Source organism: Pleuronectes platessa, chromosome 15 (genome assembly GCF_947347685.1).
Source record: "Pleuronectes platessa chromosome 15, fPlePla1.1, whole genome shotgun sequence".
NCBI lineage: Eukaryota > Metazoa > Chordata > Actinopteri > Pleuronectiformes > Pleuronectidae > Pleuronectes > Pleuronectes platessa.
The window spans coordinates 8294798-8364959 of record NC_070640.1 but is presented as its reverse complement, the minus strand read 5'-3'; the positions used below and the strand labels follow the sequence as shown (position 1 = coordinate 8364959).

The 70162-nt window shown below is 42.1% G+C and overlaps 5 protein-coding genes across 7 annotated transcripts in view; 3 read left to right on the top strand and 2 right to left on the bottom strand.

Moving 5' to 3' along the window:
• The window catches only part of rad50 (RAD50 homolog, double strand break repair protein), a 16509-nt gene extending 8437 nt beyond the window's left edge, over positions 1–8072 (top strand). The window contains exons 20-28 of the mRNA XM_053441774.1: positions 59–151; positions 390–503; positions 620–747; positions 977–1078; positions 2426–2548; positions 5781–5866; positions 5955–6097; positions 6178–6311; positions 7419–8072. Of these exons, the coding sequence (XP_053297749.1) occupies positions 59–151; positions 390–503; positions 620–747; positions 977–1078; positions 2426–2548; positions 5781–5866; positions 5955–6097; positions 6178–6311; positions 7419–7605 (1110 nt within the window). The 3' untranslated portion in view covers positions 7606–8072. The remainder of the gene's footprint in view (positions 1–58; positions 152–389; positions 504–619; positions 748–976; positions 1079–2425; positions 2549–5780; positions 5867–5954; positions 6098–6177; positions 6312–7418) is intronic.
• Positions 8073–19132: 11060 nt separating this feature from the next.
• pou4f3 (POU class 4 homeobox 3) lies at positions 19133–20517 on the bottom strand. The gene is made up of 2 exons (XM_053441754.1): positions 20398–20517; positions 19133–20044 (listed from the first exon to the last, which is right to left on the bottom strand). The coding sequence occupies exons 1-2, from the start codon at positions 20515–20517 to the stop codon at positions 19133–19135; spliced, it is 1032 nt and encodes a 343-aa protein (XP_053297729.1).
• A 3637-nt stretch (positions 20518–24154) lies between these two features.
• rbm27 (RNA binding motif protein 27) lies at positions 24155–41424 on the bottom strand. 2 transcript variants are annotated; one of them, XM_053441752.1, is made up of 21 exons: positions 41241–41424; positions 39816–39934; positions 38549–38676; positions 38302–38378; positions 36909–37102; positions 36192–36500; positions 35315–35563; positions 33987–34175; positions 33358–33504; positions 33091–33244; positions 32179–32332; positions 31703–31936; positions 31472–31603; positions 31160–31273; positions 30898–30972; positions 30620–30781; positions 30324–30428; positions 28440–28667; positions 28254–28337; positions 27969–28088; positions 24155–26721 (listed from the first exon to the last, which is right to left on the bottom strand). In XM_053441752.1, the coding sequence occupies exons 1-21, from the start codon at positions 41297–41299 to the stop codon at positions 26626–26628; spliced, it is 3129 nt and encodes a 1042-aa protein (XP_053297727.1). In that variant the 5' UTR covers positions 41300–41424; the 3' UTR covers positions 24155–26625. The 2 variants fall into 2 exon arrangements, with proteins under 2 accessions (XP_053297727.1, XP_053297728.1); XM_053441753.1 differs by lacking the exon at positions 33987–34175.
• Positions 41425–41650: 226 nt separating this feature from the next.
• lars1b (leucyl-tRNA synthetase 1b) lies at positions 41651–62426 on the top strand. Its single transcript, XM_053441546.1, has 32 exons — positions 41651–41803; positions 42186–42307; positions 42731–42818; positions 42941–43021; positions 43351–43488; positions 43730–43891; positions 44207–44319; positions 44661–44724; positions 45017–45105; positions 45263–45488; positions 45599–45686; positions 46279–46355; positions 46722–46775; positions 46912–47052; positions 47674–47751; positions 47898–47983; positions 48222–48287; positions 48444–48526; positions 49995–50133; positions 50648–50860; positions 51415–51472; positions 51842–51905; positions 53104–53287; positions 53793–53883; positions 54154–54294; positions 55704–55844; positions 57362–57472; positions 57678–57788; positions 59252–59356; positions 60530–60625; positions 61173–61305; positions 61461–62426. Exons 1-32 carry the CDS (start codon positions 41798–41800, stop codon positions 61664–61666), a joined length of 3555 nt encoding a protein of 1184 aa, XP_053297521.1. The 5' UTR covers positions 41651–41797; the 3' UTR covers positions 61667–62426.
• A 1095-nt stretch (positions 62427–63521) lies between these two features.
• On the top strand, positions 63522–66831 carry plac8l1 (PLAC8 like 1). Of its 2 annotated transcripts, none has more exons than XM_053441466.1 (5): positions 63522–63697; positions 64424–64458; positions 64879–65111; positions 65401–65537; positions 65947–66831. In XM_053441466.1, the coding sequence occupies exons 2-5, from the start codon at positions 64433–64435 to the stop codon at positions 66076–66078; spliced, it is 528 nt and encodes a 175-aa protein (XP_053297441.1). In that variant the 5' UTR covers positions 63522–63697; positions 64424–64432; the 3' UTR covers positions 66079–66831. The 2 variants fall into 2 exon arrangements, with proteins under 2 accessions (XP_053297441.1, XP_053297440.1); XM_053441465.1 differs by having other exon boundaries at positions 63523–63697; positions 64176–64458.
• Positions 66832–70162: the final 3331 nt, after the last annotated feature.

Here is a 70162-nt window from a genome sequence, read left to right as displayed (position 1 = left end):
CAAACAGGTCACACTGTCTGTAATGAAGTAAGGTGTTCTAACTCTTTGCCACTGATAGATCAATGCCATTAAAGAGAAAGTGAAGGTGATCACCACCTTGGAAAGAGACATCACCAAATACGTTGATGAAAGCAAAAATGAATACAAAGAGGTAATATTCATTTGATATTCAGTGTCATTTTGTGAAGACATTAAGTAAATACAGTCACCGTCTTCCATTCATGCCATCTTCATTTACCTTGACACCCCAGTCTGCACTTTTCTTTTAATAACTTTGTCATTGTTTGTGATATTAGCTGTAAAGGCTCAGTTGTAATAGATTCGAATAAGCATTTAGTCGTTCAAGTCCAAGTATTGAAAAGCTTTAATGACACTTGTTTTTGTCTCAGCAAAAAGAGTCTGAGCTTCAAGAAACCAACACTCAGCTGCATGATGCTGAGAAGCAAAAGGAGAAGATCAGTAAGGAGATTGGAAACATCCGTCAGGACATAGACACTCAAAAGGTAGAGCCTCCGGAGTCACTTAAGTCCTCTGTCTTATCCTGTACTTTTTAAAGACAGTTGTAAATTCAGTCCATGATTGTAGCCCAGTCGGTTTTTAACATTTGAATATGTCTTAGGTCCAGGAGCGCTGGCTGCAGGACAACCTCACTTTGAGGAAGCGTGTGGAGGAGTTGAAGGATGTTGTGGCCAAACGTGAGGCTCTTATGAAAGACATGGGAAGCATGCAGGTCCAGCAGCTCCGCCAGTAAGCGAACGACACCATTATCAATCATCTGTTAGTTCAAGGAACTTGATGGAGTGATTAAGGGAACCACGCTACACAGAATACCTATTCAAATCAACCTCAAATCTCTTTTACATCTGCACGCTTTGGGTTTTTTATCTTGGGCAACAATCCAGCAAAATCATTGTCAGTCCTGTGGTATAATTTATTCAGAATATTTTCACCTAATCTCCCCTTTGTGCCTCTCCAGAGAAAGACGTGACGCAGAACGCAAACTGGAAGACTTGAAGAAGACCCGCAGTATTGCACTGGGTCGACAGAAAGGCTTTGAGGAGGAGATACTGCATTACAAGTGAGAAATATAGATCTTTGTTCTCCAGGAAGTATTCAGAGCCCTTCACTTTTTCTCTTATTTTGTTCGTATTGTTACTATCGTATATTCTATGTAGCCGAGAGGTCAATGATGTTGTAGAAGTTGTTAATGATGAAGAAAGGACTCCGAGGACCTAGTACTTTCAGTATAACAAAGTTTATTACACAGAAGTTTTGCAGGTCAGGATGGGCACCATGGTATACCCGGAGACAATCACAAGCCAGATAGTGAAAGTCTGACGTGCGGGGGTCTTACACACAGTTATATAGGGACATTGGTTCTGCCCTTGACTTCAGGTAAATGACGTCCCCTTATGGGATGTTTGACTAAATAAGGGCACGTTTTTGTGTCCGAACATGAAGACACATTAGTCAAATACATTCCCTCTGTATCCATCCACCAGCTGGTCAGAAACAACTTCCTAGGTCAAAGGTCATCCCAAAAAGGTAGCGAGCAAACAAGATAAACATCTGGAGGGCTCTCCGAAAATGTCTGAGTGTCCAGAAGATAGGCATCACAAGTGTTAACCTGTCATTATGTGTTTTAAGCATATACCAACATGTTTTACACGACATTACAGAAAAAAATTCCCCTCATTAATATAAATAAAACCCTAAATGACAAATTATAAACAGAATTGGTTGCATTTTCATTAAAAAGGAAAAGCTGAAATATCACATTGACATAAGTGTTCTTGCTGTGACATTTGTAAATTCAGCTGAGTCGCCTCTCTTTCTTATTATGATCATCTCTGGGACGTTTAGACACCTTGATCGGAGTGCACCTGGGGTGACATGATATTTAAGGCTGCACATGGTCTAACACTATTCAATGCATATCAGATCATACACAAAGCTTTGAGTTTGAAAGAAGCGCCTGCAGAGCTCAGTGACAGGATTGTGTTGAGGCACAAATCTCTGATTGATCTGTCTGGCCTCAGCTGTAGGTGCCATGTAGCTTTGTGTGCCATGTTTGTAGGAAACTGGGCACTGGGGCAGGGTGGTATGGAAAGATTCTTACCCAGGACCTCGGACTGGGCCAAAGCACACAGCTGAGACAATGAAGTGGCTTTGGGACAACTCTGTACTGTTAAGAGTACTTAAATAGATTTGTACAACATTTGAAAAATACCGGTCCTGCTTTAACATTATAGGGTTTTCAGTTTAGATTGATGCATGTGCTGTTTGCTGAATTTAGTGTCACAGCCTGAGTGTTGAGAAATTAAATTATTTACCCAGCGAGTTGACAAGTTGATTAATTAGAGGAGAACAGCAAACTCTTTTATTTAAATGACTTTAACTTGCTCTTTGAATTGATCGCTTGCAGAAAAGAGCTGCGGGAGGACCAGTACGACAAAGCTGATGAGCGCTACAAAATCAAGATGATCATAATGAGGACCACAGAGCTGGTCATTAAAGACCTGGATATCTACTACAAGGCCCTCGATCAGTAAGTGTAACTCTAACTTGAACTTAAATGTGGTGACTTGGGGCCAAAATGTGTCGTCTGAAGTTACAAACATTAATCAGTTACTATGGAAGAAAGTTGAGTGGTTTGTAGAGGAAGACGTCGGAAACATTTACTTATCGTGGAGGAATGTATATCACACACATCTGAATGAATGATTCCAAACTGAAACACATTTAATGTACAGGGGGATTTTTTGCCAATCTTTTTTGAAAAGCGGTATATTTGATTTGAAGTTATTTAAATATGATAGTTTTTTGGGGGGGTTTCTCATCGATATCCCTGAAAGATTCCCTGCGAAATTGTTAAAAAAAGGGAATAAAATAATGTATTCTTATATAAAAGCAATAGTGACGGAGCAGACTTTAAAAAGGTAGGGTTGAAGTGTTTTCCATAAGTTTGCTTAGTGCTAACAACAGTGGTGTTGATAAGATTTACTGTAGTTTTGACTACAGCATGAGTCATTTTTGTCTTCCCCTTGAAGTAAGAGCGTCAAAACTACCACAGAACTTCTAGACTGTCAGCTTAAAAGTTCTGAGTTTGAGCAATGATGTCAATTCCCTTGTGACTCAGGGGCCTTGGGGCTGTTCACAGGCCTTTAACCTTGCAGAGACCTCCTGCACTGAGCAATCCTTTCTTGTGGTGATATAATCTCAAACTCATCCGCCCATTGGAGGCAAAGCATTGACTCGATATGTCGTCAAGGAATTGCATGTTTTCGTAAGTAGTTATGTTTCCTGTGTGTAGGTGATCAAAGTCTTCTCCGACAGACGTGTTACTAATCACGAATTTGAACTGTGACGTATCTCTGCTCATTATAAAATACCTTAGAGTTTTATATGTTATTGGTGTCCCATACGTGTAGCTGTAGTAATAATACTAATAATCTTAGTAACAAGATGCTGTTCAAGTTCCAAAGGAAACAGTTAAGAAGCAAACAAGAAATAATGTAAAGGCAAGATGACAAAAGTCACATGTCAAATGATCAGAAAGTCAACAAAATTCACAATTTTACTTGAAGCCAGTAATAATGAGTGGGACTGAACGTTTTCTCTAAATGTGATGTATTAAGTTTCTTTAGCAATGCTACATGTATCCATAATAACCCAAATATTGGATTATTTGCATCTGCACCAAATTGAACTCACTCATAAGTATGATAGATACATTTCCATCAAGACCCTTGCTTTATTCCTGGGGAAATGTCCCTTTGTTCCGCATTCATCCCAAGATTTAAAGATTTCTGTCTTTGCCCAAATTTCATCCTTTTTCCAAGTTTTATGGAAATCTGTTCCATTGTTTTGCGTAATCCTGCTAAACAAGCAAACTAACAGACAAGGACAACAACACAACCTCCGTGGCACAGGTGAAAATTTATGCTGGCAAACTGTTTTTATTGCTTTTTGGATAAGAGGATAAATGTGACAGCATGAAGTGAGGATGAAGAGCTTCAGTGGGAAAGTGTGAGTTCAGATACCATCTGAGAAGAAAACCGAACCATCATTTACCGATACTGTATGTGTGGGTTAGTGAAGGCATCACAGTCAGCAGCGTTATCAAGATTAAATGCAAACCCAAGCAGCTTTCCAGCAGACCAGATATCCAGGCCACAGTTTCTGTCTGAATACACCGAAGACGCTTTCATGGCAACACCATGTGATTTGATTAATATGCCTGGTATTAATTTGATAACAAGTTTCTGTGTGCATAAGCGATAAAAACCCTGAAGATGTTATTGTCACGTACTTTTTGAGCCTGTTTTACTTTTGCAAAAAAAAAGGCTGTAACTGATTGTGTGAGTTTGTTTTGTTATTCTTTTATAGCGGGCAGTGCACATTGATTTACAATGGTATTTTTTTTTAAATGTAATTTTTATTTGTCAAATAAATGATAGTGGTCAAAATGGGATTTTAACATGTAATACATTTATTTACTTTCAAAAAATGGTAACAAAAGGACTGTATCAGTCTGATGATCCGAGCTCGGAAGTATCAACAGAATTGACCCTATCACAGGTCGATCTCTTTTAGCAGATCATATTAGTTGAAGTAGTTTTTATGCAGCTTCACTTATACTTCATGATAATTCTTTCATTAATATATTTCTTTACATATCTCTTTATTGCTAAGGCACACTTAATGAAAATGGGTTCCACTTGATCCTCATCATCTCAGCAAAAGTTTTCTTTTACAAATGTGGTTCATTAATTAACGGCACAGGCACACAGCACAAAATACTGAAGGTTGAATTGGTTCATATTGGAGGTTTTCATTGGATCTCTGCCTCATCCTGTGTGTTAACTGTTTTGAAAGCGTGACATCAATATGGACAATTCTGTAACAACTCACACCCTAGAGATTATTTGTCTTTTTCTACAGTGAAATTATGACTTTCTAAGCAGCTGCAGAGTACAGAGATCATGCTGCGGTGAATTCTGTGCTGACACTGAACTGACAGAGCAATAAATAAAAATAACTAATACACAAAAAGTCATGAAATATAGTTTAAGGCCTCATCAGTAAAATATTGTAATTCAAATTTAAGTAAGTCATATTTCTTGATACCTTGGAGTCCAATACCCTTGTCATAGGAAGTCCTAAGCTATTATTTCCTTTCGATGTGTCAGCAGTCGTGCAGATTAGATCAGATGGATGGATAAGGACGGCTCTGCTCCTCCTTTCTTTTCTTCGTCTCTATATGATTCATTTGGTGTTTTCGAAACCACATGAGATTTTCTTGTTAATTTGCTTCTTGGTATGCAGGAAAAGAGCGTCCAGTTTACATTGATTTATAGATATCTTATCATCGTAGAGTTTCAGTATTCGCTGGATTTAGTTGCAAGAAGAAAAAGCTATCCCTTTTATTTTTTTTAACTAAGTGATCAGGTAAGATTTGTTTGCACATTGTTGTATATTATGCATATGTTTACTTTTAAACAGAACAAGAGTTCATACCAAATACTGAAAATGCAACATTTGCACTATTGTTTCACTGACCCAAATTCTATTTTGTATATATTTGTTCGATATGGTCATAAATTACTTTTGGATAAAGTTGGATCATTCTGTGCCAATTGTGATGACTTGTTTCATTTTCTTTTTCTATCATTCAAATGTTTTATTCTGTTTGATGTGCAATTTGTATATTTACATCACACATTCTACAAGTTCACTTTTGGATTTTGTATATTTCTTTTTCTTTTTCTTTTCCTTAGAACAATCATGAAATTCCACAGTATGAAGATGGATGAGATCAACAAGATTATCAGAGACCTGTGGCGCAGCACCTACAGGGGTCAAGGTGCATCTTACTTACAGAAAGAATTTGTATATAAATTGCCCACCCTCCCCCCCCTGTCAAAGTGTCACCACTCCGTCTTGCCCTCCAGATATCGAATACGTGGAGATCCGGTCTGATGTGGATGAGCACTCATCTGCTTCAGCGAAGCGGAGGGTTTACAACTACAGAGTAGTGATGGTGAAAGGAGACACAGCTTTGGATATGAGAGGACGCTGCAGCGCTGGTCAAAAGGTGCCACATTAATGTTTTGTAATAAAATGCAGTTTTTCCCAGTAAATATATATTGTAACCGCCACTCCGTGTGTGTGCAGGTGTTGGCGTCCTTGATCATCCGTTTAGCTCTAGCAGAGACCTTTTGTCTAAACTGTGGGATCCTGGCTCTGGATGAGCCCACCACCAACCTGGACCGGGAGAACATCGAGTCACTGGCACACGCCCTCGTAGAGTCAGTACACACACACACGCACGCACACACACACACACACACACAGTTTGTACCTCTTATTTCACATTATTATAAACTTTGACATATCAACATGCCATAACCCAAAGTCTTACCTAAAACCTAAAACCAACGACAATGGCACCAAAGCCCAATAGTCCCTTATTAAAAGGATAGTTCACCGAATAGTGAAAATTCACTATCTACTCAGCAATATGCCGATGGAGGGGCGGGTGAAATGTTTGAGTCCACAAAACACTTTTGGCGTCCCAGGGGTAAACAGACAAACATTCAACCTGAACCTGCATCATATACACAATATGTTAAGCCTAAAAGTCTTCTGCTCCTCAGAGGTGTTTACTCGCTGTCACTGGCACACCGGAAAAAAACGCACACGCTCTTGCCCGGGGGCTTGTGCGAATGCATCGCTACTTCTGGTGGTGGACTTAAAATGTTAAGGCATGTTGTGTTTTTCCTGATGTTTTATTACCACTGAAGAAGGGGTCAATTTGGCTGCAACGCTGTTTACCCCTGAAACTCCTGAAGTATTTTTTGGACTCAAACACTTCAGCCACCGCTCCATCGGCAGAGTGGTGAGTAGATAATAATAATAATGCGAGAATTTCCATTTTGCGCTCTACTATCCCTTTTTAAATTCAATCAAGATGCACCAAGTTTCATAGAATCATTTCATGACTGCGTATATACCAGATTTTTGTCATGAAGACCGATGGAATATTCCCTGGTAAATTGGTAAAAATGTCAAAAAACACGAACAATATTAAAGAAAATTAAAAGAAAACTAATTCTGGATCGGCCCCTTTGTCCAGATCCACGCCAAAATGTAATGGGTTAGGTCTTGGCCAATGTCGCATCCTTCTTCAAAGTTTTATGGCAATCCGTTCAGGAGTTTTTGCACAAGTCTCTTGAAAAACGGCAAACTAACCAACCAACAGATTAGAATGAGGTAAGAACCTCAATTAGACCTGAACAAGGAATGCTGATAGAGTGCTGTCTTCGCTCTGAACACGGCCTTGTTCCTCTGTGGATATTACACGAGCAGTGGATGTTACGGGAACAGCGTGAATTTCTTCTCTTCCTTCTCCCCAGAATCATCAAGAGTCGCTCTCGCCAGCGCAACTTCCAGCTGCTGATCATCACCCACGACGAGGACTTTGTGGAGCTGCTGGGGCGATCCAGCTACATCGAACACTTCTACCGCATCCGCAAGAACCAGGACCAGAACTCTGAAATCACAAAGTGCAGCATCACCTCCCTCTCAACGTATCTCAACTGAGCAGAAACCTTTCATCACAGGGTTCATGTTCCTTTCATGAAGTTCTTTTCAGCCAGGATTGTCGAAGTTTTGAGTCACCCCCTCCTTAATTAACTAGAAAGTGAATTGTTCCTCAAAATAGTTAAACCTCTTTTATTCCTTTCTCCTGCCTCTATCCAGCTTCAATAAGCATACAGTGTTTAAAATGGTCAAAAATCGAATAACTTCTTGCTGTGATCCGTCTCTTGTTCTGTTCTCCTTCAGATGCAAATCAAAAAAACGAACTGACACTAAAAGTTAAACTCCTCCTGATGGTAATGACACTAAAACCACCCCGAGTCATTCAGCTGTCTAAAAGCTGCAGTGTGTGTAAAGCTGTTCATAAATCCTGATGATGTTTAAAACTTCAGTTTCCATTTGCATTTCAATGTTTGTCACTTTGTGAGCTTCACTGTGTTCTGTCATTAAATCTCTTGTGAAGGACATTAGCTGGTTTATACGTTGCTGTCATTTTTTTTCACATCCACTCTTCAGAGAAAAGTAGATAAACCACAAAATCTTATCTCACAGCGTCTCTTTGTGAGGGAAAGCACAGGTTTTGACGAAGGCGGGGGCAAAAGCAAGTATAAATCTTAGGTTTGCAGTCAAGACCTCAGAATGAGCTGCAAGTCTGACAACAGATCCACCGCTTCAAGGGCTTCTTCAAACAGTTCTCTCCAAACAACCAACGAGCGAGTATCATGAAGATGTCAATGGTTCTGCTGGTGGCCACTGTGTCCCTGCTGGTCAGCGTGGATGCTGCTGCCTTAACCGTGGACAAGAGTCTCGTCCGCAATAGAATAATTGATATGATTGAAGCCTTCAATGCGTCTTCCTTTAAGGTAAGAGCCAAACTGTTTTATCGCATAATATTGCATTATTTAAGAATTCTATCAGAATGAAGTTGATAACCTGAAACTTTGTTCTGCTTCATGCAACAGGACGAGCTTGTGCCTGATGTGGAAGGACTGGCCTATAAATGTGGGGTGAGCACTGTTTTGTCGTCTGTAGTTCAAATGCTGGGACTAATGTAGCTGTTGAAATCATGTCAGAAACTAACGAAAGCACAAATTGCAGCGTCCATTCTGCATAATCGGACGTTTGCCGGTTTTGTTTACTAATGATCTTTTCTTCGGTACAGAGCAAGTTCTTCTGCAAAGTATCTGATATCCTGGACAACAACAAAACCATCAGCACCTGGCCTAAAAAGGAAGAGCTTGTGGAACACTTAAAGATGTTTCACCAGCAAGAAAATGTAAGAATTCTCTGTGGTGTCTGGATTTTCCGATTTAGATGTTCACGTCTGCTCTCCAGAGATTTAGAGTCCCAGACTCGACCTTTTCAGGCAAAGCCAATGCAGTGTCATTTGAGAAACATTGATGAAAGGTGGTGCACTACCTAAAACTTGTTGATTTCTTGTCTTTTCAGGTGAACTGTAAAGCGATACTGAAGAACGTGCATCCAAATGGGGTCCACACTGACATGAAGCTTCCGTTCGATCACCTCAGTCGCTGTTTGAAACGTATGAATTTCAACGGGACCAAAAAGGGCAATCCTTGAAGTCGTCCCAGACACCAACTGTCCGACAGGGAAGCACCTGGAAGAACAAATGGAAGCATTCAGGCATGGGTCTTCCTTTTCTTCTTCTTTCCCTCGAAGAGACGTAATTTATTTTCACATTTGAAAGGTCGACATTTACACTGACAGACCAAATTATTAGGGGATATGAGTAAAGGCTTTCGATAATTTATTTTGTTTTGGGGGGTTTTCCGCAAATTATCCAGGTACATGTATTATCTTCAAGATAATAGTAAAACCTGTATATTTATTTTTGATTGTATTTAGTATAACTTGAATTATTATAGTATTTGAATGAAATATATATATACATTTATTTATATCTATATTGCAATCCTGTCATTCTTGTTTCAAATAAATGTTTACAGAAAAAAAGATCTTGTTGCCTTGTTTGCTTACTGTTTTAACTTCTTTATTAACATACAAGTTAGTTTTTTTCAGTGTCTGTTTTTGCTTTGGTTGGTTACTTTAGCAGGATTATGCAAAAACAAAACCAATTTCAGTTTTTTGACAAATCCATACGGACTAAGTACTCTCCCGAGTGCCATTCTATTATAAGATCATATTCTATAAATGCATTTGATTTATTTTTTCAGTGAAATACCTGTTGATTTGATATGTTACTAGTGTTTGCAGCACATCTGACTATGTGAGAATTTCTTTACACCCTTGCACTCAGATGCCAAAACAGTGACAGTGTAGAAACTCAAGATGAACAGATGTATGCAGATGTTTCCGCCGCTCATCAGACATTAACTGACATGATACAGACCTTAAATCCAAGTTCTAGTTCAAGACCGCGATGACGCGCAGGCGTGGTGCATATTTCTATATAAATTCATAATAATAATGATACCTGATTGATCTAATGACTAATTCAACACAGGGGGTAAACCTGTATGAGAGAGTAGACTGCACAAACACAGAGAGTGAGAGAAGTGTGTGTGTGTGTGTGGGGGGTGGCCTCCTAGTGGGTTCATCCAGCCATTAGAGTTTACTCTGTGGAATCCCTTTGCTTTATTGTATTAAAATATAACAAGATCCTCTATATGTCACACAAATAAAACAATTTTATTCTTAGTTTTTTTTTTTTTACCTTTATCCCTTAACTGTCGTCTGCATTTTCAATTTCAAATTGCTGATGGTCTGTATTCCCAGATGATTTAAGTGAGTTTACAGTAAATCATCAAACCAGGCATTGCTAATTGTGGACTAACACTTTTAACAGGTATTCAACACACATTGGGAAAAACAAGGCCGTTGAAGGATCACTGTAACAAACAGTGAGTTTCACAGGATTTCACATCTTTTATCATGTTTCATTTGATGTCACATCCGTGTCAGCTGGATTTATGGGTCTCATAAATACTGCGCTGGCCTGTGTGGGTTGTTTATGTCCATTCACAGTGATACGATTGGATTCAGTTCCTTTAATATCTAGATTTTGTAAAGAAGGCATTATGAATTGAGACAAATTCACTTTTAATTACAGTTTATATCATGTTTGTTTATTGTTGATCAACAGTTAGTCATTAATTAACAAGTTGTAAGAACATGATTCCAAATTCTGCTTTTCAGAGGATAGGTATGTCAGATGTGTGTTGTACACCAGATGTCCTGAATAACCATCCAAACTTCATGTGAAGGCGCCATCGAAGAGAGGAGACCCTGGTAAATAGAGGCAGAGAAGTGTGAACTGGGAACATTGGGTTTGACAGAATGGATACCAAGTTTAAACACTGAGGGTGTTGTACCGTTTTTTTTTTGGTAGATGCAAATGAAACAGAAAAATGCGAAAAGTGGAAGAGCATTTCTGAAGGGCTGAGTGTAACACAAAACTTTTCTGTTTTTGGTTGTGTTGAATATTTGCAATCAATTTGACTACCGTTTGTCAAATTGATGTTTTTTATTTTGTGTTTTTGCAGAGGTGCTTAAATTCACAATGAGGTAAACAGAGAAAAAAGTAAACATCAAATTATGTGTACTCGCTCTTGACCAGGTGATCAGTCCATCGCTTACTTGTTCAATAGGCCCCTGGAGGGGGGGGGGGGGGGGTTGACATTCATGTGTTTGCAGAAGCACTGAGGGCTCTTTGAAATAGCGACGCAGAAACGTTTAGAAGTTCAAATGATCGCTCAAATATTGATGATTGTGTAAATCATTCAGCCCGAGAAAGAACGCCGGCTGCAGAACCCTGTTTTTCGCGGAGTGCACTCAGACAATTGGGGGGGGCGCCCTGGAAATACATTTGTGTCGCTGCTCTCCGCCTGGCTGTGGTGAGCTGGTTCCCCCGGCTGCCTGAGGAGCTCTCTGAGAGAAACATGTTTCACCACTCTTTTCCCCCATGCCTTGGACAATGTACCCGTCACTCGGTGACTTGATGCAATGTGAGAGCTTTGGGGAGGCTTGCTCCTGGTGGTGGTTGGGTCTCTGTGTGGCCTTCAGCTCGGTGCGTATGTGCACGCTGCTGAACCGTGGCTCCCTCATTACTAAATAAAGAGAATCACTCTCCTTTTCAACAGCGCTTTATATAGAACAGTCGGAATATTCCCAATACTTTGTCCCACCTTCCCTCCCGTGCTTCTCTTGAAGGACTTTAAAAGGACAAATAAAGTCTGGGATCAATTTAACATCGTCCATAAGAGATGCTCAACCTCAGGAAGCTCGGTGAGTGTGGCCTTTTTCTTGTAGATCACAGACTGACGAGTATTCAGAGTTGTTGATTTAGTAAAGGAATATTTTCCATAATTTTTTGGTGAAATATCTGTGCCACTGGTTTCAAGTGGCCTCAGTTCCTTTTGCTTCGCTCGTAGACTTTGTATACAGGTGGCCGAAGCGACAGCTCCCCCAAAAATGAGGCCAAAACATTCTGATAGCCCCCTGGTGGTTGGCTGCAGTACAGGCCATAAACCTCATCTCCACCATGTAGATGGATGGGTCACGGTCCACACTAAAAGGTATATTTTAATATTTTTCTCAAAGATGGTTTCAGTTTGTTTCAGTCATTTGTCATTTTCTTTCGTTCATTATTTGATGCAATAACAACTAAATGAACGTCATAATTGCCTCGCCATTCGTTCGATTGCTTGTATCGGTGTTAAAATAAAGATTAAGATTAAGATGCATTTATTAGTCCCAAACACATGCAAAGGCACACTCATGCAGGTAGGGAAATTTAACCTCTGCTTTTAACCCATCTGGTGCAGGACACACAGAGCAGTAAGCGACCATGTACGGGGCCCGGGGAGCAGATGTTGGGGGAGTAAGGTGCCTTGCTCAGGGGCACTAGACACGGTAGGGAGAATCCAGGTTCGTCTCTTTGTTGTTTCTCCGTGGAGTCGAACCAGAGAAGAACCAGAGACCTTTTCTGCCCATGGTCCAAGTTTCTGCCACTAATCCACCGCCTCTCCTAACTCGATAATGCAGCTCCACCCCCAAATCGCTACTGTGCACATCTTGCTTCCGCATGACCTCAAATGAACAAGATGTCGGACGTCTCACGACACACGTTCGAATCTTCCCTCATTGACCGGTATCGTGTAAACATGAATTTCTCTTTAGATGAGTGAAAAAAGGCCGTGCCGCTCCTGGAGCCTACTGGTGTTTAGAGCAGCTTGATAAATATCTTCTTCTGTTCCTCCCCCTTGATCTGTGCACACGCAGACACGCTCGCTCAGCACTGGCTGCCCCCGCTGCTCCTCTATTGTGTTCCTGGTCGATTAGCCTCGGGGCTGTCTTCGGGGCCTGGGGCCAGTGGGAGCAGGAGAGGGGTTGGGCGGGTGGCTGCGTCTGCTAGGGGACCTGCTTCTGGGGCCCCACTGTGGCCCGGCTTAGTTTTCATGTCTGTCTTCAAAGGCACAGCCCTGTGGAGGGAGGGAGGAAGGGGGGGGGGGCAGACAGTTCATCGACGGTGATGCTGTCGCTGTTGTTTCCCCGCGTGCCCTCAGTCAGTGCAGAGTATCTGGGGTGACGGAGCATGTCAACACCAGGCTGCTTTGTCACGGCCCTGCTAATACACTTTCCACACAGGACATACACAGCAGTCATTAGATAGTGATGCTATATAGATATATACAATATACTTCATTTGCAGCATGATTATTATTCGTAAAGTGTAAATTATTCATCTTTTGGTTTAATGTTAACAAAGGGAAAACATGGTTAGGAAGATTTTAAGGCAACGTGTATCCACAGGTAATTCTGCGGCCATATCAGTCAGCCAGATTATACATGATGTTATATTTCTGTGGTCAACAGATACTTCTGTAGAATCCAACCTTTTTGTAATTCCATTGGATGATCACATGCTAAAGCTTTTTTCCACCTAATACAATATTTATTTCTCTGCCCACATATTGTCTTTATATATATCTTGTATGTGAACCTATTGGAACATAGAGTGAGTGTTAGTTAAGATGTGTAAATGAACATGACTGTGGATTGGATGATGAAGGCGTCCCCCCCCCCCCCCCCCCCCCCCTTTCAGGACGGTGCAGCCTCCTCTTGTAGCTCCTCTGGACTCGGGCTCCTCCGGGTGCTCCTGCCGTCACAGGAGTTTAACGTCAGATTCCAGCGGGGCCGTCAGAGACCCACTCACCTTGACAAGATCAACTCGGTAAAGAATAGAACCAAATCCACACAGTCAGGACGGCAGACATGTCGTCCACCGGGGATTTGCTCTGGCTCTTTCCCTTCTCTTTAGTTCTTTTCATCCTTTCCTTTCACATTTTTCCACTGGATTCCCTCTCTTTTACCCATCTCCCACTAAACTTTCCTCTCTTCTATCCTTTCTTTCTTTCTCCTGCATCTTTCACCTGCTTTTTCTAGTCTCCACCTCTCTGTGACAATCCTCTCCTCCCTCTCTTCTTACACTACATCTACATTTTCCTGGAGAGGATTATGATGTTCAGCAGACTGCATGGTGATTATATGTTCTTATACTCTGATCTGAGTACGTGTGCAGGCCTGCACCTGACCAGCTAAGTGCTTTGTGGAAAGTAAATAAAAAAAAATCACGCCACAGTGAGTTATTTCTGGCTGGGCTAATCTTATTTCTCTGGGCACTTTGATAATGGAGAGGACTTGAATAATGAATGGGGTGTATAATACGTCTTCTTCCTCAGGCCCGGCTGAATGAATTAAGCAAGTGGTTATAAGTGAGGTTGTGTTAGTGTCTCTAACATTATTATGCACGTGGCCCCCTCCCTCCTGTCCGTCCACTTCCTCACTCTGGTTTGGGTCTTTTTTGGATTTAGAGCATAAATACACACTTGAGTAGAACTTAGGGAAGAAGAAAAAAAACAGGAGTAAAGTGCCTGAACGCAATTACTCCTCTTATCCCTCACCATGGCTAGAGGAGGGATCTCTCTCCCTCCCTGCTCACATCTCTTTGTGTGTGTGTGTGTGTGTGTGTGTGTGTGTGTGCACATCTCAATACTCTCTACATAATGCATGGTGTGTTAGTTAGCAGAAGGTTTGGCCTCACACACAGACTTTGAGACTCTAAATGTTTCTCTCTGCTCTCGCTGCAGTATCAGATTGATAATCTTGTGTGTGAATGGGGGCCGTTGATATTTCATTATGTATCAGTACGTTTTTTAATCCATTATTAATTTATTCTGAAGTGTTTGCTGACAACTACAATTTGCTTTGTATTGATTCGGTAACAGCAGTCAGCTTATTTGTGACACTGAGACTGCCATTCAAATATTTCGTTTTTTTTAATTGGTTTGTCAAATTAAATGGTCATTTAGCATTTGCAAACTAAAAGTATTGTTACAAAAATACACAATTGATGCTCTCGTGACCAACAACTACAATGTTTTTCCTGGTGTAACTGAGAGAAGCAGGAAACAATCACACTTGACGCACTTGTGAATGAAAACTTACTCAAATCAATCAAATGTCAGAATTATGAATTTAGAATATTATACATTTTCTGTAATGTTATTGATTTAAGAAGGATTTCCCCACGGTGCAGCACCACTTGAACCTGTCACTATATGTCCTATCTCTCGTTATATCTTGAAGTATTCAGGACCTTAAATATAAGTAGTCCCACTCTGTGAATCTGTGACGTATAATCAGCGTTAGAGTGTCTCCCTGAAGCAGAAACAAAATGACCTCAAGATTAATATACTTCAAAATAGAATAAAGGATAGAGTGAACCGTTACTTGCATCTACATCCACTAAAATGTCTTTTTTTTTCCTCCATCTGAGACAACAAACTCACAAACAATGTGGATACAAACACTGAAGTGTGGAGAGAGGCGGCAGCAGGAGACACAGGTGGACAGCATCTCCTGCTCCAAGACATCCATCAGCCTGGCCTCAAGTTTCCAGAGGGTAACACAATCCGTGTGCGTGTGTTTGTGTGTGTATACGTGTGTGTGTGTGTGTGTGTGTCCACAGGTATGTGTGCAGACTCCAGCATGTGGGTATAGGTCCTGAGCTTCTGATGATAATAGACGGTGACTCATAGAGAGCTGTCTTCCTTCGCTCTGGTCACATTCTCATTTGTTGCTACTGGCGTCTGATGAATTATTGAGTTTGGGGTGTCTTGTCTTTGAGGTGGACCGTGTCTCTGTGTGTGTGTGTGTGTGTGTGTGTGTGTGTGTGAGGGAGGGGGGGGTGCATTCTTCAGCAATTAAACAGCGCTTTCATCCTCATTCTGTCAAAAATGCTCTTCCCTGCATGAAGACCTCTCAAGCAAACACACACACACACACACACACACACACTCGTGTCTCTCCCCTTCTCTTTGCCCACATTTGGATTTTTCTCGCTTTTTTTTCTCACATCTTTTTTTGAATTCTTCTCTGTCCGACATCGGGTCTCAGCTCATTTATTTCATTAAGGGAATTCTCGAATCTTATCTCATGTACAACTGACTTCTCCTGCTGTAATTGTAACTGTTAGTTGACTTAAACATAGTATTTTATTGAATCGTCAAAAACGATTGTTTATTACCTTTTCCCTTGTCTTACTGTATTTAAGACTCTGTATGCATATTCATTTCATTCTTATTTTGTATGTATTAACTCTTCATTGTACCCTCTGCACCATTGTAAATGAGGGTCTTATTCCTCAATGGGTTTTTTCGAGGCTTAAATAAATAATCAATCAATCAATCTTAGTCCTCACCTTCCAGCCTTTATTTTGACCGTTCATCAGTGTGCTCGGGAGTTTTCATATTTACAGACGATGCATAAATGGCCTGTGGAGCCAACACGTTTCTATTATTGCATGAGAAACTGCAATACAGCCGGAGCTGCTGCTGAATAATTGAGGCGCCCTCAGTTCGCCACATGCTGCTCGAGCCTTCAGCTCAACTTACCACACAGCCAGTGCGTTATGATATCAATACAAAAGATCAATTATTCACACGCTCCTGTTTGTTTTAACGCCACGTTTTAAAACACCTCATTCCGCTAGAGGAAAATAAGGTCAAATTATTATTCTCAAAATTTGTTTTGTTTTTTTAAATCATCACCAGGAAGGGTTTTGTGTATTTTCTCGCCCCTCCCCTCGCAGAGTCATAATTAACGAGCATCACCTATAGGCTGGAATTGGATCAAAGGGAATATTAATTAGTGCCAAGAACGTTTCCTGCGCAACTCTCACTGGGAAACCCACACAGCCCGCGGTCATGTTGACTGTGGCAGGAACCCGGTGGAAGCTTTTCATTATTTTGTGTTCATCTATTTTAGTAATTAAATGTATATATATAAATATAAATGTATATATATATATATATATTCACACAGCTCTACAAGGAAAAAAGAAAAAAAAAACTCTAATGCAAGTTAATCCATTTCTATTATTTGACTATTTAAAGGTTAAAATAAGATGAAGATTCCGTTGTTTGTTTTTTAACTACTGACAAAATGTCTCCTAAATTACAGATTTCATAGATCCATGATTTAAATGGCTGCCATGACATAAATGTAAGATCTCTTTATGTTTCCTGGGCTAATTCTACTCAAAGATGATTTAAAAAAGCACTGTTATTAAAATTGTTTTACTGAAATACGCGAAAAAAGATCTATAATAATAATAGTAATAATATTATAGTAATAATAACAATGAAAACCCCTTGGAGGCCTATGTTATATTGAAATACATGATCATATCTCCCCTTTCCGCTGAAAGTATAAATATAACAAGAAATCAAACGACAACAAACATAACAAATACGAAAAAAGATACTTACTCAGTCAAACAAAAATAAATAAATAGTCCTATGATTAAAAATAAGAGAATAAAGTTCACGAGGCCACGTGCCGCTGTGACTTCTCCTCTCCGTCCTCAACCTGTTGTCGTGAATCCAGCGGCTCGTCCCCAGAGTCTCCACATAGCTCAGCCCTGCTCTGCTCCCAGCTCCGGCACATTACTGCGCTTTATACCCAATATGTACAATTAATATTGCATCGTCATGACTTAATCATCTCAGGGCCGCGTGCATGCGCGACATAACCCGGGTGACATGAGGCCATCCATAATGCAAGCGGCGCTAATTAGAGAGGAAGGGGCCATTAGCGGCGGCGCGGAGGACGCACACGCGGCGTCAACGCTGTGGTGAGGACGCAGGCGCTTTATTTTTCCACGGTGCTTATATCACATATACGACAATACATATTTAATCCCAGCTGAGGTTTGGGGATTCATAAATAAAACAGATTGCAAAACTTTGACTAAAAGCGTCTTTACAATTTTCTTTGGTGCGTCTCTTTCTTTCTTTCTTTCTTCAAATCTAAACTGCAAACACACATGTACAGGCCTCATCCCACAACATCCACCTTACAAAGCATAATTGCACAAAAATAACAAACTCGCTGCTTCAGAGGATATTTTTCTTTCCATTTTTTTTAGAAAATAACCAATCATTTATTAAGTTTAAACTTCACACGTCATTTTTTTTGTTCAAGTGAAATAAAGAGTGAGGAAAACAAATACTTATCAAAGCAGGTGATGTATAGGCCTATATATACTGTATATATATATATCAGGGCTATATAATAAATATATAGCTCACCTGTAATGCTCCAAAACATGTCCACGTCAATATATTAAAATATAGCAGCAGCCAAAAGCCACACGGATGTGCCTCGTACAGCCTATAACAGTGTCATTTTATTATTCTATTTAATAATTAAAGATAAATAGATTCAGTGTGTGAAAAACCTTGTGAAAGAGTTACAGTAAATTATCTTTTTTTGTGCGTAAAAGACGACAATAAAGTTCAGGAAAAAAGAGCAGATTCGTTTGCAAAAAATTGTGGTGTTGGTTTTATAAAAGTGTGAATATTTTTTTTAAACTCCTCTTCATCGTTGAATTCCACCAAAGTCTTGATTTGTGGAGTTCAAATAAAAAAATAAAGATAAATCAGGTGAAAATACAGTCGAGGATGTGATGGTGAACTTCTGCATAGTGAGCCAGTTAGTGACGTGAAGGATCAACCTCAGCCAACGACACAAAATCAATCATCTTTTCAACAAAAAAACACAATTTCCTCGTCTTTCCTCACAAAGCATCAATTTTACAAACAAACGGCGTCTCAACTCCACGTGTCTCTTTAAAAAAAAACAAAGATCCCTGAATGTGACGAGCTGTCAGGGGTGACTTTACTGAAAAGTGTGCGCGGAGATACACAAGACCCACAACACTGAAATCAACCCTGATCACAGATCTATAACACACGTCATCGATTAGTCCCGCATCCCCAAAAAAAAACAAAAAAAAAACATTTGAAAAAAGTGCAACGACGAAGAGTGAGTGACACGAAATGGAAAAAAAAATCAGATCAGAAGGTTTTTTTGGAGATAATCCCAGATGAGGAGCTGCTGATAAATCCTGTTAGTGAGGCTACTTAGGCTATTATTAATCACTCGATCAAAAATGTAGTAGGCTATTTTATTCATGATGTGAAAGTCAGTGCACCGCAGAGTATTTCATTCGTTTCTGTTTCTGCCGCTGGTTGCAAAACCACACGCGAACCACGTTCTTTTTCAGGTCCAGCTTCTCCGCGATGGCCGCAATTTTTTCCGAGGAGGGCCGAGGCTGGATGGCAAAGTACGCCTCCAGAGAGCGCTTCTCCGGCGCGGCGATGGAGGTGCGCTTCCTTTTCCTCTCGTTCCCGTTGAAAAGGTCCGGCTTGTTGCTCTTCTCCCGGTACGCAGCCTCGGCTTCCTCCAGCCAGGCCTGGAGAACCGGCTTGAGCGCGATCATGTTGTTGTGGGACAAAGTGAGGGACTCGAACCTGCAGATGGTGCTCTGGCTCAAGGACCCCACCCCGGGGATCTTGAGGTTGGCCAGCGCTGACCCGACGTCCGCCTGGGTCACCCCGAGTTTGATCCTCCTCTGCTTGAACCGCTCGGCGAAGGCTTCCAGCTCCCTGGGATCCGACTCCACGTCGTTGACGCACGCCATGCCGCCGTGCACTGACATGGAGTGGGGGTGGGCCATGTTGGCCATCGCCTGGTGCAGCTGCCCCATGGTCTGCAGGTGGTGGTGAGGGTGCTGGTGGTGGTGCGCCGCCGTCATCCCTGGAGGCTCCGGAGCACCCATCCCGGTCACGGCCAGGCTGGTGGAGAGGTGCTCCAGGAGGTCCCCGGCATCCAGGGTCTGTCCGAGGTGGTGGTGGTGGTGGTGGTGGGAGATGGGCACGGTGGTGGAGGAAGAAGAGGAGGCTGAGGTGCAGGGGACACTGCTCATGGTATGGTAAGTCACGTCTGGTTTGAACGGGTGACTCTTGCCGTGAGAGACAATGCTGTCAGCAGCCGCCAGAGCCTCTGCCCGTGCCAGCAGGCTCTCATCAAAGCCTCCGAATATATTGCCCTGCAGCTGCAAGCAAGAGTGCGCATACTGGAGTCAGTGGGGAATTCTGTCAGGCAACTCTCAGGATCTCAAAAACATTTTCCACAGGCAAGCAGCGCCGAGGAGAGGAGAGAACCCCCCTCCTCAAAGCGCAGGTCATAAAAATTAATATGAAAGCAAGAGCACTGCTGGAGCAGCAGACGTGGATGGGATGGGGGGGAGGTGGGGGAGGGGAGGGGAGACGGGGGGGGGGGGGGGCACAGACAGAAGAGAGAGGGAGAGAGATGGAGGATAGAACAAAGTCCTGTCAAATCAACTTTAACATTTCCCAGTGTGATAGTTTCTGCCCCCCCTCCTCTACTACCCCGACCTGAACGTACCTGCGGGGCGGGCAGACAGACTCTGCGCATGCCCTCCGAGCCTGCGTGCAGGCCGGGATACTTGGGCTCGTGCAGGGCCGGGTGCATCGAGAAATGCTGCTTGCCGTTCATGGTCATCATCCTCCTCCCTGCAAGCGCCGCGCCGGCAGCACTGTGGGCCCTGACATGAACTCCGGGGATCGGACACGACACAGAGCTCCCTCTCTGCTCTCACCGTCACCCGGACTGAGCTGTTAACACCGGCTGCGCCTCCCGGCATCCCACCACCTCCTCCTCCTCTTTCAGCCTCCCTCCTCCCACCTGCTCCACTGCTCAGCTTACAAGTTTCTAAGTGTTGGCCTGTGTGCGCAAGCGTCAAAGGAATCCAACCCAAGATGGATAGACAGACAGGTAGAGATGGATGGACAGGCGGAACTTTATTGATCCCAAACTGGAACCATACTGAAAAATACCTATAATCTATTAACATATTTTTAATTAATGAATTCGTTAAGAAAATCTTACTTTCCCAAAAGTTTCAAATTTTTGTGTGGCCTGCACTAACGTCATATGCAGGATCGCTCACTTCTGACAATAATCTGAATATTAGTCTTTATTATTCTCCCATTTATCAACATGAATCATGTTGGGATTTGGTGCCGTGCAAATACAAATCAATTGAAAATGTTATATCAGCATTTGTTTTCAACATCATCTCCTTTGTTAACGTGGGAAAAGGGGGATTTTAACTATGTTGTCTGTTCAGGATGATTCACATCTTCCCTGCAGTTCAGAGTGCGTTAAACAAATCTACCTCTTCTAGGTCTTTGTTCTGCCAGAAGCACATTTGTTCGAACAGTCACAGGAGTTTGGTCAAGACAGTGAAAAAAGACATGGATTCCTCCACTCGAGTTCCCAGTGTTTCAGCACCATGGACAGATCCATTGTCCTCTGTCCATGGTGCTGAAACTCAGTGGCTCACACAGAAGCCTGAAGTGGCCGAACAACAGTTTGGACTCTGTACGATTCTGGTTTGTATATGTGTCCTGTCAGGTTTCCCAGCAGCCGTCCTCGTCCCCGCCCATCCCTGCAGCTGCTTGACAGCCTTCTCATGTGGCCGCCTGCTTAAAGCCCGAGAAGCCGCGCTGGACGGGGCCGAAAGAGGAGCCAGTCGGCAGAGGTGGACTGATGACACCGCGGGTCCATCCGATCCCGCCGGCCTCTTCTCTGGTTCCCCAGACTCTGAATAATTTAGCAGCACGGTGGCAGGCATCCATTACCACACTGGCATTTTCTTATTCATTACACAGATTAAAACTGCTGAGGACTTTTTTCTCACCATGCAAACCTGTTGCAGGCCGGATACCTGCCTGGGGATAGTGGACAAGAAACACAGGTCTATGGACTTGATTGTCAAGTCAACACGTATCAATGGAGACCTTTCGAAAATATATGAAAAGGTTTTGTTGATATCTTGAACCACAGAGTGGGCATTTGGTTTACAATGATTTTCTAGCTGGCGAATGTAAATGTGAGATCAAAAAATAAAACCTTTGTGTTGAGAGAGAGATTTGAGTGTCCTATAGAAAACAGGACACGTGTGAGAAGCTCTCAGGAAGCTGTGCCTATGTATCCCACTGAAGATGTTAAAGTCTGAATAAAGCATGAAGTCCCTTTTCTCACCCTCCCCTTTTTCCCCTTCTTAATAGCTGTTATATAGCTGGCACTATTCATAATTGAATGGTCATTGTTTACAACTCTGTCATCTCAGTGCATTTCATATTCTGAAGATTGCATCCGACATGTTTTATGAAGAGTGCCCACATATCAGCTCTTCTTTTTACCCCTCGTCTGGGCTGCACATAAACATCTGCAGCTCCACTCCACCGGACGACCTCTCTACTGTCACAACACTCATCCCTTCATGGTTCAGTAAAAACTTCCTCCATGTAAAGTCTGACTGGAAGAAATGTGCTTTGCTCATGTTTCTATGTCTTATATTTCATTTCTGCCCACATGGTTTTATCGAAACAACGTTTAGTTTAAATTGATTAGTTCAGAAAATATGGAGAATAACTGGATATGATGTGGCCACAGTGAAGAAGTTTATTCATTCATTTATTGACAACTGTATGTATGTCTTCCACATATTTCCGATATAAAATGTGAAAATGCCCAAATTGAAAAGTTGTTTGACTGATGAGCCCCCCTCCCAAAAAAATAAAGTCACTTTTTAAAAGCAAGGAAAGCATAAAAAGTAAAACTTTATAACTGGGCGGCTGTGGCTTAGGGGTAGAGTGGTCGTCCTCCAACCTGAAGTTTAACCCATCTGCATGCCAAAGTGTCTTTGGGCAAGATGCTGAACCCCGAAGGGCCCCCCATAGAATAACAAAGTGCTGCGAATATATATAATAGATGCACTGTATGAATGTGTGTGTGAATGGGTGAATGTAAAACTGTACTGTAAAGCGCTTTGAGTGGTCATCAAGACTAGAAAAGGTCTATATAAATACAAAACCATTTACCATTTATAACTTGCATTCTACTTTTTATTGTGACTTGTCAGTTTTAAAACGTAATTTAGAGAATCAATTGAAAAATGACTTTATGGTTTTGGTCAAAGGATTCCTACATATAAATAAATTTACAAATATTGATGCCTATTTTATTTGAAATTATTACAATTGTATTCATTTGGCGGGACTTGGCTTCCATAGAGCCGCCCTTCTACCAGAGCTGGTTCTTCACCTCAGTTACCGTGCTCTGCCGGGATCTGCCAGGAGCAGAGCGCTGCTCAGGCCCCAGTTTGAAATCCCTTCCCTGGGGGAAGAGCCAAAAGCTCTTGCATTAAACCAAACTGACTCGGGAGTGTTTTCACTTGACTTCCTAAAGTAAGAAATGCTCATGTTTTATTCAGTGGTTTTTTAATATGTCATATTCACTGGGTGCTTTAATTAAAATGAGTCAGAGGTCACATTCTGATGTGGTGGGATCAGTTCGGGGCCACGCGTGTTGAAGTGCGTCCATGAGTAACAATTAGAGACAATGGGAGGTATTGATTAATAAGGACTATCCACTGAGATTTAGCCAGACATTACATCACATGTGATCAGGCTCCAAACTTATAATCTGATTCTACAACCTGATTAAAAACCTTAAAAGTCACTTTAATGTCAAAAACATTAAATACGACTGGATTTTGATATTAAATATAACATTTTATAACTTTAATTGCCTAATTGTTGGCTATTTTATTATGGACTTCTTTCTAATTGAAAACTAAGAGTTCATAAAAACACGACCTAAAAGTGACACTGTTCAGGTTACCTTGTCTTTCTAAACCCTACAGCCAAGGGTTAAGCTTTAACAACTAATCATAAATTTAGCACAGCTTCACTTTTGGCCATAAGAAGTTTTATTTTATTTAAAGTAATGAATTTATTCGATAACAAATAAGACGCAAGGCTTTTATGTTGCTAGTCTCTAACTCATTGGTCCTGTGCTTTACTACACATCAGGAACTTAATTTCCATTCAACATATAATAATGAAAGTGCACCAGTGGGATTTTTAACAATCTAATGTAGCTTTGTGTTTAGTTTTAAAGATCTCAGTCCTAATGTAACTCCGATGTGTATTTGTACCCATACATGTATATTTAAGCAGATACTGGTGACTGACAGGGGTACTCCTGCAGTATTCCTTCCTCCCCGTCTGACAGCTACTAACACATTACAACTAAATAATGCTTGATATGAAGAAACGACACCACACAAGAGTTTCAGTTCATATTTTCAGGAATGCTTTTGTTTGATTTTTTTTCTTTGCCAATATCGACTTCTTTTTTTGGTCGGTTTTCTTTCAACTCAAAATGTTATTTTTTTCCCTCCAAGATCCAATTGAAACTATTTTTTTTTTTTTCACTTTTCCTTCTTTTTTTTTTTCAATCTTCTAAGCACCCCATTCCTCCATCTTTATTGGCAAAAGCAAACATGCTTGTCAATTAGAAATCCATTTTTACAAACAAAATACATGAAGAAAATACATCCACACCCTGCAAATATAAACAGTTACAAATCCAAAACTATTATCCAATAAACATTTTACATTTGTTTTTACACTAGTGTGATAGTAGCATACAGGAGATAGTACAAAAAAGTGGGAGAGAGAGAGACCATCTCTGCGTCATCACTAACACAAGCGAGAACCCTGCCAGTATCAGTTTGTCCTCTAAAACTGCCACGAGCAAATCATAAGAAAGTACGGAGTGTGCGAAGGGAAAAGTTTCAGCTTTTCATCGCAAACCTAAAACACCTCATCCTGACAGTGATGGTGGACTCAAAACGTTCGACTGGGACAGTAACGTCGATGGCAAGAGGCCTCGGAGCAACAGTGAGATATGAAATCCAAAAAAAGAAAACGCTACCGTCACAGTAGATGCGAGGAAAAGGATTTACTGTGTTCACATGCAGGGAAAAATACTTCACACACAGATTCCAGCCTGCATGACTGTTGCCCTCTGACTGGTTCCGTCCCCGGGATATGATCAGTCTACTCGAGTTATGATAAAGCATACGTCTGACGACACTTCATGAGGCTGCGTGTAAACGTTGTTAGTTGTTTAAGGGAAGCAGCGAAAGAAAGAAAAAAAATAAGTGTTATCTTGCATTGAGCACATTTACACACAATTAATTGATTCTCATTCCTCCTCCCCTGAGGGTTCTAACGCAGTCTGTGTTAAAGGTTAAACTAGTTCTGTGGACATGAAAGGTGCACACTGTGGTTGTGGCTTTAGAGCATTGTGTGACCATAGTCAGCTGTAGACAAAGCTGCACTAATGGACACCTAACAGTGGGAGGTGCATGCAGGACACCACATCCGTCCTTTTCCTATGGTGGCTTTCTACAGAGTGATTCCCACAGATCAGAGCAGCTCTGAATGTTTCTTTAAACAATATTACAAACTTAAGAGAAATGACAGCGTGGCTTTGTGCTCACGAATGCAGACTTCCTGCCTCTCTGGTTCGACCTGCTCTACCTGAAAACAGCCTGGTCATTCATTTCAAATGACATGAGAGAAAAAACTAAACTCAAAACCAAACAAACACTGTAATTTCTCTCACAAGCATTTACAAAATTTACAAAAGTAAATCACAAATCTTGTAAAAATTCAGCCTTCTGCTGATTGTTTAAGGCAAAGAAACTAAATATATATATTTATATATATATATATTAAAATCAACTGTTCAGTATTACATTCAGTCACCTGTCTATGGATCTCACATTTTATGTAGAATTTTTAAATGGGTGATCTGATCCTTGTCCTGTCAGGGCCTTCGTTTGAGCCGGTGACAGAGTAGAACAAGTGGAAAATGTTGGACACTCTTAGAAAATGTAGAACACCAGTTGATGGTGTTTGTATTTACACAAGAGTGGCACCGGACATTGAGTGAAGGACAAAAAACACACAAGGGGGGAGAACCTGTCTGTGACGTGCATGGACGTGGTAATCTGTAAACATCGTTGTTGTTCTTTTCTATTGCACTGGAATCCGTCTGTACCTGCACTGCCTCGAATGTGGTCGTGGTGCAGCATCAGCCCCCTCGGGTGCTGGGAGGGGAGTGGCTCCGTTTGTTTAGGAATACAACATGCACCAACTAGACTGGGTTCATACCAGCACAAAGAGGCCACTGTCAAAGAAATGTGAGGAACCATACCAAACTGTGCCAATATAGGTACGGCACAGTGGGAAAATAAATAAGTTTCTCTCCGGCAGCGACCGAGAACGTTCTGTTGGTGATGGAATGGCTGTCCCTGAACCGAGGACAAGGTCTTTCAAAAAACTGGTGAGAAAAGAGCTTAAATACAGTATGTATAAAAATACCTATTCACAGTAGACACAAATGTTGTGCATTACTGATATTAATCATCTGGTAAGCACACTCCAACTCACATAGGTTTCTTTTTCTATCTATAAGAACAACTTAACATTTATCTTTCTCAGCAAAAGTGAGATGTTTTAAATAATTGTTTCGTCGAGGGATACAAAAAACATCGACCCCCCTAAACTTCTTGCGATGTTCAATAAAGTAAAGATGTTTTTTTTACTTTGATAAGAGTTTAAAATGACTTGGTTTGAAAATACTGGAAAGGAAATAAAAAATGTGAGTTCCGTTGAATCGATTTTATCTTCATGTCAGGGTAAGTACTGATTCCACTGAAGAGCAGGTGACGGGCGACTCAGGTAGCCTTCACCGCCTCCAAGATCGGCTTTCGTACTCGTCTTCTTCGTCGTCGTCTTCCTCTTCCTCCTCTTCCTCACCAGGCAAATAAGAGCCAGCTTCCTTCTGTTTGAATTAAAAACAAACAAAAACCACATCATGGTGGTTAGTTTGATACATTTCTCACATCGGAAAAACACTGACGAACACACAACGTCAATGTCATCACACAGGCACATCAACCTTGTATAGCTGTGCAATTGTGTCCCTGTGTGCCACTGTGCAACATGACAAACCCAGGCTAGTCCCATAGAAACCACAGTTGTGCGTTTGCTACTGTGTGACGTCTTGAAGTTGCATTATTTACGACGTTCTCGAGCTCTGTTGCATTTCAGACCAGAGAGCACACACCTCCGCCATGGCCGATTGGCCACTTCATCACGATGTTGAAAATACATGTATTGAGATCAGGTACGTATAACTAGTACAAAGAAACCTTCTGCAAACTGCTCACATTAAAACAGACACAACTTTCCGACATAGTTGAAAGGAATATTTGTTATCGTACAGTAACTGAATAAAGATCAACCTCTTAGAAATATTAGTGATTCACCAAATCTTGTTCATTATCGAGATCTGAGCGATATAAGCAGTCTACATATTTGCATGAGAAATCAGATCTTCCCTGTCCCACCTTTCCACCAAGTTTCAAGAAAATCTGTTCAGTAGATTTTTTATAATGCAATATAAAAACAAAGAAAGGGCATTAGAAGCTTTCCAAAGGAAGGATTTGTTGCATTAGATTGAAAAGGTATGTCTAATAAAGTGTGGAGCATGAAAAGGAAGCAATATGGGCAGCATCATACTGAGGGTTTCTGGAAGATATTTAATAAATGATGCACCTCACACTCCAGAACAAGTTGGAAGGAAATGAGATGGGCCTCGAGCGTCTCCGAGGGAATTTCTCCCGTTGCATTAAAACATATGTTCAGTGATTTATCATAGGAATTGGAAAAGTTAGGAAATGCCCAGTGAGGGGATCTGGAAACTTAACTTGCACACAAGGAAGACCCCCAACCTCATGAACGCAACTCAAAACATGAAAATACAGTATGAGGATTTCATCTGACAGTAATGCAGTTTTACTCAAAGGGCTGAGATGCTCTTAGAGGCTCGCCCGGATTTTCCATTGGGAGCAGCAGTGAAAAATTTAGAAGCACTAGAATAAAATGTAAAATCTGGGAATATAACTAAAACTTCCAAAAGTTTCCCCACTAACAATCTCAGCCTGGACTGTATATGGACTTCCTTCATGGGTTTCTCTCAGGCTGCACGTTACTAAATCATCACAAATCTAGAGTTTGGGTTTGTACCTTATTGTCCTCGTCTTTAGCCTCTTCCTCCTCTGGCTCCGTGTTTACAGAGGGGGTCTTGGGTTTGTACCAGGAAATCTGCAGCACTCGACCTTTGAACTTAGCTCCCTGGTTCGCTGCCTAGAAAACAAAACGGGGGGGGAAATGGCAAGTTTCACTCAACAGTAAAACCCCAAAAAATCGTTTTCTTTATTTTACCACAAAAGTAATCAGAGAGGACTTCAAGGAACAGTAAGAGAAAAAGGGTAGAAACATACTTATCCAATTTATGGTCATGTGACTTACATTCTCTGCTTCGCTTCGTGTTTTAAAGGTCATGACGACACTGTTAGCGTCTTGGTCACGGAAATCCTCAATCTCCCCGTATTTCTACGATTAAAAAAAAGAAAAAAGAATTTCAGCACTGCCAGTTTATCAGTTACTGCGACACTAACTGCTTGGACTCTTTAAATAACACAGATGGTGACTCACCACAAAGTGCGGCATCAGTTCCTCCTTCTCCTGCTGAGTGACCCCCAAAATAGCCAGGGCTCTGGGTCGGTGGTCGACCGACATACGGTTCACGGCCCCGCCGCGAGCCATCATCTCCCGGCTCCGGCCCCTCCCCCGGCCCATGTGCATCGGGCCAGGCTCATGGGCCATCTTCCCTCGACCCCGACCTCGACCTGTCGGAGGCCGGATCAGCCCCAGCCGCGTCGCCTATAGGAAGACAAACAGGAAGGTTTAATTGTAAACAGAAATCAATTATGAATATAAAGATGGACAATAAGTCTTCATTTTCTCCCATGAAACTGGAGATCCAAGCTTATTTATCGAGTGTTTAATAAAAAATAAACAAGATGGCAAAATCAAATCTTAATATAATCACAATTAAACCCCCACACAGCGCAGGCCAAATATTGCACATGTATCTTCAGTGATGAAATATTCCCAACACACTCTGGTCTCCTCCACTGTCACTCTCTTCCCTTTACCATTAGTTGTCACTCCTCCATTTTTAAAGTGACATCTCCTCACTTCAGAACCACTCCACAACCTCACCACCACTCTCTTACACGTGTCCCTCCCTCATTTCTCCCGACTAATTGTCATCCCGCGATTTTCCTACGAGCGCCAGCGGCTCAAACTTTAATGAGACGAGGCTCCATCAGTGTAGGACTCGTGTCTGATTTGGCTTCGTTAGCGCCTGCTCCTCTGGGCTTGCTTAAGTGGCTGCGGTTTAATGTGCAGAAGGAGGGTTGGCTTCGGATGGATTGGGGGATATGCATTTTTTAACAACAAGCTAATTTAGGACCCGCGGGGGATAGAGGGGGGGAAAAACATGCTATGCAGGGTGTTGCTAACAAAAGCTCTGCTCGTGTAAGGCTGAACTTGTGACACAGACAACCGATCTCGTCTGAGCTTGTATGTGCTGCTTGTTTAGAGGCTGGAGGAGATGAAGGCCAAGCCTGAAGTGACTAACACCCAAAGATGCCACTTAGGACTAGGAAAGCAAAATTACATTTGATTTCCTGATTAGCAAGCTCAGCAAACAGATGCCTAATTAGTTGCATACGTCATAGTAAATGTGAAAAAACTGCATCTGGGGATTTCCACCTCCCTTCATATAAATAGATGCTGAACTGGAATTCAAGCTGATAAAAGCTGTTTGACTGCATAATGCTCATAATTATTAATAAACTTGTAACATACATAAATACCGTTATCATTTAATGCAGCTTACACTCGGGAGAGAGCACATGCCTCCTCCAAGGCCCAACAATATCCTTAAATACAATATAGCTGCCCCAAATTTCACACAAATGTGTTCCTTGTGGATCGAGAGCCAAAATCAAGCAACAAAATGCAGTTACCCACACTGCATCCTCCACCAATATGCGTGGAAATCCGTTTAGTTGTTTTTGTGTAATATTGCTTACAAATAAACAAACCAAACAACAAATAGACAGGGGTGAGAACATAACCTCCAAAGTGAAAATAACTCAACATCCCTGAAAGTTTAACTTCAATCAACACTTTTATCTTGTCTTACAGTTTCGATGCCACCACATTGACTTTCAGTACCCTTGTATTTATGAAACTGGTTCAGCTCAATAGCATATGATTTCATTATTTTTTATTCTTGAACCATTCAGTGACCTCCTGTGCCCTGGAGCCTGGTCATGCAGTAGTTTCCCTTTTCATTTTTCAGGTTTTGTTTATCATCCGTTTGCATCGCACGACTTCCTCTGAGGCATTTCCTGGTATCACAGCGTCAGCACTCTAGGAAATAGCTGATGATGCAGTCTTACGGTAGTGACGGCTATCTTTTCAGATCTTCTCTGTGGTGGTGTAGCATATGTGCGTCTGTATTACCTCCACTTGTAACAGCCCCAGTTTTCTCTTGAGGTCTGTCGTGTCCTCTCCGGAGCTCATCTTCTTGTGAATGTCCAGCTCTGCATCCAGCAGTTCCTTCTGGGCCTGGTTGAGAAAAATTCAATACAAATATAGTGATCACGACTTTCAAAGTACACCCAGAGTAGCAGCAGCAAACCTACTTGGTGGGAAATGATCAGATCATCTAACGAGAGGAATCTATGAACAGCAACAGTTAACACTATCGGTGCTGCAAATGGAGGATTCACTCCATCGTGTTTCTGTGTTAAACTTACATCAGTCTTGGTCTTGGACTGGCTGTGGTTGGATTTGGAGTAAGGATTCAACTCATTCTGCAGCTGCGTGATCTTGTCCGTCATCTCCTTCAAGGTCTTCATGATGTTGGCTCTTTCCTCGGGTTTCATCCCTCGGTTCTTCTCCAGACGGTTTATCAGGGTCTGGAAGAGGAGGAACGAGCAGTGAGACGAAGGGAGGGGTAAAGGTCAGAGATGGGAAAAGAGGAGGAAAGCGGTAGGAAGTGCACAGATAAATGGGGGGCTGGGGCCTGTCCTACCTTCTGACACTCGATCCGTGTCTGTAACATCTCCTGCTTCTTCTTTCTCATGTCCTGCTGCAGTTTTAATGCCTCCTAAATGGAAGAAAAAAAAAACAGTAAGTACACATTCACAGAGGTGAAAATACACAGCTATTGTTATCATTTTCTCTCTCAGTGGCATCCCACTTCTCACTAGTTGCCCCAGAGAAAAACAAATGACTAATGCTCTGTTCTATTCTTGTAGCAGTCAAAATATGTAGTAAAACATTAAGTGACGTGCCTGTTTCTTCTTGAGGACTTCCTGTGCCTCTAGTGCTTTTCCCGTTCTCCCAAAGCTCTTTGAGGACGACTTGAGGGCTGTGGAAGTGTAGGGGTTCTTCTGGGGGTTCGCCATCTAAGTGGCAACACAGAGAGGGAGCGACACTTTTAGGTCATCAGAACAAAATTTGAGACGTTGGTATACATAGTAAAAAAACAAGAATAACCTGTTTAACACGAACAAACAGTTTACACAACATCTCACCAAGGTCTGGCATCACCTGACACAATCACACACACACAGACACGCTCGAGCATAAGGACTAAGACGTACATAGGCGGCTTCTGTGTTTGGGTTCAGGTGGTCTGGCCTGGTTCCACCTGTGGCCCCAGCGGCTGCTGGCAGGCGGTGCTTTGGTACAGTCTTGTTCAACACATAGGCGGCTGGACAGTGCTGTTTTATTCCCTGCAGATAAAAGATTAAATGAAAACATTTAAATTGGATGAATGGCTTAAGAAATAAAAAGACCATGGGCTTCAATGTGTTTGAGCTCTCTTTACTGACCTTATGCATGTTGCTGTGCTGCGGCCCCTGGCTGGGGGTCAAACCCGGCAGCTGGCTCCCTGAGCTCTGCTCCGGCTGCTGAAGCCCGGTGGGGTTGGTGCCGGGCTCACGGTGCCAGTACACACGGATGAAGCGGTTGTTGAGGACCGCCTCGATGCTGGATATGGCCCGCCGGGCCTCTTCATTCATTGTGTACTGAATCAACGCTGCCTCCGGGTCTCCACCAAACACAACCTGCAGCGAGAGGGTCACATCCAGGGTCGGTGCGTTTAACTGACAAAACTCATTTTGTGTCTGAGCTGAATTTTGTGTATTCAAGAGGCTTAAATTGCGACACTTTGTCCAGCTAATAGGGTGAATCTGTTTTCATATTTCTGTAATGCATCCTAAATATGCATAGATTCCAATACTTCTACATGAAAACAATAGCCGTTTACAGGTTTATTAATTACAGAGGAGACAATGATGCACTTTACCTGTATATTGACGATGGTTCCAAACTTGCTGAAGTGCTCATTGAGCTTGGTGATATTGTTGAGGTCTCGAGGGATCTTGCGAACCTCCAGCTTTGTGTTCACGTAGTGATTCCTCTTAGGAAAGCTGTTCTTATGTTGGTTGTTAAAGTTTGTCCTGAAACCGAGAGCAAAATGTTTTTTTTTCGGGGGGAAATTATCGAAAAAGAAGACATCACTAATAACTACTGATGATAGTCCTGGAGGTTCTATACTTTATAATGAGTTCCTACAAGCCCTATGACAGTTCAGCCTGAATAAAGGACTACGTGTCATTCCGCTTAACATTTAAAATGCATCCTAGACCCACGGGACGTTTGTGCACACCTGTTGCACAACTGAGACAAAAGATCTGCTGCTGACCTATGAGTCACTTTGCTCTCAGCAGTAATGGGAAATGGGGCAAGGCGTCAATTTGATTGATCAAATTTCAAGAGGCCATCTAGTTTCTTCAGATTACTTCACAAAACAAGAATGTGTTCAGTGAGGGTATCAAGTGTCAACGGTCACATTGAGGTATCCAGGTCATTAAGGTACTGCTGACATATTCTGAGGAATAAAGGGCAAATATAATTTAAAATATCAATGCGCTTTTTATCTATCTGAGATAACTACACAAATCGCTGAATAATTAACTAGGGGACTTCCTCCGCTCAATCTATTCCTCCCATGCCTGATTGTTCTGCTGTAGCACATGCTCTGCAGAGGGGGTGTTACGCCAGAGGTCACTGAAACATAACCAAAGATCAGGGCAAGCCGTAGAGATTATATGGAATCCTACATCTATACCTGCATGATCTTTTCCCCTTGTCAAATTTGTATTTCCTATTCAGCAGGGAACTCTTCAAGAGTGTGTGTGTGTCACAGAATCCTTACTTCTCCATCCAGGGTTTTTTAGCTGCTGGTCCTTCAGGTACACTATGTCCCATGGTTCTCTTCCTGATGTCCAGCTCGGCGTTGAAACGGGGCACGTTACTTCCAGGAGCACTGGCTGCAGGGACTGGCTCTGTCTGAATCACTATGTTTGCAGCTGGAAGATGTTCAGAAAGGAAATATAAATCTTCAACAAATGTGTATTTTAATAACACAAGCATTCGTCCAATATTAAAAAACTGTGTGTGCCGAGAAGAGAATGCTTGCTACCTCTGGATCCTTGTCCTTCGTTGGAGGTGAGGCCGATGAGGTTGGAGCGCTGGGTCTGCACCCGGGGAATGAACTGACGGTACTGGTTACGACCTGATGTAGTCAGGGCTGGGGATTCTGGGTTGTAGCCCTCCGGATCATAGTTATCTAAGATGGAAAAAAAGGAGCACAGGCATTGACAGTTATGATACAAATCATACAATTAAATAACTCAATAAAAACATGGAGGTTAAAGAGACAGTGATTATCAGTGACTAATTCTTGCATTCAACAAAGTCAAATAGTCTCTTAGGTAAATAAACAGTGCTACCCTCTGGTCAACAGGTGTTACTGCAGCAGAAAGCAACCCATGGAAATCACACAGCGCCGAGCACCACACACACACAGACCAACTTCAAATGATAGAAAACACGAGCACAGAAAGTCAAAGGCAGACCTCAGAGTCCGGAAAAAGTTAACTTAAATCTGCCATGCCATTATAACTCAATCTACTGTGATGATAAATATAACACAAGAAAATGAAGGTATATAAATGATCAATAAAAGGTGAACTCTAAATGAAAAGCCACAGAAATGTCCCCGTCCAAGCACACAGTCCCAATCTGAACAGGAAGAGCATTGCTGCTTACATTCAGACTGGACATATTGGGGATGAAGGGACACAGACGAGGACGAAGGAGGAGGAGGAGGTTGAGGAGGAGGAGGAGGAGGAAGAGTTGGTGGCCGTCCCACACCAGGCGGTCCACCAGGAGGAGAAGGAGCGATTGCCGATTGGTGGTTGGGAGGATCGATCCCACTGGTTGCTATCAGTGGGGGTCCTGAGGGAGACACAAGCCCAAGCTAATGTCTCAGGAGTATCGCAGGTATGTCAGTGAGTCTCTGCTTTGAACTATTGCACTGGTTGCTTTAATATTGAAGGGAAGGCGGAAGGTATTTAAAACTCATACGACGACACTTTACAACAGGCTATAGATTTTGCTCCTAATTTATAGCCAATCATGTCACAGACAAACAACACTTCAAGAACCAGTCTCATCAAATCAACAAGCAGAATAACACACAGACTGCAGTGTTTAAATCCCCATCAGCTTTGTTTTTAAGAAACAAATGTTGGACTGAAATATCTCTTTCGTCTTCATTTTCTTTTCAAACAGCAAGAGCAAAACAAGATAGAAAGGTAACTGCATAATTTAGGGAATTGTGGCTGAAGCAGTCTTTGGTTATTATTTAACAACACATCACAATCGATTTCAAAAAGTAAACAACGTTATCTTCCTTTTCTTGTGTGCATGTAATTATCTACAGTCACACAGAGCTCAAACTGTCCAGAATTATTATACATTTAGTACATTAGCTCAATGTTCAAGGAGAAGACTCCAGTATTAAGTTATAGTAATGGTTACAGTAGAATTCATTTCTCTGTGTTGCTGAGTGTATCCAAAAAACATTGACAAAGAGTTTCTAATGTAAGATGCTCACAAAGTGTAGAACTGAAAAGGCAGGATGACACATTGCGATTGGTGCAGAAGCAACGCTGTGTCATGGAAAACTACTTTCCTCCATCAAATGTTTTTGTTTGATCCCTTTAAATCAACTATTAAAACATTCATGAAGACAAGGACAAATATGGACTACATTTAAAATATTTCTTTGTCAGACATTTTACCACCACATATAATTACATTGTCTCACACAAACAAAGAGTAGTTGCCTAGAGATGACCAGAAGTGAAATGTGTTTTTTTCCAGATATGAAAAATATGATACAACAAGTTCTTAGGAGAAGAATAAGAAAAGAAAAAGTTTCCACCGGCTGCAGTTCTTTGTAGAAACCACAAGTTGCTTTCATAACCGTATTTTACTTTGAAATCCCTACTGCTCATCTCATATCAAAATGCAGAGCATACACACTTTCTACAAGTTACCATCAAATGCAACAAAGCGGCGGTAGCACTCACCATTTAACGGGAAGACGCCCGGTGGTGGTGGTTGGCCGTAAGGTGGCATCGGAGGTATCCTGAGGTTAGGGGGCGGCTCAGTGATCGGGGGCATGGGCAGGCCAGTGGGGGGCATAGGCAGGCCAGTGGGGGGCATAACAGGCGGCGGTGGAAATGGAATCATACTTGGTAGATTGACATCATCCACGATGAGAGGGTCGTTGCCGTGGTCGAATAGACAAAGGTCACCACGGACGCAAAATCCCTTTTCTGTGGAGAAAAACAAATGTCAACACGTTATCGGTAACTTAATTCTTCTGATGGATTTGGGCTCCTGTGGTCAAATTAAAGTACCAATTCACATAATATTTATCTCAAAATAAGAGGAAATAAACAGCAATAGGAGGAAATAAACAAGATGCATAATCGTCCAACTTCTGAGCAGCGGAGACATAAAGTGCATGTATTTACCACACAGTCTCATTAAGGCACAGTCTCTAATGAATGTATTTGAGCACAGTGACAGATAGCAGTAAGCTTCAGGGACAGTGGGTAAGTTTAAACCCTCTTGTGTCTCTGTGGAGAGTTAGGTGCAAGGCTGTGTACTTTCTGGCTTTTCACTGGGGATAGTCGAAGGAGTGCTAAACAGTGGTCATTAGTGTTGACACTAAACAAGGCAATCAATAACCCTCAAGGGAAGACGGAGACAGAGGTAGCCACAACACACCGTGCAATGTCCATGTCATGTACAAGAACAGGCGTAACACGTTTTCTCTCTGCTGTATGTTTCTCTGTGAAGCTTGTTTTCAATGCAGAGATAAAGTGATGACAGATGACGCAACATATAAAACAACAGAATTAACGATCAGACGTAAAAAATTATTCAATATATTCTTACCATCATAATCTCTGCAACGCTGTTTGAGTGAAACGACCTTGTTGCTGAATGGCTTCACGACACCATCCTGCCTCTGGGCTCCATAGTAGCCCGACCAGCTGTCTGTGGTGCTGTCAGGCAGGTGAGCCAGTGTTGCTACAGGAACGCCTCCAGGTCCTGAGACGCCAGCGGCCGATTGGGAAGAGGAGGAAAAGGGGTGAGGAGGTGTGGGCAGGAGAGGCGGAGGGTGCTGCTGCTGGGGGCCGGACGTGGTTGAAGAGTTGTAGCCGTCGGTATCTTTTCTTTCCACCTCAAACTTTGACTTAAAGTCTGTTAAAAGATGAGAAGGAACAGACAGGGAGTTAGACCAAAAACAAACAAATATTTCACAAAAGCAGCAGAAAACAGCAGACATCATGTCAAATGCTTACCTGGCCGGTAATAAGGCCAATTCCAGTCTAAGCTGTTGAAATTCCACTGATTCGATTGTAAAGCTATCCACATTGTTCCTTATTGATAAAAAAAACACCCAGTAACACTGACTGACAATCTGACACTACATCCGGATCTCCGTTCAGCTCCTTCTCAAGCCCACACCCAGGAAGTGTCCAGCAGACCCTCTGCATCAATAATGCACTGTGATAACATGAGCATCAGAAACGTTCTACACTCCTGGGTCTGGTCCCCTGTGCTGTTGTTATTGGCTGTGGGTGTTGCAGGGGGTGGGGACTTTCTTACCTCTGCCTCCTCTGTGCTCCCGGTCCTTTCCTCGACTGCCACTCCTGCTCCGGCTGCGGCTGTAGCTCCTCCCCCGGGGGCTGCCCCTGCGGCGCTCGTGCCGCTCCCGCTCGCGGTGGGAGTCGCTGCTGCTTTTCCCGTGCCGCTCGAAGTCGCGTCGCTTGCGCTCCTCTCGCCTCCTGTCATCACGGTTCCTGTGTGGTCAGAAGGTTAGAATGTTTGTCTTATTGCCCATTTTAAACGCAAGATGATTTTAGCAGGATGGTTGGTGTTAATGAAGATTAACTAAGGACTCATGAATAATATCTTAACCTGATTGATTGATTGATGATTGATTGATTGATTGATTATTTTATTTAGACCTCGGAAAACACATTGAGGGATAAGACCCTCATTTTCAATGGTGCCGAGGGTACAATAAAGAGTTGATACATAGAAGAGTTAATACATTGAATAAATAAGAATGAAATAAATAAGCATATATATATACAGTAATACAAAAACAATTCGTCAGTATAAATAATATGGCCAAGTCAACTAGTAGTTACAATCAACCTGTATTGATTTGCACATGGAGATCTAAAGCAGACACCAATATTTAATAGTTCAGAGAAAGACAAGTTGTTAATTGAGACAAGTTGTTATTGGTGAAGTTTTATCCCCAGTACTTTCTCTTTTTTCCCCCAGTTAATTTAAACTGGATGGTCCCTGGTTACCTAGTCACAAACTTTTGAAAACCCTCCCATCTCTCTGAACTGCTCTAATGCACTGAGTGTATTTACTGTTGCTGTTACTAAAACGCCATTAAAAGCTATTCAAATATTTCTAGGGACATAATCCCTTTATTTTGCTGAAAGGCAGCGAGTATTTAAAACCTACATGAAGTGTTGATTTTCATTAGCAACGGCTTTAACACAGTGAAGTGAACCATAACCAACCCCTAACCCAGAAAAGAGAAACCCAAAAGGAAGTGACCTGTGTGGCATGGCCATGTTTAACTAACCAAATGCTCAAAAATGTAATTCACACAAGCAACACGACACATTAGCTACTGTTTTGAATGAGAGTATAATGCGTATTGTATTGTCCTCTCTGTTGTTGACTAGATGTGTTATAGACAAGGGACAGGCTACTTGACACCAGAGTTTCACCAAGGTACCAGGAGTACGTTCGGGATTTGAAACTAACCCTTCAGATATGGCCAAATGTTATTATCTTAACACAACTAGGGCTTGCAAAATAATTGGGTTTTCATCAGCAGTAAGTTTGTGTACTGGACATTTTTGTATTAGGACAAGAAATGTTTATTTTCCATGTGAGAATAAGGTCTGCATGTGACTTGTGCCTGGTCATTAAGACGAGCTAAAACAGATCCCCGAAGCCACAGCCATACCTGGACTCAAAGTCAGAGCGATTCCTCAGAGGACTTCTCCTCCACCTGTTTTCTCTCTCCTCCTCTGGTGTTTCAGCCTTGAGGGAAAAAAACAGTTGCAACTTTAACTCTCCTGTTTCATGCTTTGAAAATAGAAAGAGATTTAAGGAGAGAATATTGGTTATAAAGTCACAATATCTGAGTGAGTGCTGCATTGAATAACACACAGTGCCATATAGAATAACCTAACACATCCATCTTTTCTTACCTCCACAGCATCTGGCTTGGCTGCCGGCGGTTTGACCTCCTCTTTAGGAGTCTCCTTGGCAGCAGGACTTCCCAGGTAGTTCTTGGTTGTCAGACATTCAAAGAGTTTATCGACAAATCCTGTTGTCTCTGCAATGACAAAATGACTGTGTGAAAAGATGTAATATTCACTGCAATCGTGTGCAGTATTTCCATCATTCTCCCTCAAAGAGCAAATTGGTCCTCTGGCATGAAATGAACTGAAAATCCTCCTGAATCATACTACAGCACAAATGTATCTGCTTCTGGCTGCGCTAAATGTATCCAAAGTCTAATTAACCACAAATGAATAACATACCCGGAATAAACACAGAGGGGAGGAATGGAAAAAAACACTTGATAGAAACATAGCATAATGAAAAGGATATAAACGGGTTAACGGAATCCACAAATAACTGAAAGAATATTCAAGGAGTTAATTCAAGCCATTTATTTGACTGCAATCTTGTAGTGTGTTAGAGTAGGAGTTGTAATTGTTAAGTTTTAATAAGCTTCATACTAAAAGATAAATGGTTGAAATGTCAGAGAATTACAAAAAAAACTAAGTGCAAAGGCACAGACCTAAATTGTGGTATTAAAATGCAAAGCTCTGAACATGAGATAATCGCTAAGACGTGTGTATCCATCAACAACCTAAAAAACAACTGATACACAATATTTCCAACCTGTGATTGTTATATTATACGATTTAAAAGTGAAATCACTAAATCATAATCCATGCAAGGAAAGTTGATGCTTCTTCCAGTGAGAGTACTTCAAATGATAAAACAGGCCCTCTACTGGCCATATTGGGGAGCCGCAAGAGGTAGAGAGTAGGGATGTCCAGATTATGCCTCTCTGAATGCATAACTTAAGCTTATGGTTAAGAATTAAGTTTCAAATGACAGTGTTAATTATTGTGCATTTTGACTATTCACTATTTAAAAACTGATCCATTAATATGATGTAATTGTTGCAAACAACAGTGTCCCACTGGCTAAGTATGACGATGCTTAATGAGCTATATTTTGCTCTCTAGGCTAATGAACAGTTGTGTTTCAAGCAAAAGTTTGTATTTTGAGAAAAGGCTGACAATTGTCTCTTCAAACTTGTTGAAGTTATCTAAGAAAAACAGTAATTAAAAATATTTACATTACATAAACAACATGGGGCCACGAGAAAGAGCGAGGACCTACACGGCATGCTGCTTTTAATCACACAAGCAGAACGGCTTTGTGAGGAGCTCTTACCTTTTTGTAAGAAGACATCAAGCTGATCAGCGCAAAGTGCTTTCAGATCCTTCTCCACTTTGTCCTTTTTCACCAGAGCCACGACATAGTTGGCTAACGCAGACGGGTCAGCATCACATCTGCAAAGTAAAGGGTCTTGTCAGAATCAGCAAACCAGGTATCTTGATTTTCTGATGCCATGCAAAAGGAAACATTTCGTAGAGTAAAAAACTGGACGAGAACATTTAATTCAATTGTATTATTAAAGCAAATGTAATGTGGGCCAGTTTCCAACTATTTGTGCTTGTAAAATGTTTGTGAATTCACCTAAAATCATTGTTACTGCAAAGCAAAACCCCTAATGTTGCATGCAGAGCTCCTCACTGCTGCAAACCATTTGAACCATCCTAACAAAACCAGTGCTATCAGATGTCCAAACAAGGCCTTCAAGTGGTGGGGCTAGCACATATCACAAACACAAATAGCCCCTAGGCAAGCACTTCAGACTGGTAAAAAACAACATATAACTGACTACATGACTACTATCTCCTAATTCAGGTAAAGCTGATCCCCATTCCTTCACATCCAACCAACACCTTGTAAATTAACAAAACAGGGATCAGACACAAACCTGCCCAGTCACAAAATTAGCACCTGAAATGGGACACAAATGCAAGGGGTTGCAAATAAGGCTTCCCCCAGAGCCTGTGCTACGAACGGTTAATTATAAATGGAGAGGACACAACCATAACGATGTCAAAGCAGCAATACTCAACCCACTGCACCACGTGAAGCACACAGTCACAGAGAGCGCAGCAGCAAAGGCAGCACATTCTGAAACATGAATCCGTGTGTGTCATCTGTTACTGCAGGACCTGTTTACCAATGCACGAGGGTTACCACACGCATGATCACTTCTAAAAACACACATCTGTGCATTTGTGTGCGAAATTGGTGCAACAACTGCGTCCGTTACTCATCTAACATTTGAAGTGTTTATATTTGGGAGTAAAACATACTATGGTAACTTCAAGAGGTAACAAGTCTGGCTTATTATATATATTTGTTTAATGGCAGCACCACTCATTTTAAACATTAACTCGCTTAAGCTAAATTGAAATCAACACAGTGAGCTGTTAGCTGTTAGAGAGTGAATCTGTTTGCTGCAGGGATGAGATAAAGTGACATGATCGTGAGTCAACTACGTCCATAACTGAGCTAAAATAACAACACACAAGCTGACGAGCTGCACGAATCTTGTATTTGCTTGTTAACAAAAATGGCCAGCTAGCGAATAAAGGCTGCCCGCTAACTCGTGTTAAGAATCTGCCATCAGCTCCTCGCCAAAGCCTCCATTGATGCCCGGCTAGCTAGCTAGCTAAACCCCCTCCGCCGCCGGTGGCTACGTAGCATGCGAGCTAAATGTCATTCGGCTTCAACACTCACATTGGCTCCAGGAGTTTTGCCAGCCACGACTTCAGGGCTTCCACATTCTCTATGATCATCGTGAGAAGCACTAGGACACTGTCTATAACACGGATGTGCGCCGGGACGAGGCTGCTCTCATCGTCTATGAATTTAGAAGCTCCCAGGCCTTCGGTCTCTTCACTGGCAGGTCGGGACGAAGCGCTTTACGGCACGGTGGCAACACAAGGCGAGCTGTCGTAACGCGAGCCCCGCCGACGCGCGTTACCCTCACGTGTTTCTCGAGTCACGCACGTTGCGTTATAATCGCATAAGCCACGGTGCGGTTCTGTGTTCAATTAAAAACCTGTTCACAAACGCGATATCGCGAGAAACGTTGCTTTTCAGTATGTTGAATGCGAAAAGACGCGACGCCCGTAAAGTTGAGCGGACTACAGGTCCCAGAAAACCTCGCGAGAGTGTGCTCCTTTTGGTGTCGTCAGCCAGGCACAGGCGGCGTGTGTTCAGCCTGTCAGACAGAATAACTAGTTGTGCTGTTCAAACAACCGAGCCATAACCTGCTGGTTACTTAGGTCAAAATGACGGTAGGTTCGAATCCTTATTTACAACCTGCAGAATGTGGTACGTGCGCTTTTAGAGGAAGGTGATGCGTTATATCAGTGTGTTAAGTTACTGTAGCTGTTAGCTGAGTTAGCTAACAAGCTAGTTGAGCTAGTCGAGACAACTGCAGAAATGCATCTGACTGAGCTGGACGAGAAGTAACAGCTGTTATCAACTGTTGTCATTATTAAATTCCGTCCTCGTATATTAATCTTTATTCTCGTGATTAACATGTCCATTCAATTGTGATTTATTTATTTATTTCCTTTGTCATTGCATGTGTGATGAGTTCACTCTCAGCAATCATCACACTGTATCTTTCCTATGATGAACTCTCTCGCCTCCATGGTTATCTTTTTATTGCAGGAGCGGAAAGGAACAGCTAAGTTGGACTTCTTGAGGAAGATCGAGCTTGAGATACAGGAGAAGTGGGAGAGGGAGAAGACATTCGACCAGGATGCGCCCTCAACACTTGGGGAAAGTAATCAGTGAGTGAAATGTCATGAGGAGGAAACCTGTTTGATTCCAGAGGAGTATTACTTCCTTTTACACACTTGAACCAGGTGTTGTTGTGTAAGACAAAATTGCAAGACAAAATCATGTAGACGGTTGTACTTTGCATGCATACCTCCAGTCCCCTTATATTCAATTAAACCACACCAGATTCCACACACTGATAGATCAAGATCCATGAATCCATTCCCTAGGAAATTGGTGAAGATGTCTCACAATATCAATCTGGATTCTCACCAAAAATGTTTGTTCCCTGACCAATGCCTCATCCTTCCACCTAATCTCCCTGGTAATCCTGCTAACTGGCCAACGCAGATGAAAATATTGTCTTCCCGAAAGATGTAAAATTAGCAATGATTCCTAAGATGTCGTTCTCAAACATTGTTTTTTTCTTCCAGCAAAAACAAGTACTTTGTCACCTTCCCCTACCCGTACATGAACGGCCGGTTGCACCTTGGCCATACGTTCAGCTTGTCAAAATGCGAGGTGAGTTTTCAAGCAATAAGAGAAGCATTCAAATTAACTTTGTATGAGAGATTCTTGAAATGCAGATATCAAACTACGATCACTGGTCTCTGATTTGCTGCTGTTCATTCTTTTTCTTGCAGTTTGGTGTTGGTTATCAGTCTCTGAAAGGGAAAAAATGCCTTTTCCCATTTGGGCTGCACTGCACAGGAATGCCAATAAAAGTAGGTATCTCTTTTCTCTCCGATCATAACTTGAGTGTTGTGAAATTTTAGGAATGCCAATTGTCAGCATTCCCTTGTAACAACAATAAACGATCAATTGTTTTAAGGACACCTGCATGCCCTTCATAATCTTCCCACTTTGTATTCCACAAAAAACAACTGATGCCTTTTAAAACGTATTCATTTAACCAGCACTGGATTAACTTGATTCAAATTTGGATTGATATTTGTAACATTTATCTGATTATTCCCTATCCATGACCCCCGCACACAAACACACGGACTTTTTCTTCTTTCTGGTTTTCATACTTCAATATCATTCCCACCAGGCCTGTGCAGACAAGCTGAAGAGAGAGATGGAGCTGTACGGGAACCCTCCACAGTTTCCAGATGAGGATGAAGAAGAGAAGGAGAAGCCAGAGATATCTGATGAATTCATCATCAAGGACAAGGCAAAGGGCAAGAAGGTCAGTGATCGCAGGGACCAGATTGATGGCATTTTAAACGATATGCAGTGGAGCAGATAATCTGTTCCTTAAAAATAATGTGTGTTTTTTCATTTAAAAGCAGGATGTGATCAAATCCCATAAACATATAGGACTTGATGTTTAGAACATGTCTCTTGCTCATGCATCTCATTTATCTTTTTCATCCGCATGCTTCATTTTTAATTTATAATATTACCACCCTCTCTCTTTCCTCATATAGAGTAAAGCAGTTGCCAAAGCTGGCTCCTCTACTTACCAGTGGGACATTATGAGGTCTTTGGGCCTGAAGGACCAGGAGATCACTGGGTTTGCCAATGCTGAACACTGGCTGGACTACTTCCCTCCTCTGGCTGTTAAAGACCTCAAAATGATGGGTGTCAAGGTAACTAAATATATTCATCTAATTCAAGTAAACAGCTGCCGTACTGTTTTCTGTATCTGTCTGTGTGTGACCCTTTTATACAACAGAATATATAAATCTGTTTTTTTTATTCCGTCATGGAATATAATGCTGCTTAATTATTTGACAGCTGTATTAAGAGGCACACACTACACAGCGGCCTTAACGTGCACGTAGTCATGTTTTTTGATACCTTATATGTATCCACCAGGCTTTATTAGCCTAGAGGATAATAAGATCGAGAATTGTATTAAATAGATTGTACCTGAATTATGTTTACGTGTTATCATGTCCCAGGTGGACTGGAGGCGTTCATTCCTCACCACAGATGTCAACCCCTTCTACGACTCTTTCGTCCGATGGCAGTTCATCACACTGAAGGAGAGAAAGAAGATCAAGTTTGGCAAAAGGTGGGATGGCTCTAGAGGTTTTTAATAGAATTTAAAGGTTAGATTTTTTTGTCTTGCTTTGTAGCGCCATTATTCCAGTGAACAGTGAGAAAATAAGGAACGTTTTTTTATCTAAGCTGCTGTCACCATCATTGAATCGTAATGCCTGGGAGAATGTGCCACTGTCATTTGGTTTAATTGGGTATGGCATGGAAAGAATATTTCTATAGCAGTTGTCTTAATGCAGTAGATAGATAACTGACCTCAACATTCTCCTTTTGGTCTGCAGCAGTTTCATTTATTTTTTGCAGGATTACATTTTCTTTTAGTTGTAAATCTCACCTTGTTTGACTCCTCTGCAGGTACACCATCTACTCCCCCAAAGATGGGCAGCCCTGCATGGACCATGACCGGCAGACAGGCGAGGTACACTCATCTGGCTCAATGAAATGAAACATTAGTTGAGAAAAAACTGTGATAAGCTTATATGATAAATTGTGGATCCTATAGAAAACATTAGAAGAGATTGAGCTTCTACAATTTTATCACAGTTGACCACACTACTTCTCACTTCATAGGCATTGGATTTAATATGAAGTACCATTTTATTTTTTGGCTTGTTCTAGATGATTATTGTGGATAAAGCAAATTTCTCATAATGAAATTTGGAAAACAATATTACGAAAATGTAATAATAACGTTTCCTCCTCACCTGCAGGGAGTTGGACCTCAGGAGTACACTCTCGTCAAGATGAAGGTGGTGGAGCCGTACACAGCAAAATTCAAGTCCAAGGTCTTTTACAGCAGGTAACAAATTACAAACACAGCTCTTATTACCAATAATTCAGGTTGGGAAGAACAAGTTGTACATGCTCTTAAGTATGTTTCTGATACTGATAAATCCAATACAACTAAGTCTAGCTGTGATGTTGAAGTTAAAGTGTTGATTCTCTCCTCACCACAGCGGCATGAAAGGGAAAAACATCTTCCTGGTGGCTGCCACTCTGAGACCAGAGACCATGTTCGGTCAGACCAACTGCTGGGTGAGACCCGACATGAAGTACATCGCCTTTGAGACGACCAACGGAGACATTTTCATCAGCACCAGTAGATCTGCCAGGAACATGTCTTACCAGGGCTTCACCAAAGAGAACGGAGTGGTGCCCTTGGTCATGGAAATACTGGGACAGGTACTCATTTCCTGTCTGCTAGTTTCTGCTGCCACCAAGTGACCAAAGTTAATACGGGTTCTTCGGATCTACCAATTTTCAATCACTCAATCTTTTTTGCCTCTGTGTAGGATATCCTTGGCTGTGCCCTGAGTGCACCTCTGACCTCCTATAAGATTATCTACGCTCTGCCCATGCTTACCATCAAGGAGGACAAAGGTACGAGTCAAGGAACTGTGAATATAATGATAGTGAAGAGATAAATTCATCAAGAGAGGTTGTGTTGTTAGATCTATTTTTAAAAGGTTCTGAAAGGCAGAACAATGTCACATTATGCCCTGGCTGTTGAAAGGATTATTTGTCAGTTTTGCACAGTGCAGTCAGAATACCCTTGAGGAGAGGGATGTTATGCTGATTTAAAAGTTGTCGAAAGGTTCAAGAAAATGCTCTTAAATGCGTCAAATATGTAATTTATTCCAGCTCTTGTCACTGTAGGTAATACTTGGTGCACAGGGCTTGATCCCTCATTCTTCCTCGACTTATTGGATTGTTGTTAGGATGTATAAGGAAAGAGGTTTGGTATGAACAAGTTGAAATGGCAACATTTCATTGAGGTGCCATACAGTCTGGGAAATGGAAAGCAATGAGTGAGGGTGAATTGGAAATAACCCCTTGCCCACTGCAACTTGGCAGTTGTAGAAATTAACATTTTATAGCTTTAAATTTGTATAAGGAATTTGTAAAGGATCCCAGGGAGACCTAACTTCCTGATTTGCATAACTACATGTTGTGCCCTGTCTGTCTCCCTTAGGTACTGGGATTGTTACCAGTGTCCCCTCAGACGCTCCTGATGACATCGCTGCTCTCAGGGACATCAAGAAAAAACAGGTGAGGTTACAGACATTTAGCAAAATCTCTGCTCTGCTGCCATCCAGGTTTTCCTTATACCACAAGTTAAGTTTGCTACCAAGAACCACTGAAAACTGAACCTACACATCTCTTTGTAAGCTCAGGTTTGGGTTTTGGAATTTGTGTGTGTGTGATTTGTTTGTGGTCTAAGATGACGCAATAAAAGAAAACAGGTTTATAATTTATAATGCATTTTGAAAACCAATATTATTAAACATTTGAAGGGATTGAGAAGGTGTGATAGATTCAATTCCTGGCTCCCTGAGGAATGAACTATGTGGATTTAAAGGCACATGATAGATTTTGATTTGTGTTGCTGCTGTTAATACTTGTATTCCTTAAAAGGCTCTACGGGAGAAGTATGGAATCGAGGACAAGATGGTGTTGCCTTTTGAGCCGGTAAGCTGATCAGCTGAAGTCGGTCTGTTTTCATTCTTTTTGCATTGATCCCATCAGTTCTAGTTGAAAGACATACATTTGAATAGTAATTCAGAGACCTTAAACTGTACTTTCTTTATTTGTGCACACGTATCAGATCCCTATCATAGAGATTCCCGGCTATGGGAACCTCTCAGCTCCTCTGGTGTGTGATGAGCTGAAGATCCAGAGCCAGAATGACAAAGAGAAGTTGGCTGAGGCGAAGGAGAAGGTCTACCTGAAAGGGTTTTATGAAGGGGTGAGTCGACTTTACAAGGTTTACAAGCGAAACTAAATGTCTACATAGGTCAGCAGAAATCCAGCCCCCATGCGATCCCCACGTGGATTAAACTGAAGGTTTGAAGTTTGAAGATTTATCTCACAGATACAGTGATTCACACCTGGAGGCAACAATCAATTATTCATTGGCCGGCTAAGAGTCATGTGTTGCTCTCAAACAGTTTGGTTCTATCTAGTGGTGAGAAAGTTTGTTTGAGAGCATCCTGAATTTGTACAAGATACACAAACACACCCACACACAGATGGGCCTCAGTGCTTTTACTTTTCATCTTTTGCTTAGCCCCCCTTTTTTTTACTGTCCCAATATTATGACATAGTTTATTTAAAAATGTTCAAATTAATCTGCTTTCACTGTCACAAGACTGTAAATCTAAAAGGAAGGGGACATAAGTGTAGGCCCAATCTGCAGGGGGCAATGCAGCACCATCTCAAGCAGAGCACATATGTGTATGTAATGAGGACGTGTCTTCCCACTGAGTCGTTTATGATCATTTTAGATTGAAGAACAAACTGCAGAGGTGCAAGAATTGTGAATGAAATGCATGAGTAGAAATTACATACTTGCGTGTTCCTGTCCTAGATAATGCTGGTCGATGGCTACAAGGGGCAGAAGGTCCAAGATGTCAAGAAACCCATTCAGAAGATGCTGGTGGAGAGGGTAAGACCTTCTAGTCATAAAAATAGAGCATCACGTTACATGTGGCAGGACAAATTTGAACCCTGGCTTTATCCTGGATTGTGCTTGGAGCTTTCTTTTTGCCATGCTGGATTTAATGATGTTGGCTCTGTGTTAAACTATCACAGGGCGAGGCCATGATCTACATGGAGCCCGAAAAACAGGTGATGTCACGTTCAGCTGATGTGTGTGTCGTCGCTCTCTGTGACCAGTGGTAAGTATTCTGATCATAGGAATCTCTGGGCTTTATAACATTGAGTGTGTTCATTAGTAATGGCAAGAAATCAGTTAACAGCTATGAAGCAGCATATTGGTCTTTATAAAAACTAGTTGAGTGGAGGTGAATTTAATGTATCCTTGTTACCTAAGTTCATGACAAAAACTCAAAGCATGGTGTTTTATTTTTGTAAGCTGTCTATTTGCTCAAGTGTTCAATGTTATGTGTCTTTCAGGTATTTGGACTACGGGGACGCTGAGTGGAAGCAGAAGGCCGGCGAAGCACTCAAAACTTTGGAAACGTAAGTCGGTGGCCAGTGTTCATGGGAGAGTCTAGAAACAATAATTTGTCCTGTGTCAAAAAATATTGTCTCTAGAAACTATAATTTGTCTGAAATCCAAACAACTGTATCCTTGTGTGTTGTTGTTTAATACAAGTGTAATGTGTGCCTGTTTAGATTTTGTGACGAGACCAGGAAAAACTTTGAGGCAACTCTGGCCTGGCTCCAGGAGCACGCCTGCTCTCGTACCTACGGTCTGGGTAAGTGCTTTCATCCACCGTGTCAGGTCTCCAGTGGATGTTAATGCGTGTGATCTACACAAATTAGATTTCCTCCGCGGTTTTCGTCTTCATCTCATTAGAAAGCAATGTTATTTCCGTGTGCCAAAGAGGATCAGGAGCTCCAGTCGTCTTGTGGTTGTCTTATTGTCTGTAGATGGAGACAGAGGACTGATGATAAAGCACATAGCAACAGTCCGCCTCTCGGCTCCTACAGGAATAGATGAGGACTGAATGCCAGCTGGCACACAGCACAGTACAGGACAGTGCAGTACAGTCTATGCCTGCTGTGAAATTTCCCCTCAAACTTTCAGAATGTGTTGCACAAACGATCCAACCAGCATTACACATAAACAGGCTGATATGACGCTCAGAGATTTGATTGTGGAACACAGGTTGTGAAGATTCCTCTCATTTCTGTGTCTGAATTGTAGAAGCAAAAAATACTTTTCACTGCACAAATATTTCCCGTACGCAGAAAGCTCAAATGCAGAGATGCAAATCCAATGTGTGTTTCAATCAATGTGATCAGAGAAGTTTGAGAGGCTTTTTTTCCAAAACCCATGAGCCACAGACAGACTGTTTCCTGTATTATTATAAAACTATAGAATAATTCAAACATAACAATAAGAGGATAATAGATAAATGTCTTTAATTGTCTATGTGGGATCTGTTCCCTTTCTTTTGTAACTAAAGCAAACAGTTACCTTTGTGTCGATTTAAAATCTGTGAGTTAGTGTATTAATTTCATTGTGATCTGAATTTTATATTTAATCTTGGCTCATGCTGCTTGTAGATGTTAATGACTCCTCAAGCATGCAGTAAGTTTGAGTTTTCAACCAAAGGAAGCAGGTAAAGGCTCTAAGTTGTATCTCTCTGGAAACGTACAAACACGGTATAGTGGTGCTTTTCAGGTTGATCACATCGTGAGACTCTAGTAACCGTTCCTCTCACGTTCTTAGCCCTAAAGCCAAAAAGTCATAATATGATTTAGTGAGAGAGAAAAACAAGTTGCCGTTGTCTGTAAAAACAACAGGTTTGCCACATGTGTTTTGGTTTAGTTTATTTGACAATGAACATTTTTCTCTCCGCTTGTTTGCTAAGGATTATCCAATAAATCCCAGGGTTTACTCCATTGTGTGGCTGTTTTTCTTGGCACTAGCATATAACCAGCTTTTACAGGGCGGCCAATACAACAAAAGATTGTGTCAATACAATGCAGGCAACAATTGCTCTTCATAATTTTTTTTTTACTCGCTTTTTCTCATGATCGTGTGTGTGTGTGTGTGTGTGTGTGTGTGTGTGTGTGTGTGTGTGTGTGTGTGTGTGTGTGTGTGTGTGTGTGTGTGTGTGTGTGTGTGTGTGTGTGTGTGTGTGTGTGTGTGTGTGTGTGTGTGTGTGTGTGTGTGTGTGTGTGTGTGTGTGTGTGCACGTCTCCTGGTTACCATAGGAACGCGGCTTCCTTGGGACGAGCATTGGCTTATTGAGTCACTCTCGGACTCCACCATCTACATGGCTTACTACACTGTAGCCCACCTTCTTCAGGGAGGCGTGCTCAACGGACAGGGAGCCTCACCACTGGGCATCAAGTACGGACAAACACACACACACACACACACCGAATCAAACATGCTTAGACCCTAACTGATGCTCTTTAGTATTTTAAGTTGTTTTCCTGCCCTTGTTCTGCCGTCAAACATCCACAGACGTGTTTCACTTTGGGCAGAAATGACTCAGATAAAATAACTGAACTAAATCATTTCAACTGACAGATGCTGCCTGTTAGACATTTTGTGAGTTGATTCATCCGTTAAGTAATTATAAAAAATATAATATATAAATAAAACATACACTCAATGATGAATGTTCCATTTTTTTGCAATTTTTTTTTATCCGTTCCTAGCTCAGCTTTCATTTAGGCAAACTCATTTCCCCTTCTCAGCACTGAGATAAAATGAAGAGAAGAAATGACACTGCATGACAAAAAAAAGAGCCTAACAAAGCTTTTAATTACTTCTCACCTGACTGCAGCCCATTACCCCCCCCCCCATTTTAACCTTGACCATTCTCTTACCTTTCATTTATTCGTGTTATCTCTCACAGGCCACAGCAAATGACCAGAGAGGTGTGGGACTTCATCTTCTTCAAGACGTCGCCCTTCCCCAAGACTGACATCCCCAAAGAGCACCTGCAGAGGCTGAGGAGGGAGTTTGAGTATTGGTACCCTGTGGACGTCCGTGTGTCGGGCAAAGACCTGGTTCCCAACCACCTGTCGTATTACCTGTACAACCACGTGGCTATGTGGCCAAAAGACAAGTGAGTTTGCCAGCTTCATAGAATAGCAAATAAATGATAGGCTCGATTTGTTGCTTGTCACAAAACTCACAAGGTGATTTTAAAGGTGATTTTAAAGGTGATTCAAAATCAATAGAAAGTACCCTTCTACATGGAAGGAAATGTAAATAAATGTTTTGATTGTATTTACATTATAGATATCTTTTCATATGTCAAGATTCATAGGTTGATAAAGAAATAGTTTGGCCGACTTACATGTGATGCAGTAAATGTGATGCTTTCTTAGCTTTAACCTACAGGCAGCTCCAAAGCTCACAAATCAACATAGTATTCAAACTCACTCTCCACTTCAACTTGTTGTGTCCAGTCTTGCGCTGAGTTTGTTTGTTAATCTGAGATGCACATCACTCTTGGAAAATTGATTTTGAAAATATCACCTAGCTCCTAATGGGCATTTGCTCCTCTGTGGAAAGGCTATCAGAATAACAAGGGTAATGATTGTAAAAGGTGAGCAGCATCCTTGATGATGATAACGACGACGACACTGACGCTAATGAGAACTTTCTCGTCTACAGTGGGAAGTGGCCACAAGCAGTGAGAGCCAATGGACATCTGCTCCTTAACTCTGAAAAGGCGAGTCGAAAAACCTGAATGTTTAGTTTTTCATAACAAATGTATATATTTCTCTAAATAAAGTTAGAATCTGAGGATAAATAAGTTACTTTCAGTTTTAAACATTAATAAATTATAAAATTAACATATTTATATTTGTTGAAACTACTCTTCCTTTGTGCCAGTAATTGATGAGTGTTTGAAGCTGGAGAAATTTAATTACTGTGCTTCTCATTAGCATTTTTTCATTTTGCTTTGTCATAGATTGAAACACAGACAGTCTGTGACTAGATGATTTTATTCCTCTGTGCTTCGTAATGAACTCGGTTATACTTGGGTGGGCGTACTTGAAAGACTGGAGCGGCTAACATCTGTTTTTCTATTCACCAGATGTCCAAATCAACTGGAAACTTCCTCACTCTCACCCAAGCCATTGACAAGTTCTCAGCAGATGGTATATACAGATTTGTCTTGATATGCGTCTCCCGTGTTGAGTTTCTTATCTTTGTACTCACTCTTCCTCTCTCATCATAATTGTTTTTCTATTTCTATATTTCTGTCACATTTACTGAAAAATATGAGCGCAAACCCAGCAGGTGTACATTTAGAAGTAATTACAGTGAGTGTCCCTAGTGCACGGGCCATTATGTTTGATTATACCATAAACATCTTTTATCCCACAGTGAAGATAATTAGAAAATGCCCCGTCTTCATAAGACGACCGAAGTGTTTATTGGATGCCATGAACCATTTTATACATCAGATCCCTTATGGTGCGCCGCAAGCAGTGAGTTTCAGTAGAGCAATTATGTGTACTTTAAATATAATGAGTAAGGCCGCATACATTCAATATGATCTCTCAACCAGGAGAAATTAGATAATGTCGAACAGCTTTATTGCAACGGATATGTTCAAATCGGTGATGAATTTTCATGTATTTGCTTAATCGTCATTCCTGAAAAGCAGCAGCTACCGTCGGCCTCTCCATGGGACAACTGAGTTCCAGCGGAAAAATGAGTGCGCTGTGAAGTCAAATATTTATAGGAACATGAGAGGAAGACAAGATTTCCACAGAGTTCTAAGCCCAAGAATGACAATTGATGCACAGTAGCAGGATTGGTTTCTCAAAATCTAAGTTCAGAGCAAAGCCTTTTGTTCTAGGGGAGCTTATGTTATCTTATTTCATTTCTAATTAGATTAACCCTGATATCCATCCCTGCTGCCCTCACTACATCTAAGCATCAGTTGATCTATCCCCTCTATTCTTTTTAATGTTCTGAGAGAGCTGAATAATGGATAGATGTGTCTGTCGAGAAGCTGTTCCCCCATGGGGGAAAGGAACCCAATGGCCTGACGGCAGATAGACCTATTTAATTGACTTCCTGTCTAAGAGCTTGGAGTCATATCTGCGAGGTTATTTTAAGTTTTTCAGACCGAGGAGTTTTTCCCAATAAGTCTGAACTTCGCCTGGTTGTCCCAAGTATTTGCAGAAGAGAAAAGAAAAGCTTATTTCACTAATGTGGGATCAAGGACGGCCAGTTTCATGCAATGGAGAGAATGAAGCGGATTTGTAGGGAAAAACTTGAAAACAGGCATCTCCTCTTCCAACCTACTCTTACATGTTTGCCACATGTCTTTATTTCCTCTCGCAGGTATGCGTCTGGCTTTGGCCGATGCCGGCGACACCGTGGAAGATGCCAACTTTGTAGAAACGATGGCAGATGCTGGCATCCTGCGTCTCTACACGTGGGTGGAGTGGGTGAAGGAGATGATTGCCAACCAGAACAACCTGAGGACGGGACCCGCTGACACCTTCAACGATCGGGTCTTTTCCAGGTAGATGCAGGAATTCATTTGGGAGGTGGTGGTAGCAGCTGACAGGCAGCAATAGTTGTGGTTCACATAAATTATCCAGGTAAAATTGATATTAGTTGAGGACATATACAGTGTTTAAATCTCTGGGGAATCTCTCTTGAGCAAAGTCAATGTAAAGGATAAACACGAGAAACATAGATAAGTGATGACTTTTTATTATCAGTCAATGGATTTGTCTATTTTCAATAAACTACTGGATAGTTAGGGTCAGGGTTCAACACCAGTCAGCTACATCGGTTTATGTATAGTAAAGTGAATCTCTCCTTCATGTTGCATTGCAGCATGAGTTTATAAACTCGGGTGAAAATGTATTATTCTTTTGTAAATAAACCGTAGACACTCGTGTTATGAAGACAGTCTGAACCTTTGATTCCCTCGGAAGATCCGGACCTTGCTGAGCTTGTGAAACATGAATGGAACATTAGGTTTTTGCTGAGTGATTGAAAGGACTTGGTTTTTTATTCAGTGAGATGAATGCAGGCATCTTGAAGACGGAGCAGCACTACGACAGGATGATGTACAAGGAGGCTCTGAAGAGCGGCTTCTTTGAGTTCCAGGTAAATAAAGAAATGCTCTTTTAATAATCCTTGCATGTGACAGACAATCAGGCTTTTCATCCCAATCTAATGAGATGACATAATAGATACTCAATTGACGAGTTAAACAGTATTTGGAACACAACATGACTGAGAGCTCATTCTGACCATGAGGTGCACTCACTGGATGGAACACAGTGAATGGGATAGTTTAGGAATCGTATAAAAACCAGTGACGACAACCTTTTTTAATCGGTTGTTGTGTTTGTTTGTTTTTTTGTGTGTGTGCAGGCAGCCAAAGATAAGTACCGTGAGCTGGCCATTGAGGGAATGCACAGGGACCTTGTTTTCCAGTTCATCGAGAGACAAACCCTGCTGCTGGCCCCCATCTGCCCCCACCTCTGTGAATACACCTGGGGTCTGTTGGGCAAGGTGAGATACATAAGGATTTGGCATCATGTGGTGTTTTCGTGTTCTGACGGAGGCTTTCATCCTCTCCCCTCTCCCTTCTATTTGCGGAGTTAATACAGAAACTCTCAAAGGAGACGTTTTATCATCTTCCGCCGGGTAACATTTCATGATTTCACCTGGGATCAACAATGTGAAATGGATACACACTTCATGCAGTGGTGCTGAACCCACTGATAGTTACATGTGTGAAATAGCTACTGACACATTTTTCCCTGCTTGTGTCCACCAGGAGTTTGTCTTTACACTTTGAGCTCATTTCTCTCTTTGCTAGGGAAGGACGACGCACACCGCTTCACGCTCCCCACAGAACAGAGAGCCAAGAATATATTTAACACTCAAATTTATGAATATGAAAGAGCGCTGCTGCTGCTCTGTATATGGGCTTTTCAGTTGTCGCTTAGCAACAACAAAAGCCCCTAAACCAGTGTTTTTCATCAATCATGTGTTCAGCACCGCGAGCTAAAGAGCTACGAGGCTCTCATTGGTCACAGCAGTGCACAAAACAGAGAGATTGGCACTAGGGCTGCATGATATAAGGAAAACATGCGTGTTACAACCCAGTTCTGGTCTCTGAGTCAGGGAAGCAACACACTACGGATGGTGTCTGGCAACGCAGCCTTTTATTGTGATAGTGCCAAAATGATTTACATAAACAAAAGTGAACAAAAATGAGACACAAAGGTTTGAGGCGGACGGTGACGCCAAATCATAAAATACACAAAAACAAGCCCTCTTCCTAAAGCCTGTCCCTACCCTCCTGACTGACGGTTTCACACAAAAGAAAAACTGTCTGCTAATTAAACTTAACTGTCCTTCAAATAAGTAACTAAATACATAAAGGCTTCCACCCATGAGGCGTAGTGAACTAACAAAAGGAGTCTATAGGTGAAGTGTACAATGAAGTAAGGAAAATAACAAACTAAACTAAAGTCCAACAAAACAAACCCCTTCATCACAAGTTAACATTCACTAAATTTCCAGAGCATATCAATACTCATTTAATACATACACACACACATGAGTTAACACACAAGCTACATGAGGCGGACAGATCAGGTTAAACAATGCGATATGAGATAACCATGTATTAAAGTGTTTCTGGTTTAGGTGTGATGCTAACATCGACCCCATACAGTGAGAAGCCTATGAAGACATTGACAAAATTATGGTTTTATATAAACAAAAATTACACCTGGCTATGGACGCTTTCCTCTTATCAAGGTGCATGAACCTCTGACTTTGTTGTTTAATTGCCTCCAGTGGGCCTCAAACTTTTGTATTTGTTTTAAACACTAACTTAAAATTAGAATTCTCCAACAGCAGTTTCCTCTAATCGATAGCCTTCTACCTTCCTCTCGTCCTCCCGACAGACTGGTTCTCTGATGAAGGCATCCTGGCCTCTGGCGGGTCCAGTGGACGAGATCCTGATTCGTTCCTCCCAGTACCTGATGGAGACTGCACACGACCTCCGACTGAGATTCAAAGCTTACATGCTTCCTCCAAAAAGCAAGGTACGATATGTGCATGCTCCACTCCCACTCTACTGCACTGCTCCAATGGATTGTTTTAAGTGAATGTGTGTAAATTATTTGGAATTCATGGGATTTGTTTTAACAGTTTTAATGAAAAGTCTTGCTGTGTTGAGTCTAGTAATTAAATCGCAGAGTATTAAATTGGAGTCTTTTCTCTCTCAGGTATTGTTTAACAGTGTCCTTGTTGTTTGATGGGAGCGAAATGAGGCAGAGAATGAAGAAAACATTATCAGGAAGCAGCAGCCAAAAATAGAGCTGGGGTTCTGCAGCACTCTGTCATGTCTGAAACAGGGTTCTGAACAAATATGAATAATTTCAAATCCCTTAATGAATCTGTTCCTGTTTAAAAATAGCTCGAGCTTCGTTGAATAACACATTTGCTGTTCACATAAATGATTTCCTGAATATTTAGTACTTTCCACAGTGTGGATTTGACCTTGAAGTGAATTAGGAATGCAGCTATTTCAAGTATGAAACAATCACCTTCTTACAAAGTGAGGGGACTTCCCACTTGAAAACTTAACATAACAAATATTTTTTAAACCAAAATGAGTTCTACCTGACTTGTGCTCTAAGGGTATCCCCATCCCCTCGCCACTTTCTCTCACCTCGTGTCACACATGCTGACACGTGTAGAAATCCCTTTCAACATGTAGCAGCTGTGGATATTGCTTCTACTGAAGAGATTATGTTTTTATGTCCCTTTGTTTGTCACTAGGATTATAGGAAAATTACTGAAACAATTAGCTCTGACCTTGGCGGGGAGACGAGGCCTTTGCAAGGAAAAAACATTACAATTTGTTGCAGGCAAAATGGTTCACTCACTGTGAATTTCAATTTTTGTTTCTCTGAAGTTGACACTGGCCTTGGTGGAAGTCTGAGTGTCTTTCTGGTTGATAGTATCACCTTCTGTCTCTACCATGACATCCTGAATCCTTTGAGACAAACTTAAAAAATGTATTTTATTGTTTAACAGGTTGGAACTCCAATACTGACTGTAGAGGGGTAGGGATGAAAGCAAAATTAATATTGAAAGTATTTCAAAAGGGCGACATCTAATACTTACAATCACTGTTATTTGTTGCAAATGTTTTGGTGCCACAGACACAAAAATGAGGGATGATGGGAAAGATGAGATGGTGTGTCTTTCCTTTGCTCCTCAGCCATTGATACATTTAAAGCTGGATAACTGTCAGCTGTAAAGGAAAAACGCATTGTGTGGCTATTAAGCAGCTTTCTCTAATTGTCCTAATGTTTAATTTATAGACATAACACTAATGGGAACACACAGTCATGCATACTGTTCAGGCATAGAGTCGGCTTGACAGCTGTCATGTAATGTAAGTTCACAGATGCCCATCTTCATCGTGGAAGATCACACACGCACACGCACCACAGCTGGCTTCTCAATGCATCCAAATGCACAGTTTGCTGCTTTGCCTGATGATCAGGATGAATGAGATGAATCTGAAATTCTCCTTTTTCAATATAAACAGAAAGGAGACACAAAGCCCCCGGCCAAGCCCTCGCACTGCAACATCTATGTAGCCAAGAGCTACCCTCCATGGCAGCACAGTGCCTTATCCCTGCTCGGCAAGCACTACAAGGTGAGAAACAAACAAGCCATCATTCATACCCAGCATATTTAATATGTATGCAAAAGTACAGCGGTCCACAGCATAGTGATACACTGACCTACCTTTAAAATTGTGTCTTAGATGATCATGTTTTTCATCAGTTGCCCAGTTCCCATCTTTCTCTCTGCTCCTGTTCATCTTCTCCTGTCTTTGTTTGTTCTTGGCATCGGTCCAGAGCAACAACGGCGTCCTCCCTGACAACAAAGTGATAGCCAGCGAGTTGGGAGCCCTGCCTGAGCTGAAGAAATACATGAAGAAAGCGATGCCTTTCGTAGCCATGATCAAGGTACGTCTGGAGGAGCTGGAGGGGACAGTATAGTACTGTTTGTGTCTGTTTAAAGAACATAGACTGGATCCATGACGGACGTAGAGCATCAGTATTTTCACAGGTTTATGTTCTCGATGTGTAGTTTTAAGTCTGATGTTCGTTTTACAATTAATGGCCCCATTAAGAGTAGAATAGATGACCATGCTTTGGGGCGCGCAAGTCCCAGGTGTAGGTGGGGAGGCAGTATCCTCGAGCTCTCAGTCAGGCTCCACCCACCACTCCTCTGAATGTGGTTACATCCGGTTTCCTAAAATCAAGATGGTGCTGGACAAAATACTAAATAAAACTTGAGGCTTCAAGACAGCAGCCTATAAACCGAATAGTGACATCACCGTGGGTTATAATTGTACGGGCTTCATAATAAAGCTTCTTTTTTTTTTTCACAATGGAGATATTGAATGTCAGTCGTCCACACACACGTGCCGAAATGTCTTATCTGTTCAAGCTGAGTTTGTTTACTTACTCAGAAGCTCTTTACACAATGTGTTTGTGAGATGGCTTATCTTTTGTGTTTGTGTACAGCTTTGCTTCTGATTAGTCTGAAGTCTGCTCTGGTGGTTCTGTTGAATTGTTTTCAGTCTGCGTTTTTCAAAGGCTCTTTTGCTTTGTTTCTTTCCCCCTCTTTGTGACAAACAATGGCAAAGCTGTTTCCAATATATCAAAACAGTTTGAACATCATAACACTCTACAGATCAAGTACTCCAGCAGTCTCTACAGAGTTTCTATGCAAAGTGTTTAGTCTGTTTGTTTGCATTGTTCATAAAAATTCAAAAATTATTTGTTGTCTTTTTATTAAGCAACAATTTTGCCGCGACTCTTTACGTCTTTGTTTATTCTTATTCCCAGCTTTCAAAATTCAGCTGCTTTGTATTCTAAATATTTAAATTTCTTCCAAAAAACATCATTGCTTTTAGATGAGGTTTTTGTTTAAAGTTTAAAGTCTCACAGAAGTTATCGTTTCTGTTATTATATTAACTTGAGGTCAAGTTGCTAATAGATCACAGGGCTTTGTTCAGGTGTTTGTTTTCTCCAGAGTGATCGAACTGAATGAAACTTATAAATAGTCATGAAGAGCTTTGTGTAGGACCGCGATTTGTTTCTCAAGCCTTTGAGCTTTTCTCCCCAAGCTTTCCTTTTGTTTGATGGTTTGTTTTGGCATCTTTTTCTTAATCTTGTGGCAGCAACATCAACAAAACAATGGACATTCTGCATAATACTGAATTATATCTGATGTTTTCAGTGTGTGGATTAAATATCAATTTTCCTCTTATTCTACAAATTGCTGGCGTGTTACAAACCTAGGAAATTAAGAGTCAATGTGTTAACTTCTTGTTCATTTCTCAGGAGAATTCAGATATTTATATGAATAAACGTCCATTAGCGAAGTCAGCATCTCATGTGATTGTGTTTGTGTTCTGTAGGAGAACCTGGAGAAGAACGGGTCCAGGGTTTTGGATCTGGAGCTGGAGTTTGATGAGCGGGCAGTTCTGATGGAAAACCTGGTCTACTTAACCAATTCTCTTGAGGTGCGTTATCAACCAGTCCCAGAATTAGACAACATTCAAGCTACATCAGAGGGGGGGGTGCCATCCCCTTCAAACCAAATTGACCAAAGATTCATCCCCCCTGTCAGTCATCCCCCCCATCCCCTTTGAGTGAGAGGGCTGTGTGTGAAGGTGGACATCCTATAGTTCATCCTGCTAACTAAATCACTGGATCTACAGTTTTATTACATTTCTCCAACATAATCAGACTGACCATCAGCAGCACAGGGAGAAATCCTACCCACTCTGGTGGCCATTAAAACATCCATAAAGATTTTACTGTCTTTGGCTGCCAGGCAGGATTCTGTGTAAAGTTTTATTGTGCATGTTCACACCAGCACGCTGTTCTCTAATGAGGTGGTGTCGTCCCCCACACCCTCATCCCTGACTGGTCAGCTCCAAAGGGTAAATCGTCTGGAGATACTGGCCAAAGAAATATCAACCCCAAGTTGGTGGAGGACTATCCTCTGTGGAAAAAAAGGTGTCTGTCAAAACCAAAAGCACACCTAATAACGGGTGTGGCTATCATTGATACAACATTTGTCAAGGTTGGACAATAACCACAAGCAACCACTCATTTCAAATATGTCCCAATAATTGAAGATGTTTACTTGACACTTGTTCGGTTTGTCTTGTGTCTGTTTGTTTTCTGGAACTTACCTCCATGTTACAGCTTTTCACCACTTCTGCAAAAGATAGTCTTGATGGTGAGATCAGCTGTTGGTCAGGAAAGCCCTTAATTCTTTTGTCTGCACAGGAGCTTAGTCCAGTCGAAAACTGAAGCCCCGAGATAAGTTTGTAAAACCAGCACAGATTTAACCACAGGAAAGAGAAAAACAGCTAATACCCCTCCTGAAACCAATTCCCACGTGTGTGAGCGATCACAGCAGAAGACGAATGGTCACAGAAAAAACACCAAATCTGTCTTTTGTGAAACAAACACCACAGACTTGAGTGGTGGCAGCTAATATGAAGGATCAGCAGAGAAGTGCTTTATGTGGTTTTCAATTTCTTTTCCTCTGCTGTAAAAACTCGACTGTGTTGAGTTTAGGGCTGTTCTGTTATATATTCAATGAAATGTGACTGAAGGGTTTTCTTCTCGTAATAATCTTGTTATTCTCTGTACTCTCTTTTTTTAATTTAAATACACTATAGTTGGAGAAGATCGACATCCTGTTTGCGTCTGAGGGTGACGACAAAGTGAAGGAGGAGTGTTGCCCAGGGAAACCGTTCAGTGTCTTCAGATCGGAGGTAATTTCTCTCAGTGCAGACTTTGTGTGTGTTAGACAGGTGTAGGTTTATGTTTGATATCGCTGAGGTGCCTCCAGAGGACACTCGAAGGTATTACACCCTCCAGCCTTGTTCACCCTGCTGCTATCAGGCCAGTGATACAGAAGAGTCACTGCCGCACCAGCAGACTTCAGAGCAGTTTCTATCCAGACTGTGAGACTCCACACTCTACGTTTTATGACTTGATTATTTATAATATATGTCACTATATTATATACTATATTTATGTCACTAATATAACTTTTTTTAAGTAGCATTAAGGGAATACATTTGTAAGTTCTTTATACAATCTATTGTTGCATATTAAATTGACACTTTAATCTTTTTCATTCACATTTCAGCTTTAAGATCTCATTTTGCTGCAGTTGCATATTTGCTTTATGCTTGCACTTGATTTTTCTTTCTCTATGCTTATTCAACTGTGCTCATCATTTGTGATTATAACAGTCGTTGTTGCACGTTCAAACTAACGCTTTACCGCATTTGTGTTGTTCCTTTGTCTACCCAGCCCGGAGTGTGCGTGTCCCTGGTCAACCCTCAGCCCTGCAATGGCATGTTCTCTACAAAGGTTGAAGTCCGGCAGGGGGACAGCAGAGACAGCCTCATCCGTAGATTGTCCAAGGTCAACAGACTCCTCAAAGGTTTGTAAGATAAACTGCACCAATTCATTAACTATAGTTGGCAACCAAAATAGTTTTTTTTATTTATAATATACAAAGACTAATGTTACAATAATAGAGGATTAAAGTATAAAAAGATTCTATCCATCATTGTGTGCCCCTGTCTCTTACACCAGACCTGTCCAGAGTGAAGCTGATGAGGTATGAGGACCCCATGATGGGGCCTCGCCAGGTGCCCGTCCTGGGACAAGAGGAAAAGGGGAAGCTGCCCATTTCCAGTAAATCTGTGTTCAGCGTTAACCTGGAGGAGAAGAGAGTCACTCTGTCTGACAACGGCCTCACCGTGGACGTCGGCGACTCTCTGGTTTATCTTGTTCATTAGAGAAACTAAGACACACTCATACAGACACACAATAGCATGGTGGCACATTCAGCAGAGAAACATTCTGGAAAAAGGCATCATGAAATATGATAAAAATGTCATTTTGACTCGTATACATTGTACACTGACTCAAAGGTGTTTTTATAGTCCGTGTTTCTACACTTGCAGACCTTGTTACAGCACTTTGTGTTAGATCTGAAAGATAACAAACATAAAAACATCCTGGAATAACATATGAAAGTGAGAAACACATATTTCCAAGTTGAGTCTAAGATGTTAAAAGACAAAGAAATTAAAATAAACGTAAGAAATAGAAAACGTGCCAACACAGTGTTAAAGCCTGACACGTTTCACTGAGTTCTCACTCTTCTTCATCTCGTCACTGCTGAACGCTGCCTCAGGGAATGTCTGACTCTAAATGGGACCTTCTATTATCCTTTTTTTTACAACAACAACTCATCCAGTTGTGCTCTCACATCTGGGTTTGATCTGAACAAAACAGATGGTTCATGGTTTTTATAACCTCTTCCCACTGATAAAATATCTGTGACCATCCGGTCTTTATTGCATAACTTAGGATCTTTAGTGGTGTGAGAAAATCAAGAAATAAGACAAATATCTGTAGAAGCTGGAGAATGAAAGTATAAGACCGGGATTTTTGCTCCGTTTGTTCATTGTCTGTTCAAGTTGACGTTTTCTCTTTGGGCCATTTCTCCTGTTTGATATGACACAATAAATAAACAACTATTTGTATGATGAAGCTTTCAAGTGTTTTCAATGAACAAACGTGCCCCACATTGCCTGTTTCGCCACTGACCAACCACTTATCTTATGTTAATACATCGTCCCTGCTCCTGCATCTTCCTTGATGCCTGGTGTTTTCATATAGATGCTAATTTTTTCTGCGCTGATGTTTTATACATTGAATGTGCGACACGTCGTTCTCTCGTGTTTAGTCAGACAGCTTTCCTGTTTTTCTCAGCGTGGGTGGCACATGTCTGACTTGAGCTTTTCCAGAGAAATAATTCAAAAAAAATATGAAAACATTCTCATCTCCCTTGAGTCTATCTCTTCTCTCTGCTGCTTTATTTCCTCTGAGGACAGTCTGATCTAATCTCATCTGTGTCGTGGTTTCTGAGGAGTTCTCCAGAACGTTGCCTTCTATCTTCAAGTCTGAGCTTTGTGCTGGTGAAGCTGATGTGTGAATACAAACTGTAGCTGTGAGGAGTTAGTTTAAAAGACTTGAGCACCTACAGGCCGAGAAGAGGTATAAAAAGAGAAACCTCAACTAACTCGACTAAATTCACTCAACCAATCAGGCGAGGTACACCCTGAACAGAACATACTGTGTCTCTGGCAAACTCTAAGAAGGGTCCAGTAAGAAAACCTCATGCAACCTGAGCCTGAGTTGACTGTTCACCTTCCAGCACAGCCCTGCAGTGGCCGACAGTCGAGTCTGACTGTCCCCGAGTGGCCGGGCCCGGACTTCTCAAAGCTCCACAGAACAGCTGAGGAGAGGACTTGAAAGATGGCAGCTCCCAGACTCTTCCTATCCAATCTCACGGAGCTCGGGAGGATCTTCAAGGAAGAATGGGATAAACTGCCCAAATCCTACAGTGTGCAAACCTTGTAGAGACCTAGCCAGGAAGTCTCGAGGCTGCAGCCGCTGCCAAAGGGGCTCCGGCAGAGTGCTGACCTAGAGGTTGGAAAAAGCTAATTTTACCTCCTTAAAAGGCGTTTTAAACAAGAGGGCCCATCTGCTTTCGATGTGCCTGTGTGTGAAGCATCTGAGCCTCTCAACCTGTGGTCTTTTACACTGGGTCGTTTCCTCCCCTCATATCTCCATCTCATTCAGTCACACACACAGACCCACGTGCACACTGACGCTGTACGAGTCTCAATCTAAAGGTCAGACCACAGGAACTACATGAACGCGGTCTGTCCCCTCTAAACGGGAGCCCCGGGTGTTTCACATGTTCTAAAGTGCGTCTCTCACTTCCCAGCTCTTCACTCTGCGTTCCTGCCTTAAGGGTGAGTCTAACATTTACTGTGCGTCTTTTTCAATGCATCGTTTTAACAGAGACGGCGATGAATGCTTTTGAATGTCATGGGTCAAGCAAGCAAGCCAACTGTTAGATTAGATTCCTTTATTGTGTTGGAGCTTGTATTTGACATGCATCCTTGGAATAAACGACTTAATCTTGAATTAGAATGAATTCCTAATGAGATAAAGTCATACAAAGTGAATTGTATGTCTAATATCTCACACTTCACATGCACAGTACGTCTCTATTATGTTCCGCAGACAATCCTGTAAAACAATGATTACTTTTTCACGACAACTCGGCCCGTTGTGAGGTGCTGGTGTGTGCTTGTGTGTGCTGCTTGCATCCATTTACATCAGATTATTTGGCACCGTGATGTGCATCTAACCCTCTCTGCACATAGCGGGGGTGGGGGGGTGGGGGGGGTGCACAGTGAAGACTCGAGACTTATCTCTGTCACACAGCTCCTGGCCGGGCCATCCGACTGCTGGTTTATCTGCCCTGGCACACACCCTCTCTCGCTGGGGAAGTGTCACTCGACCGCCACCCATCCCACCGCACCCCTCCACCACCACCACCACCACCACCACCACCACCACCTCCTCCTCCTTTCTGCTGACTCCCTGCTCACCCTCTCCTCCCCTTCGTCTCCTCGCCTCACCCCTCTCTCCTCTCTCTCTCTCTCTCTCTCTCTCTCTCTGGATGCCAGCAGCTTCTCGTCATGGAGCAGACGACAGTCACAGACCAGTAAGTGTTTCTTTGTCCCTACCAGTGCACAGTGCTGCCATCCCAGCACAATGGCTGTAGCAGCCAACAGCTCATTCACTCTTTTCTTGTTTTACAGCTGCTGTGTGTTTTTTCTTCTTTCTCTGCCTCTGTGAATATCACTAAAGCTCTGAATGAGATGAAAGCTAAAACAAATACTGCATTATCTACTGTAGTTTAGCAGTGGAAAGATACATTAGTGTAATTGTGATGCTGTGCTGGTAAAGTTCCATAAAAGGGAGTTGAACGGGAAAACATGCTGCTCTGGGAAACAGCTGAATGAAATAAATGAGTTCGCGCTCAGAGGAAACAAGAGCTGACTCATTGGTTCATTTGAGTTTTGGTGACATGAATTTATCGAACATCCATCTTAAGATAGACTCATTAAAAATCTAATTTCAGACCCGGACTGTCAGTCACCACACACTCACCGTCAGCCTTCGGAGGGGAGGACGGGGGGGGCCTCGCCACAGGAAGTGAAGCCAACCGCAGGTCAATGGACGCCCCTGCAGCGACAGACCCCATCCTCACCCAGCCCGGCCTCGGCGTCACCACGACAACCATCACCACCATCACGCAGACGGGGGGGGGCTGGAGCTCGGGCTTGTTCGACATCTGTGGAGACAAGAGCTCCTGTAACACAGACACACACTGCAGCGACTCTCACCAGGCTCTGATTCTTCATACGTTTGCTTTTCCAACTTTGTAATTCTGCTTAATTAATTTCATGTAGAAAAGCAATTAATTCTCACCATATATCATTAGATTAGAGTCACACTGACAGAACATTTTTAATAGAACATGAGTGAGATAAAAAATGGATTTGTACCAAAGAATACAAACTAACTGTCTCTCTCTCACACACACACACACACACACACACACACACACACACATTGTGTTGACCTGTGTCTGTGCTCACAGGTGTTCTCGGGGCCCTGGTGCCATGTTGTCTAGACCTGAGTTTGGCTCACCAGTACGGCGAGTGTCTGTGTACGCCTCTCTTACCGGGATCCACGTTTGCCATGCGAGTCGGGATCAGAGAGCGGTACAAGATAAGGGTGAGTGTGTGTGTGTGTGTGTGTGTGTGTGCATGTGAAAAAATACATTTGTCAATGGGGAGTAAAGAACGATCCCCAAAGACACCAACAGAGATATCTCACAATGTGGTTCCGGCTCATAAAACCATCACAATACATCTTTTTAAAATGAAGAGACCGTAAAGGTGAGAGAAAAAGGGGAAAAACCTAAAGCTGCAAGTAAAAGAAGGCGATCGTGTTTGTGTTATCAAACGCACTCATGTGTTCTGCTCAAGTTGTAGGAGTGGATTCTTCTGATAATGTTTTTATGTCTCATTTCTCACGACCCATTGACCTCACGGCTCCGGACGTGTCCCCTGCTGCGTTGTGTCGTCTGCTTCCTCTCTGCGTGTGTCTGTGTGTGCGTGTCCGTGCATGTGTGTGTCCACAGGGGAGCGTGTGTGAGGACTGGACCACGGTGTACTGCTGTTACCCTCTGGCTGTGTGTCAGATGATAAGAGAGATGAAGCGGAGGATGAAGACTCAGACGTATCATGTGTCCACTGCCCTTGAGTGCTCCTGAGGAAACTGGAGACAGTAAATGAGGCTTTTCCTTCTTACGATGCAGCGGAGAGCGGCGAGGACCTACTGGTACCAACAGGACAAAGAATCGATACCATGAGGTTTTGAACTTACTCTCCAGTCCCCTGTGAGGACGCCTTGGACAATAAATCAAGCCTGGGACGTTCAGAGAGGGCCGGAGAGGGGGAACCTTGATTAATAGGGTAAACCTTTTTTTACACTGCTTGTGTTTCAGAATCAGAATCAGAATCAGAATCAGAATTATTTTTATTGCCATGTATATTTGCACATACAGGAAATTGCCTTGGTGTGGCTGGTGCACTGTACAAACAACAATATACAAACAACAATATAAAAACAACAACAATATTGAACAACAATATATACAGTAAGAGAGTTACGTGTGGTTCTAAGGTGCAGAGATTGGTGATAATGTCAATAATATAGAGTTATAAATTATGTGCGGGGGGGGGGGGGGGGGGGGTCAGCAGAGTCAGTGTGATGCAGAGTCAGTGTGATGCAGGGGGCTTGTTTGTGAGCCCCACTGCCATGGGGAAAAAACTGTTCAGGTTTTTTCGAGAGGTTTTCGAGAGGACACCACGAATATATTCTACTTTTCTTACAGAGGCGATGGTTTGTGAAGTAAATTCCAAGACGAGTGAAAAGCAGGTGATATTGTGAGCAAATAGCACTGAATATCTGATGTAACTCCCAGTCATATACCAGCAAATAAAAATGTTGATTTCATTTCCAACACCATGTCTGTTTGTTGCTTTGTTTCTTTGTTTCATTTGACTGCTGATCCCATTTCTACAGAACTTGGTGGAGGTGACGTTTGGTTAGAACCCATTTTCTGGCAGAAGCGGCTTGAATAACACATCCAGTTTTTCACCTTCTTGAACTGTTTAGTTAACAAACATTTATAATGGCACTCAGTATAGAACACAAACCAGTCATCTTTTGAAACCAAATTTAAATTAGACCTTTATTTCGATCTGCATTGAATTCAACACAAAAAAAATATCTGTCCCCTGAACTTTCTCTGAGAAAGTTCAGTCCACACCCGGATCCAGATCTGCACCCACATTTACTTGGTTCCTCCTCGAGTCCTTCCCCACTATTTGACCTTGTTCTTTTTTGTCTTTTTTATTTCGACTGTAAGAACCAGACACTCATGTTTGTTCAACCTTGGTGGAAGTTTGTGCTCGACTGAGTTCCACTGTTGTTCTAAACATGTTCACATCTTAACCCAAACAGGGCAATACTCCAATAACCTAAACCCATGTAAGCAGCTTTATCTGCTAATCATAGTCACAATAAGGTCAAAAGTAAAAGGAGTGAAACTGAACTTTTTTTATGTTTCTCATAACAGTGAAAGACTGAGAACACTCAGCAGCAGCACATCCTTTCCAAAACACTGTCCTTCCCCCTCTCTATATTCCGTGAAGGTCACTGCCGACAGTTCACGGGGACATTTTCTCAGAGAGGAAGCGGTACAGATGAGCCGAGTGCAAAATTTCTATACCTGATTTGTGTGAAACGGCCCCTTTGATTCTGTCTCGCATGCCAAAGGTCACCAGACGCATTAATGTGTTCCGTCGCCCTCAGACATGGAGGGAGAATGAAGCGAGGGAACATAAAGCTTTCTCAGCCCTCGGAGAGCCAACTGGGAGTCGGCAGAGTCCACACGAGGGATAATATCTACAGGTTAGAATAAGAAAAATCGTATATTCTTGAACTCACCATAAAGCCAGAGAAAGGTGGGTGTCACTTCAGTTTGATGTGAGCAGTCACTCGGCTTCTCAAGCGTAGGATGAGACAAGTGTGCGAGTTCTCTCAGTGATGCAGAACCACCGGTTTTACCCGAGCTCGGATTACAGTCAACAGTTCAAGTACAGTCTGCAGATAATAGAGCCGATTTCCATTTTCTGTTATTCTCTTTATCCTCCTGTTCCTCGGTTCACCCTCCGGCATCCAATCACGCTATTAATCCAGTTCTGATTGCTGTGGTCCCCCCCCCCCCCCGAAACCTGAAATGCCAACCAGCGAGAAACGCATATGAAAATGTTATTTATACACAAAGCAGATGGGTCCTCAAAGGGCAAATATGTAATTTGTTAACTTCTACAGATGTGGTCCCCCACCTGCCAGCTGCTTTAAATGGAACGAGGGGGGGGGGGGGGGGGGGGGGGTAGAGGAATTGGATTGGTGTCAGGAAGACGGGAGCAGTGAATAATCAAACCAGATGATATTCCTCATGAGCTCCTCAAGGCGATGATTGACAAAACCAAAGGGTTTATTCACCCTCGCATGTGAAGACAAACTAGAGGAGCTGGTCGACACCCATCAATATATAGCTGACAACATCATTTGGCCTTAGCTATAAGACTTGATGTCATTTAAAGGCACTGTTGGGCCTCACAGGATTTTCATTTGAGAAAGTGCAATTCTATTTTCTTGAAAAATTCACAAAAATATTGCTAAAAGCTTGTTAACCAAAGCAGGGAAAGTAAACGACAATCCTGGATCTGCCCCCTGAATGGAATCTCCTTTAAAAGTCAAATTATTCTTAATTGGCACATGCCCCAGCCTCCCACCGTTTTTCAAAGTTTATCCTGATCCTACTAACAGCAGTGGAAACCTAACCTCCTCGGTGGAGGTAAAAGGTTCAGATTATAGATCCTGCACCATTTGAACGCTGTGGTCTGCATATCATTTCTGCTGCTAGTTCGAGAGAGGAGACCACTCTGCTTTGCCTCACAAGCTGTTTTCACCCTCCACTATATGTCCCTCTGTGGACATCTTTAATCAGACGATCAGCAGCAGCCCATATCCTGCTCCTGTGTACCCGTGCAGATCAAAGAAACATCGGCAGACGAATAAACAGTTTGCAATTCAGAGATTCCCTGCTGAAAAGCATTCTTAAAATATGTTCTTATCTTTGTTGCCCAATTATACAGACTCCACTCAAACTGATTATACACAGAATAAACTACAATACTTTTCTGTGGGTTTCAAGATTATCACCAGGGTAATAATGGTGGTGATTTCTTTACTGATGTGTGCATTCGCCTCCAGTGTTCCCACATCAGTCCAGGATTGATAAACGCTCCTGCAGACCCTCTGTTCCCTGTCTGCTGGGGGTTGTTAGCGAGCAGGATGTGCCTGGAGCTGAGCTGCCTTCAGGCATCGTGCAGCTTCCCCCCCCCCCCCCCACCCCCTGTGCAATAACCAGATGATATTACTTCAGCTTCACTGCCTCTGTATTGGGTTGTTAAATCGGAAAACTATTTGCTCTGCAACTCAAATCCACACACTCAAACGTTATATCTATATTGACACACTTTTCTATTAAGTACATAAGGACTTATTACCTGCGGTACCTTAGCTCCTTCCAAATTAGTGACAGTCTTTAAAAGCCCTCATTTCACTGAGTGCCAATAACTTTGTCGGGTCACCATAAAAGTCGGTTTCCCCCTCCGCCAAACAACAGGACAATATACAGACCTTGTTGTTAACAGCCTCATTGGAACGTCGAGCAGAAGAAATGGTTCCGGTGGAAACGGTTTCAGGGACGTCTGGAGCTTGTCCAGAAGGATGGGGGGTGTTGGTTCTCTGGAATCCGATGCTATTGTTGGACCTGCCAGCTTTTTGCTGTGAGCACCAGGTTCATAAACCCTCACTGCCTCTGCTGGGGTGGAATCTCAGAGGCTCACAGGTATGTCAGTATAAAGAAAACACACAGAGACATAACTTCTGAGGCTTTATATTGACGAACATTGATTTCCTGAGGTCTTACTCCAACCTTGACCATAATTACTAAATACCTAACCCCTACCTTAACCTTTAAGATATAGTTCTCCCAAAAGAGAAAATGCACTCATTATTTACTCACCTGGATCTCTCTCACAAACACACAGACACACACACAGACACATACACAGACACACACACACACACACACACACACACACACACACACACACACACACACACACCGAGCCTGGCCTTACGTCATCCCTCACAGACACACATCCACTTGTGAACCATTAGAGGGCAGCGTTGCCCCAGATCTGCGCCCCTGC

What these genes read in the sequence shown, in the direction of transcription:
- rbm27 (XM_053441752.1), bottom strand. Translation starts at nt 41,299, where the DNA reads ATGATCATAGAGAATGTGGAAGCCCTGAAGTCGTGGCTGGCAAAACTC. An exon ending in CGCTCTGACTTTGAGTCCAG is followed by an intron (nt 37,103 to 38,301) that starts GTATGGCTGTGG and finishes CTGACCACACAG; the next exon opens with GAACCGTGATGACAGGAGGC. An exon ending in CAAACACAGAAGCCGCCTAT is followed by an intron (nt 31,274 to 31,471) that starts GTACGTCTTAGT and finishes GTTGCCACTTAG; the next exon opens with ATGGCGAACCCCCAGAAGAA.
- pou4f3 (XM_053441754.1), bottom strand. Translation starts at nt 20,517, where the DNA reads ATGATGACCATGAACGGCAAGCAGCATTTCTCGATGCACCCGGCCCTG. An exon ending in TCTGTCTGCCCGCCCCGCAG is followed by an intron (nt 20,045 to 20,397) that starts GTACGTTCAGGT and finishes TCTTGCTTGCAG; the next exon opens with CTGCAGGGCAATATATTCGG.
- lars1b (XM_053441546.1), top strand. An exon ending in TGGTGTTGCCTTTTGAGCCG is followed by an intron (nt 46,776 to 46,911) that starts GTAAGCTGATCA and finishes CACACGTATCAG; the next exon opens with ATCCCTATCATAGAGATTCC. An exon ending in TGACAAGTTCTCAGCAGATG is followed by an intron (nt 51,906 to 53,103) that starts GTATATACAGAT and finishes TTCCTCTCGCAG; the next exon opens with GTATGCGTCTGGCTTTGGCC.
- plac8l1 (XM_053441466.1), top strand. Translation starts at nt 64,433, where the DNA reads ATGGAGCAGACGACAGTCACAGACCA. An exon ending in CTGTGGAGACAAGAGCTCCT is followed by an intron (nt 65,112 to 65,400) that starts GTAACACAGACA and finishes CTGTGCTCACAG; the next exon opens with GTGTTCTCGGGGCCCTGGTG. An exon ending in GAGAGCGGTACAAGATAAGG is followed by an intron (nt 65,538 to 65,946) that starts GTGAGTGTGTGT and finishes GTGTGTCCACAG; the next exon opens with GGGAGCGTGTGTGAGGACTG.